At 45.2% G+C, this 72,089-nt stretch overlaps 3 protein-coding genes and 1 long non-coding RNA gene across 5 annotated transcripts; 2 read left to right on the forward strand and 2 right to left on the reverse strand.

The window, feature by feature from the left end:
* Positions 1-9,506: 9,506 nt before the first annotated feature.
* Positions 9,507-14,002, forward strand: LOC119316625. 2 transcript variants are annotated; one of them, XM_037590989.1, is made up of 5 exons: positions 9,507-9,913; positions 11,407-11,657; positions 13,108-13,198; positions 13,591-13,657; positions 13,736-14,002. In XM_037590989.1, the coding sequence occupies exons 1-5, from the start codon at positions 9,855-9,857 to the stop codon at positions 13,787-13,789; spliced, it is 522 nt and encodes a 173-aa protein (XP_037446886.1). In that variant the 5' UTR covers positions 9,507-9,854; the 3' UTR covers positions 13,790-14,002. The 2 variants fall into 2 exon arrangements, with proteins under 2 accessions (XP_037446886.1, XP_037446887.1); XM_037590990.1 differs by having other exon boundaries at positions 9,512-9,913; positions 11,402-11,657.
* A 1,006-nt stretch (positions 14,003-15,008) lies between these two features.
* On the forward strand, positions 15,009-15,885 carry LOC119319020. The gene is made up of 2 exons (XR_005154315.1): positions 15,009-15,308; positions 15,418-15,885. It is a non-coding gene; the product is annotated as an uncharacterized LOC119319020 (long non-coding RNA).
* Positions 15,886-16,596: 711 nt separating this feature from the next.
* On the reverse strand, positions 16,597-19,346 carry LOC119319136 (protein FAR-RED IMPAIRED RESPONSE 1-like). Its single transcript, XM_037593624.1, has 2 exons — positions 19,253-19,346; positions 16,597-18,965 (listed from the first exon to the last, which is right to left on the reverse strand). Exons 1-2 carry the CDS (start codon positions 19,305-19,307, stop codon positions 16,651-16,653), a joined length of 2,370 nt encoding a protein of 789 aa, XP_037449521.1. The 5' UTR covers positions 19,308-19,346; the 3' UTR covers positions 16,597-16,650.
* Positions 19,347-32,974: 13,628 nt separating this feature from the next.
* Positions 32,975-35,451, reverse strand: LOC119316626. The gene has a single exon (XM_037590991.1). The coding sequence runs from the start codon at positions 35,135-35,137 to the stop codon at positions 34,754-34,756; it is 384 nt and encodes a 127-aa protein (XP_037446888.1). The 5' UTR covers positions 35,138-35,451; the 3' UTR covers positions 32,975-34,753.
* Between the last annotated feature and the right edge of the window lie 36,638 nt (positions 35,452-72,089).

Here is a 72,089-nt window from a genome sequence, read left to right on the forward strand (position 1 = left end):
TCCTCTTCAGGAACACTTCAATATTGAAATGTAGGTATTGTATGAATACCTTCCTCGCCTCCTGACCATACAGGTGGTTTGAGAGGTAATCATCAGTGAACTACTTTGGAAAGGCCTGAAAACAAGGACGTGCATAAATATCTTCTCTAAACCTTCGGTCGACCTTTGCAAACTACAATCACTCTTGGTTGCTGAAGATCTAGCTCGGTGAAGACAACAACTCTTCAACACTTGAGCGAAAACCTATCCGTCTAGAGAGTGCGTAGCTCTCGAGAGTAATAGGTACAAGACTCTCACTCAAAACTACTGTGATGCTAAGCCACTGTCTAAGTTTGGGCTCTTGATTTTTCTCTTAGTGGATCTTAAACTCAAATCACTCGGAGAGGGGTTGCTCAAATCAACCTTCTCGGAAATCTCAAGCGAAGCAGCCAACGGACAATGTTGGAGCGGGTGGCTATTTATAGCCGCAGCCTTCCCTGATGGGAAAATACCAAATTGAACATTGATAGCAGCCAATGGCCGAACGACACGAGTCCAATGGTCGGATTTGAGCACAATGGTAACATTACTCGTGGAGCACGTGATGCTAACTCTTCGGTCTGAGACAAATCTCTCACAGCAAAGAAGATCATAGTCTCTTGCTAACAAGTATTTACTCGGAACACAAAGAGATTTCTCTCGCAACTTTCATAGGTTTTGGCTAAGCATCACAGAGGATCTAAGCTTCGAGAACTTATACCCCTATTAATAGTACGGAGGTCCTATGACTCAAATAAATGAAAGAAGAACAACAAAATGAATAGTACGTCTTCACTTTGTCTTCAACTTCCATTCACTGCAGTCAATTTCTTCAAACGACCATACCGAAACCTATGCTTCGCTTCAACAGTAAATGTTCGAGGGGATAATTCCTTCACATCAAACTTCTCATATATCTAACTTCATCAGATATAGCTTGTTCTTCTCTGCAACGCAGATATACTTCGGTGAAGTTCCTCGAACTTAACACCGAAGACAACATTCTCTTTGGTTCTGTATGAACTATTTCTCCTTGTATGCACCAGCAAACAAATCAGTCCATACATGTTTCTGTCAACAATCTCCAAAACATAAGGTAGGCAGATATTGCACCAGCAGGGCATATAAGGGTCAAGTCGCCAAGACCGTTCACCATTAATCCATCTTTGACAAGGCTCTTGATTTGTGATCAAAATCCATTGCAGAATTATTTTTCTTTCCCAGCATCGAGTTCTCCTTTCCGAAACACACAATAAGATGTTAGTAATAAACTCCACGGTGGAGTTGGTGACGGTCTGGGCGTCCTCCAGCCCGTCGTTCATGGCCTTCTGCTTCTCCCATGTCATCATTGTCGTCCTCCTCCCCGGCGGCCGCGGCTGCACACCCAGCAATAAGGGCCGCACCAAGGAGCGCATCATGGGAGGTTCTGAAGCTCAGACATTGTGTGCTGCTCAAATACAAGGAGGCGAATGGAACAATGGAGGACATGATGGTGCCGTCACTACCACTGCCATGGGCGACAACGACTGCGGCCATGCAGAAGAATGTTCTGAGGAAACAGGCGAAGTTGACGCGACCACCCATCGGCCATGGCCACAAGAAAAGAGTGGCGGACGAGACGACATATGCATTGTTGCTGATGCATCGTCATTAGAGGAGGAGAAACGCGGGGGCGAGGAGGATGAGCTCATGATGAGAGCATAAGAGTTCATCCAAAGGATGAACAGAGTGTGGACGACGGAGAGTTTACTTGTTTGCTGATGCGCTGATGCAGCTCGCTGCGTTGGACAGGCTGTAGAATTATTGCGTTGAACTTTTGGAAGTTACATGCTCAAGGTCACCTTATAAGTGAATTGTGTTTCTTCTGCTGTTGTAGTCTCGCTGGCCTAACATAAGCTGGAGAACCAAAGACTAGAGAATCTTAAATTCAGGTTATTTCGAGAACGTGCAACTTATCAGCCTAGAATATGTTGTAAGAGCATCTCTAGCAGAACCCTTATATCGTGGACCCTTAAAATCATTACAAGGACCAAGAAAAATGTGTTTTAAGGACCGATTTTAGCGGCGGCCGGACAGATCACGTATAAACAACCCGTAAAAAAACATATTCTTTGATTATATCGGACAAGCCCACAACTAGCCCACTTTTTTATGGTCATCCTCTTACTCAAGCCAATTTGAAATCGACACATACCGTAGGACAAAGCGACCATCGATGGACGGGCAAATGAGGAAGACGAGGGGTGGCCGCTGGTGGACAGACAGGAGTGGAAGACGCGGAGCGGCTGCCGGCGTACGTACGGACGAGGAAGACGCGGGGCGGGCACTGGCGCGCAAGCGGAGGCCAAGGCGGCCGGGGGACGCAGGCGGCGGCCGGACTCCTCCGTTCACCGTAGCGAGCTAGCTAGCCGCGCATCCATTCAGCTAGAACTAGATAGCTAGCTCCGTTGGAATCGATTCAGCTAGCCAACTCCGTTAGAATCGATTCAGGTAGCTAGATAGCTCCTCCGTCGAGAGAGGCGCAAGCGGGCGCGGTGGATGGGCGGATGGCTGGTGGGCACGGTGGCCGAGGCCGATGGCCGGTGGGTGCAGCGGCTGGGGCGGGCGGCCGGGGACAGACGGACGGGAACAAGCCATGAAGTTCCGATGGTAGTTGGACTCCCACCAACGGGGCGTCCTCGGGTTGCCTCCGAAATCCTTATTTTCACGGGTTTGTGTGAGGATGTTTTTCACGCCCCTTAATTTTTTTTACATGCCGGAGTTGTTTACAAGTTTTATTCGAGTTGCTTTTCCGCCTAAAACTGTACACCGGCGGCTATTTTACAATTTCAAGCGTTTTAAGGGGTCTGCTAGAGATGCTCTAAGGGTATCTCCAATGCTAACCCTCAAACCACCCGCAATCGTCTGGACCGCTCGATTTGAACATGTAGTGCCACCCAATGCGGGCATGTATCGGTTCACTCGGCGGTTCAGACATATTTTTCCCATAAGACGGAGACAAACTAGGGGCTTTGTGGGCGTCTGGACCACTGTCACGCCCGCGTTTGACAACTCTGGCCCATCAAAACCCCTCTCCCACGTGCTTCCCACCCTAAACAGTCAATGCTGCTCTAGTGCACCAGTGCCGCATTCATGCCAGCCAGAACGGATGCGACCTCTCACTGCTACCGGCATTGAAGCGACGCATCGGCGGAGAGATCGCCGACGCGCCGCATCCCGATGTAGGTGGCTGCTCGGCGTTCAAACGACGCCCGTTGGTCCGTCGCCCCTACATTAATGATATGCGGTTGCTGAGCAACCTACTCCGGCGCTACCCGTCCGCCCGTCTCCTGCCTACCATTGACCTCACCGTCGTGGCCCATTGCCATCTGCCTGCTATATAAACTCTAGTCCTGGACATAGGCGCAGTCATCTTCCTTCGTCACTTTCTCCACTCCGCACCATGCTTGTAGAAGAAGGAGATGGCCGCCATTGCTGCCGGCTGGCAGGCCGACCAATAGACGGAGGCTGACGATGCCTCGATGGAGGACGAGGCGGTCCCACCCTTCTCGCCGGTTCGTGTGGGCTTCACCATCGGTGAGGCCCGTGCACACTACACACACATGCTGCAGGAAGAGGAGGAGGCCAAGTTCTGACAGGCGTAGGCCGACTAGGCCTACAACCTTGGCCTCCTCGAGGAGCACCAGCGCACAGAGGAGCAACTCGCCATCGACACGGCAATCGTGCCGGACATGGACATGGCGAAGCAGGAGGCACTGGTCGACTCCTTCCCCCGCCCGCGACATCTGCCGTGATCGCTGGTTGTACTGCCTCCACCAAGGCGGAATTGGTGGCCACCTACAGGGAGTTCGATGAGGTGGTGGATTGATACATCTCCATCGTGTCTACTTTTCCAAACACTTTTGCTCTTGTTTTGGACCCTAATTTGCATTATTTGAATAAAGTAAGCCAAACTGACATTGTTTTCAGCAGAACTACCATGGTGTTGTTTTTGTGCAGAAATAAAAGTTCTCATAATCAAACACTTTCTAGAGATATTTTATGGAATAAAATAAAAAATGCTGGAATGAAGATCCACCGAAGGGGGGATACCTGTTGCCCACAAGGCAACAAGGCGCGGACACCCCTAGGCACACCCTGTTACCTTGTGGGGACCACGAGGCTTCGCTAACCCTAATCTCAAATCCATAAATACCGTATTTCCGAGAAAAAAATAAGAGAAGAAGTTTCATCGTGTTTTACGATATGGAGCTGCTGCCACCTCCTTTTCTTCATCGAGAGGGCTGATATGGAGTCCATTCGGGGCTCCATAGAGGGGGATTCATCACCATCATCATCATCAACCATCCTCCATCAATAATTTCATGGTTCTCACCATCGGAAGGTAGTAATTGATTCATAGGCTTGCTGGACGATGATGGAGTTGGATGAGATTTGTCATGTGATCGAGTCAATTTGTTAGGGCTTGATCCCTATTATCCACTATGTTCTGAGATTGATGTTGCTATGACTTTGCTATGCTTAATGCTTGTCACTAGGGCCCGAGTGTCATGATTTCAGATCCGAACCCTCTATGTTTTCATGAATATACTTGAGTTCTTTACCCTATCTGCTACTTATATGCACTTGTTATTGTTTTGATCCGTAGAACCCAAAGTGACAATAATTGGGATACTCTTCGGGGATGACTATAATTCAAGGAGTTCATGTATTCACCATGTGCTAAAGCTTTGTTCCGGTTCTCTATTAAAAGGAAGCCTCAATATCCCTTAGTTTTCTTATGGACCCCGCTGTCACGGGAGGCTATGACAAAAGATGTCATGCAATTCTTATTATAAGCATGTATGACTATATATGGAATACATGCCTACATTACATTGATGAATTGGAGCTATTGTGTATCGCTCTAGGTTGTGACTGTTATATGATGAATGTTATCCAACACAAATATCCATCACGGGTCCAATGCCTACGCTTGTCGTATATTGATCTTTGTTAAGTTACTTTCGTTGTTGCTGTTGTTACAATCACTACAAAACTGCTACTATTACTGTTGCTACTGTTGCCATTGTTATCAGACTATCATACTACTATGCTACTAAACACTTTGTCGCAGATATTTAGTTCTCCATGTGTGGTTCAATTGACAACTCAACTGCTAATACTTACAAATATTCTTTGGTCCCCTTGTGTCGAATCAATAAATTTGGGTGAAATACTACCATCGAAGACTATTGCGATCTCCTATACTTGTGGGTCATCAAGACTTTTTTCCGACATCGTTGTCGGGGAGCATAGCTCTATTTGTTGAGTCACTTGAGAATTATATCTGTTGATCACTATGAAGAGTCTAAAAGGTGCTAAGACTAAGATCGTATCCTCTAAGACGAAAGGAGGTAAGGAACTGCCATCACACTCTACACGGACTCTGTTTGATATTGATTTGCTGAAAAGCCAAAAACAAGCAAAAAGCAGCAACTGCCAGCGGGCACTAGGTTAATAGGTTAGTCCCAAAAAATAATACAGAATTACATAATGAACATCCAAGATTGATATAATAATAGCACAGAACAATCAAGATTATAGATATGTTGTAGACGTATCACCCATCTCATGCACCCTAGAGAGGGTGCATGGAGGCAACCATGCTTGGCCTGACCACGAGACCATGTCCAAATATGTTTAAATTTTCAAAATATGTTCATAAATTCAAATTTTGTTTAAATTTTCAAAAAATATTTAGAATTTCAAAATTTGTTTATTTTTTAAAAATATCCAGGATTTGAAATTTATTTAAATTTTCAAAAAATTCAAAAATTGTTTGAATTTCCAAAAAATGTTTACATTTTCAAAAAAAAAGTCAGAATTTTAGATTTTGTTTAAATTTTCAAAAAAAAATAAATCTTTGTTCACATTTTTTCAATTTTATTCACCATTCAAAAAAAGTATTTAGAATTGGAAATTGTTCAGCGTGTCTAAACATATGCAGGCTGCCAAACAAAGTTTCATCTCAGCATGTCTCAGCACATACACCGCTGCCAAACAACAACAACAACAACAACAAATGCATGGACTCAACATGTCTACACTCGGCATGTATCATAGGAGAACAACTAGGCTTAGGTCCATACATGCTACCAAACACGCCCTAAAACTTGCGCCTAAAGTATTGGTGCCTGGTGCACATTAAATCCGTCATCACTGATTACGGCCGTGGTAGGTAACGTCCATGCTCACGAAGCTCGATGCTTGATGGTGGTGCTTTAGTACTCGATGAACGACACGTGTTGTCCCACGTGATTAAACCAAGAAGGTACGAGACAAGACTGTCGGTGTATTTTGCGGCGCGTGGGTTGTCGTCGGTAAAATTTAGCGTATGAGGCAAAACATGCTGCGTGCAACAACACAACACATGTTGCAATTTGAGAAAAGCTTCGACAATTATACTACCAACGGTGAAGCCCATCCTTGTCTTTTTGCTGTGTCGGTCTAGGTTGGTGTGGGATGATGCACAGCCGGCTGACCCTGGCGTACATGGCAGCCGGCGTGTCTAGTTTAGATGCCATTTTGGCCTAAATGATTCCGCATCAAAGTTGATGTACCATTTTTATGGGGTTGTTACCCGTGCAAGTTATGTACCCATATGTAATTAACGTTTATTTTCTATTTTTTCTATCATGCATTGTAAACTAGCTCTAAAAAGAATCTAAAGGTAATTGATAATCCAGATTCTCTTTGTACGTGTGTTGTCAAATCCAAATATTATTCAGATTGTGATATTTTGGATGCAACTCTGAAAAAAAGAGCCTCGTTCACATGGCAAAGTATTATGTCAGGGATACAAACACTAAAAAGAGGTCATATATGAAGGACTAGTGATGGTTGCCGGATCAATGTTTGGGATGATGAATGGATCCTTATAACTCACCTAACAGGAAAGTGATCACACCTCGTGGAGGCAATTTACTATCAAAAGCAAGTTATTTCATTGACCCTGTTACAGGTCATTGAGATGAAGAGTTGGTTTCCACATTTTGGCAAGTTGATGCAGCACATATCCTTGCAATTCCGTTGCCTAAATTTAATATGTTGGGCTTCGTAGCATGGAACTTGTGCAATAGCGAGAGATTCTTAGTGAGATCGACATACTTTGCGGAGTGGCACGACCAATACGGGCATAAAATATTAGGAGAAATATTGTCGGACCCTCACGGAATTCACCAATATGGGGGATGATCTAGAGCTTAAGTTGTCCTGCCAAGGTTAAAAATTCCTTTTGGTGAACTTTGTTAGGATCGCTACCATGTCAGATGACTCTGGCTAACTAACATATATAAGTCAATGGACAATGTCCTACATGCGGTATAGGAGCGAAGGATACCGAGCATATGTTATTCACTTGTGCAAAATCTAAAGAGGTATGGCGGTTACTGGGTTTGGACTTTGCTATTGATAAAGCATGCGCCATGGATCATGCGGGAGAAGTTGTGCTAAATATTTATTGCTACATCCAGCTGAAGAATGTGTGGTCGTTGGTCTCCAAAATTCAACGGAAGCAATTGCTATTGGTTCCTGGTATTTATGGTGGGAGAGGAGAAAGTTAGGGCATAATGAAAAGGTTGAGGAACCTAAGTTCATTTTTTGGAAAAGGAGGTTAAACCCCCGGCCTCTGCATCAATCGATGCATGCAACCATTTTTATTAATTATTTCACAAAGGTCTGACAAGAACATACATCAATCCACCTGAAGCCACAACTCACACCTACAAACTCGATAATGTGGAGTGCTCTCACTCCTCATATCTAAAAACGGTGTCGTTGCCGATCCATCCACATAATGTATCGGGACCAACAACTGGTCCAACCTCCCTAAAGCGCATACCACATGCACACGTTTTAGAAGCCGCCATCATCATTGGTTGCTAACCAGCTTTGATTGCTAACTATACTATGGCAAGTGATGCAAAGGCGATGATCAAGCGACATGTCTGGGAAAGACCAAGGAGCAACTATGTAAATCTAAATATGGATGGGGATTTTGACCCAGACTTACTCAAGGGCTTGTATGGCGCTGTCATCAGAGACTCGAATGGCAAATTCGTCACGACAAGAAACGGGGAAATCGATTAGTGCAGAGATACGTTTATGGTCGAGGCAATGGCCTTACAATTTGGTCTCAATTTGACAACTATAGTCGGGTGTAACCGCATAGAGGTGAACTCCGACAACATTGAGGTGATAGAAACAATGAAGAACGAAGGTCGCTCTTTCGGTCAATCGGCGGCAGTTTTTGATGATATATATCATCTTGCGTGTGATTTTCTGGAGCATGCTCCTAAATAGACTAATTATGTTGTCCATGATTTAGCTAAACTAGTTAGAAGTAAGATGTGTGCGGGATGAATAGAAAATCTATTCTTAGAGATTGGTGATACTCTTGTAAAAATATAATATGATGCTCATCTTGCAATAAATGTATTTTGATGTACAGTAAAACACACACAAGGTGTCTAAGTCGCTCTAGCAGGTACTAATAAATTTTAAGATGACATGTCGGCTCAATTTTCCGGGGATGCTCATAGAGGCAGGATGTGCGTGTGCGCATTCATAAAGATGAGTGTATGCGCATGTATGTGCTCTATACTGTGTTAAAAAAACCAGTAGCAGGCTTGCATGTCAGCTTTCAAAGTTTTCCAAGCCAAGCTAATCCTATAGCCCCTAAAAAAAGCAATCCTAGCCAGGACGACTAGCTCACTAGTCACAATGAGTAGTAACATAGAGTGATAACATACCCATGTTACTACTCTATGTTACTACATCTATAGTGGGGAGTAACATATGTGAGGTAACATGCAATATTTCATTTATTATGCTATAGATTCATCTTGTCTTGATATGTGTGATGTTACTTAGGGCATCTTCAATGGTTGTAAGATAGTTGTTGGTAGATTTTGCCACCTAGAATTTTTGATGATGTGTCATATAATAAATGAGGGAAGAGAGAAAGGTTGTATGTACTGAACCAACACCCTTTGCACAAGCTCCAATGTAAAATGAGAGAGCATCTTATTTATTATTTCACATTCTATTAGGCAAACTACATACAACCCATTGGAGTTGTTGTATGTTAAGGTGTTGGTTGATGACATGTCATATTTTACCAACAAGCTAACATACAAACTGTTGAAAATGCCCTTATACTAGTAGTAACTAACTATATTATTATATGTCCCTTTTTCTTCATTTATTACTTGTCACATCATCTATTTTATCTAGATATGTGTGATGTTACTATCTATATTACTCCCACTATGGGTAGTCTCAGCTGATCCGGGTTCCAACGAATCCCCGGGAAGGCCCCACCTGGCACCCTCGCACGGGCGCTACCACTTTCCCCCCGCCCTGCACACGCGGAGCAATCTGGCCACGCGCACGCGGGATCTTCCCCTGCCGGGCGCCTAGCTAGCCTAGCAACGCAACGTAGCTCCAAAGAAAAAAGAAGAAAAAAGCTAGCCCAGCAACGCCAACCAACTGCAATGATTCTCCCCCACTCCGCGCACAGACCCAAAAGCAGATAAGGGAGAAGAAAGCCGCCACCTAATAATGTCCTAATCCCCCGACCTCCTCCCCTCGATCGAAATTCCAATTCCAAGGAGAGAGAAAAAAATAGCAGCGCCTGAGAGCAACGGTGCGTGCGTGCGTGCGTGCGAGCGAGGGAACCCAGGCGAGGTAGCGGATCCCCCGGACGGGCGGGTGGTTCTAGGGTTAGGGTTTGCGGCGGCGGCGGCGGGGCTGGGGACCGTGCGTGCGCCTCCTTCGACGGCGAGCCGGATGCTATGCTGCTAGGCTGCGGGTCGCTCTCCTCGTGGGTGCGCCGCCTCGTCGCCTGCGTGGGGTACGACTCCCTGCCTATCCACCTCGCTCCATCTCTCGCTCGCCTTGTTCATGCCCGCTGGGCGCTCTGCTGCCGCGCGATTGCTCCGTCTCAGGTTATTAGAGGAGACCTGTATCGTATCGCGCGGGAAGTGGATCGGTGCTCCCGTTTGGTTTGGATGATTTTGTGATTCTCGGTAGTTTCTCAGAGTTTAGTCTACCGCTATGAGACCAAGGTGATTTTTTTTTTTTGGCGTGTAGGCGGTCGGTTGCTGCGGTTCATATGATGAAATTTGTTCATGATAGTGGTGCCAATCTGCAATGATCTCTGTTATTAGATAGGTTTTAGACATGCATTTAAGGTCTCTGTATTCACTTACCTGATAAGCTCCTGTTGGTCAGAAATAATTGGTTACCGGGAGGGGTCAGCTGTTTGAACTCGACCTGAATGATTGCTTGATATGGTACCATGTCTTCTTGTTCGTGGTCATTACCTACCCAAGGAATGTTCGGTGGTTTTCCAGCAAGTCTGTTTATAGACTGATACTTTTGGTCTGCTGTTAGGTTCCTTGTAGCTCCTTGTTCTTTCCTGCCCCTGAAGCTTCCAGACAGTGGCTTTCTAGGGAGGTTTAGCATAAATCTGCTTGCACGGAACAGCGAAACATAAATCGATGTTTTGCTTGGTCCAGTGATATTGAATTTTGTATTTGCTTGCGGAACTAGAAAAGACAAATTATCAGTCCTGTAACTAGTTGCTTAGATTGGCTGATATTTCTGAGTAAACTTAAGCTTAAGAATGTGAGTATACTGCTGAGTATTATCATGTACTCCCTCTACCGAAATACATGTCGTTGGAGTAGCTAAAGTTCAGCTACTCCAACGACATGTATTTCGGTACAGAGGGAGTAGTATATATTTTTCCTTTGCAAAAAACATAGATTCAACTTCAACATATCTAGCTAACAACTTTCCAAATTTTACGGGAATGCACCAGAGTTGCTGATGTTTGCCATGCGCTCAAATATCAATATGATAACCTTCGTTAATTACTGAATTCCAAAAACAAGACATTTTTGGATATTGTCAGTAAGTATGTGCAGATCTAGTGTAGCGTCTTTTTCACCACACCGAGTATCAAGTCCGAATGAGCACTTATTCTTAATCCAGTTTTAAATGTGCATAGAATCATAACTGATTCGATATCAAATGAGAGAAGTTTCAAATGTTTTAAATGAACACATATTCTGTAGATACTATTTAAATGATTGACACACAAGTTAGATTTTGTATTAATGTTCTGTTTAATGCATACTACCTTGCCTTAATTGTGGACATGTTTCATGTAATCACAATGGAAAACCAGGCAACTGCTGTAAAACCTTATTATAAGCTTGGAGTGGAAGTGATCTCACAATAGGTTTTACACAAGCATTTTCTTGTTTCTTTTTTTTGCAACTTCTCTCAAATACTTGGTTCTAATCATTTATTGGTCAATCCTGGTTTGCAACAGAGCAGAAATTGTTTTGGATGTGCGAAGTCTACTCCTATAACAGCTGTTGATGAGCCTTCTAAAGGTTTAAGGATTCAAGGGCGCTCGATAAAACATCGTAGTTTGTCTGAAGATTTTTGGAGTACAAGTCCACGTGAAATGGAGAACAGTGCCTTGCAGTCGCAGCGTAGCATGTCTTCCATCAGCACAGCAGCACAATCTAGTGAGCAGCATGGAGCTGGAAGTAGCAGCAACCCAAATGAGTTTGTAAATCAAGGTAAAAAAAATCGAACCTTCCACAATGCATGGCCCTCTCACTTCCATATACCTTCAGTTAGGTTATGGCTTATAGCTAGTAATAAATAATTATGCCAGCTAGATTATTAATAAAATTATAAAGATTTGTTTTGTTTCTTTGTTACCATCAGAAGATAATCATCTAATACACTATGCTCCCTAATTTTGGAGCTCTCCTATTAAATTGAGGTGTTCAATTTTGGATTTAGTTCATGTTTTGACTGGGTCAACTATTTCTCAATGAGCTCTTTCATTCAATTCAGGTATTTAATTTTGAATTTGATTCACGATTTTGATTGGCTCCACTATTTCTCAAATTAATTGGTAGCAACCAGCCTGTAAAAACACATCAGTCCCGTGCAGCCTCTCACCATCTCAAAAAAAGAAGCGCCAACATCTGAACTATAACACTAATATAATACATGCGTATAGTACAAGCGGCCACCAACGCAAGAAACTTTCCCACATAAGTATTGGTTGATTAGCAGATAACATACAACCACACCGCCAAGAAAGCTCACTAAAACACTGCATTATAAAAGAAAACACTTCATCATCTTCCCCACGCGACAAACCAACTTTTATCTTTATATGAAATCCCAACAACAACAATGGTGCAGCGAAGCGCGCCCAACCCTTCTAGTAAACTTAAATGCTGGGTTGAGTATACTTTATTCAGGGATCCTGATGCTATGCTGTTGTTTTTCTAGAACAATCAATTATCTGATAGTAACAAAACCGTCAGTATCAGAGAATGCCACAAAAACACATGATCTGTGCGTGAATGTGGACCTTACTGGCAAGCATGTAAAGACCGGCATCAACATTATACCATGTGGGAAGGTGTTGGTGATGCTAAGGCGTTAAAGGTTTTATTGCATCATAAATACGGGAATTGGCAAAATGAATATAATATGAATTGAGAAAACCTTGATCCCCTGCCTGAACAAATCAATATATAAAATCAGCGTCAAAAGATATAAAACATGAGAAAAGGCGATGGTAGAACGAAAAGGACAACAAGAAACACAGCTTCACATATGTAACATGTGCAGCATCAACAGGTCCTCTGAATTAACTGAAATATCCAACCGCAACATGATTGAAGGAAAAGAGGTTCCCAGAGTATGCAAAAATCTCTTAGCAAGCAATACATAAATGGAGTAACAAAAGCACTCTCTTTGTATTGTTCATCTTGATCATCAAACAAGGACTATTATTTCCTTGACACACTATGTCACGATGTGTTCACAAATGATAATCTTATATGGCTATACGCAGTAGTTGTGCTGACTTTGTAGTGATGTTACTCTATTTATGACTAATTGCTGTTGTTAGCTGTGCTTTATGATCTTGAAATTGCTGACAGTGGCTACTCAGCCAGCCAAAACTCTAGCTTAACCGACAATATATTTTTTCTAATTCTGTAGGCCTTCTACTCTGGAATCAGACTAGACAGCAGTGGGTTGGAAACAGAAGGTTTAATTCTCAGCGTCAAAAGACCCGGGAGCCAAAAATAGGGTAACTTTCATGCATTTCATTTGTTCTAATGGAGCCTAAAAGATCTTGAATATTCGGAAGATTTTGCAATAACCAAAACAGTCTACTAGTCTATCATAGCATTAAATACCTTACCTGCTTGAAGTTGTGTACTCAATTTCTGGCATCCTCCTGACCGGCTATCATAATTTGTGGTGCACTTTGATTCGAGGATATATTATATGTATCATCAGTCTGTTGGTTTTGACTAGTGATTTCCAAGAGTGCAGAATCTTGTGTAACACCTTTTCTGGAATCTCATGTAAACTTTGAAGTATTAGACATTAGTTTTAGTTCCTGGTGGTGTCTTTTTTGCAACAACTGTTTGAGATTGGCGCTGGTCCCTTTGTCATGCATATGCCTGTTGACTGTAGTTGGAATGCTACATATGAGAGCCTGCTAGGAAGCACCAAGACATTTGCACAGCCGATCCCTCTTGGTGTAAGATCTCCTGCAAACCTCATAGCATGTTACTCTTCACATTTGTCTTTACTTATCTTTTTGGTTTTCCAATGGCAGGAAATGGTAGATTTCCTCGTGGACGGCTGGGAGCAGGAGGGCCTATATGATTAGCTGCTTAATTAAAGGGTGGTGGTATTTGTCGGGGGTCTCGTTGTTAATCGCTGGAATGTACTCAACTTTGGTTTAATCAAAGCGTGTGGGTGATGAATGTGGATTATCCTCGTGACAGGATGGCATCACTTTTTCTTTTAAAGTAAATGTAACATATTTTTGTCCTACTATGTTTATTTTTTTACATTTAGCATTGTGGTCTCCCCCTGCCTAGTTTATGTGTTTATTTACATTTATTTAGTACCCCCTCCGTCTGAAAACACTTGTCATCAAAATGAATAAAAAGGGATGTATCTAGACGTATATTTATTTAGTACTCCCTCCGTCCGGAAATACTTGTCATTAAAATGTCCCTTTTTATCCATTTTGATGACAAGTATTTCCGGACGGAGGGAGTAGCAGGAAACGGTCTCGGACTAGCAGAGTTTGTGACCTTTTTTTAGGTGAGAGTAAGGAATGGAACGGGACTTTGGTGCGGGAGATGTTCTGGCCAAATGATGCGGAGGAGATTTTGAAGATAAAACTACCCAAACGGAAGGATGATGTGCCGGCTTGGCACTACGAATCATCCAGGCACTTCTTTGTCTGAAGTACGTACAAGCTGGCATAGTAATTTGAAGCAGTCCGATGAAATCAGACCGGAAGTAGTATTGTTTGGAAGGGCGACAGGAATACGTGGAACTTGGTGTGGAATGTTAAATCCCTAGCCTCTGATAATCTCGCTACAAAGCAGAACAAATGGAAAAGGAATTTGGAAAGAGATATATGTGGTATGGCGGATGAGAATAGTTTTCTGCTGTGGCTAAATGTACAAAGGCCTGGGCCTTGTGACTTTGTGAGATCAGATGCGAGGGGTGGGGATCTTTCGGAGGAAAGTGTTTTCAAATACATAGTTCTGACTGCCTCTGATCCTCCTCGCCGAGATCAAACCGAAGTAGCGTGGCTTGGTCCTTTTACTCTTTTGGCACAGTTGGTTCTCTACGAAACGATGTGGTGCACGACCAAGGAAAACTCTCCAAAATCAAATCGAAGTAGCATGGCTTGGCCTAGACTTCTGGCATGGTTGGTTCCTACAAAATGATGTGGTTCACGACCAAGGAAAATGCTCCATCATGGATTCTTACATCGATAATGCTACACTTACGGGCCGCTGCTACGGACCAAGCGATACGCGCTGATGTGGAAACGTCCACGTCATCCCACAGCCCACCCCCCTCGAACAGAAAACAGCAGAAAAATTACTCGCGCACAACAGTCAGACCGTCCGCTCATCCCCTTTCTCTCCCGGGCGACGCGACGGCGACGGCCGATTGCTGGCGGCAGAGAGGATGTTCCCCAAGATCAGCGGCAGCGTGACATGGCGAGGGTCAGCGCGCTCAGTCGTACGCGGGCGGCGCTCACGAGCTCTTGGTCTCCGGCGGCTGCGGCGCGAGATCTTTGGTCTCCCGCGACGGCGGCGCGAGCTATTGGTCGTCGGCTGCGGCGGCGCGAACTCTTGGCCGGATTGTGCCACGGCGAGGTCCTCCATTGTTGTCATGTCGAGCAACTAAAATCGCAAATATCCTGCATGTTGTGTGAAATTGCCCATGTCCCTTGGTTGTCTGATGATGTTACTTTTTGCTTGACAGATTCAGAGTTGTGTTAGATGTGTGATGAAACAGTACCACACAAGATGCAGATTCTGATAACAGAAGCTAAACAAGCCAATATATTGTTCAATCTTGCATCATCAACACTATCATATGGTTGCCTGTGTATATCTTGTCAGGACATGTCATCTCTACAAACAAGTGCAGACTCAATCCTTCTCTGAACATACCATCAGCTAGTGCCCTCCCTGTGAACATTTTCAGGATCCAGCAGAATTATCCAAAAGCTGTAAGCATCACCAGCAGCTGATGCAGAAAGGGCACAAAATCAAGGCAGTTCAGTAAGAAATATGTCTGTTGGAAACATCCCTATATATTGTTGTTGTTCCGTGATGTTGTACATTGTAAACATATCTCCCTATTCAGGGATTTAGTTAGCCACGACTGACTAGCACGTTCGTGCACTCATGTACTTGGCTGAGATCAATACAAAAGTGGGTTTCATCATATTCTTGCCTCTTACATTCTGTCATTGTGTTATTGAGACTGAAAGAGTATTTGCTGCTGATGTTTCTGCTAGAATCGACATGAAAGAATCACCTAATCATTTGAACTGGAACTGAAAGTGGAATCAACTAATACTTGAACCATATAACAGAGACAAATTCAAGTCCCTTGGGCCGAAACAAAATGACAAAACATAAATCCGTCTACTTTTCTAGTGCCCTGGTGCCTATCAGGTATCAGGTATTACATTAAAGTTGACAAGTTCATACAAAATATTGCATCCAACATCTTCAAACTACGTAAATCATGTCCAAACTCTGGTCCATCATATCGTCGAGCCCTTAATTTTCATTGAAGTGTAATGCTGCAGAATTAGGCACTACAGTCGATCCTTGCTGAACTTGAAACAACATACTTGTATATTCTCTGAGAATTTGGGGCATAACCATTGTCGATGAACCTCCAAGTGATACTGTAGTTGATCCTTGGGGTGGATTTATGTCGCCATTGGTAATGCCCAAGTCAAATGATTTCTGCTCCAAAGAAAGTGATAAAATTACATGGATGTTTAAGAGTTTACTAGAAATAAAAATGTGAGAAATAAGCATACCTCAGCCATGCTACTACAAGTTTGGCCATCTTGTTCTAGAATATCATCCTGTGATGATTTCCTTTTTTTATTGGACATTTTCTTTTCCAAATTCATGGAGCGAGCTTGAAATAAATACTTAGTAAGAAAACACGCACGAGTTTGGGTTATTATTTTCACAGAATAAAAACATAATATAGGGAGAATACCTTTTGTTCAGCTTCCTTTTGTGCAGCCTTCTTCTCTTCTTGTGCAGCCTTTTTCTTCTCCCTTAGTTCAGCTTTCTTCTTCTTTTCATTTGCTTGACGTATAAGCTTATCAACCTTGGATTCTTTTCTCAATGAAGGAGGACGTCCAGCACATCTAACAGCTATTGGACTTAGTATAGTTTTACTTGTTGTCTTCCCATCAGAAGGCGCCTCTTCCTGCAATTGATCTTTTGGTGCACTAACCTGATCCTTATTATTTTCAGAACTTGAGTTGCTAGAGTACTTAATTTTCAAGGTGCAGAGATCTTCAATCAATGAATTGCATGAATCATCTGACATGGCGCCTATCTCTGCAACTGGGTAGAAACTGTTGCACAATCTATCAAAACGATTTGCAACAGGAGTATCTTCCATGCCGCCATATGTGCATCTGATGAAGTTATGTTTTCTTTTCACATTTTTTCTCCACCAATCAAGAATGTATTGTGGAGGAACCTCCTTGATTTTCTTGTGAGTGAGCACACATAACACATGCCTACAGAGAATCCCCCTGAACTCAAAGTGGCGACATGGACACTTAACTTCAAACTCTTCCTCACTGAATTGTACATGGTACACAATATCTTTTCCCCACCATTTTTCTTTGTCAATCAGCACATCCTCAGTTATTTCATATGTTTCCATTGCCCCTTTTTTTTCTATTAACTTCCGATCACAATACATCTTGTGTGTTAGCTCTTCTTGAAATTCTTTGAACTTTGAATTTGTATAGATTGATTGAAATTGCTTCTCGATATCAAAGTGTGTGATGCAAGGTATGGTTGAATTGAAAGAGTTGAAATCAGCAATATTCTCCTTCTCAACTTTATCACGAAGAGCATTCTCATATTGGCTAAGAAAATGCTTCAATGTAGTTTTTGCATTAACATACCCATCGAAGAAGGCATTCATACTCTCACTACGTTGTGTAGTAGACATACCTGCCCAAAAGGCATCTTTCACAAATACTGGAACCCATCGGTGCCTATGGCGGTAAAGCCCTTTAAGCCATTCGTTATCACCAAGATCATACTTCTCAAGCATATGCATCCAAGCAACTTCAAACTCTGTAATTGTTAATGAATCATAAACTGCCTTGCCAATAGCAGCCTTAATGTGATCATACTCATCATATCCACCAAACTTCTCGGGTATCTTCTTCATTATATGCCACAAACACCATCTATATCGAGATTCTGGAAAAACTCTTTCCACACCATTCTGAATTGCTTTTGCTTGATCGGTTACAATAGCTTTTGGATGGAGATTTGACATACATGTGAGCCATGCTTGAAATAACCAAACAAATGTTTCGGTATCTTCATTTGATAATAGAGCACATCCAAGCAAAACTGATTGTCCATGATGATTCACTCCGACAAAACAAGCAAAAGGCATATCATATTTGTTCGTCAAATATGTTGTGTCAAAACTAACGACATCATGAAAAGAGTCATACACTGCTCTACTTCTTGCATCAGCCCAAAAGACATTCCTTAGTCGAGATTCATCATCAAGGTCCATGACACTGAACAAATTTGGGTTGTCGGATTGCATCTTGACAAAATAATCAAGAACCGCTTCAGCATCACCTCTGCCAAGTTTCAACCTTCTTGTTTTCTCTAGAAAATTGCGAGCATTCTTCTCACCAAAAGTTAGGTTCTCATGACCATTTGCTTCCACAACAAAAGAATTGAAATTCTTGTTTACTCGAATTCCAGCCCGGTCATTCAGCTCAAGCCTTCGCTTCACATGGAAGTCTAACTTTTGGTTGCATCTGAATAACCGAGACTTGTGTGGACTTAATGTATGATTATGATCTAAAATGATAGTTGAAAGATGAAACTTCCCATCAGGACCACAGATAATATTGATTTTAGCTTTACATCCTAACCCGGTTGTTGGATTTGGTTTCAACATATTTCTTGATCTGGACTGAGTCTTACCATACCGAGAGCACGAAAGTGTAAGATACTTCAGCTGTCCATTATCATCATTGTTTGAGCTTCTTTTTGTCACACCAAAGCCCTTTGCTTTAGCGTAGTTGTTGTAGTACTCTCGCACCTCATTCTCAGTATCAAAGGCCATCCCCAATTTAGGGTCTCCAAGTAAGGCTGGTTGAGCTTCACCAAGGTCATGTTCAAGTTCCACATTGCTTTCATTCCGTTGCTTATTGGTGTCATCATCGCTTGAAATCGACATGTCACTTGATTCTTGAACACCACCAGTTCCATCATCCATTTCTATAAATCAAGAAAACTTTAAACATTATTATTGTTCAAAGGCAATATAACTAAACTAATAGGGGATGGTAACATATTGTAGATTCAGAGACATGTAGATTCAGAGGCATGCAGATTCAGAGGCATGTAGATTCAGAAGCTTGTAGATTCAGAGGCATGTAGATTCAGAGAGAAGAAAGGAATATAAGAATCGATCAACATACAGTAACATCGACCGCACGGTCAAGAAAAGCTAGATAAAACGTGCAGATATTAAACATAACGAAATATTGGGGCAAAACACTCACCTCCTCTAGTCCCCGAGCTCGCCCAGGCACACAAGAGCTCCACCCCCAGCGTCATCCACGTTGTCGAAGCTTTGACGGTGAGCAGCTGCGACGACAGCAGCTGTTGAAACGAAAAAAATCAATCATAATCTGATCGAGAAAAGTTAGATGGAAGATGCAAAGATTGAACAATGTTGGGGCAAGAACCTCACCTCCTTCAGTCCTCAAGCTTCGACGGTGACCGGCTGCCACGACAGCAGTTTAGGCTACGACCTGCTGCGACAACGACGCCGCCTGACCTAGAATCCCAGCGGCCATCTGTTCAATGTGGAGCGAGGGAATCCGAGCGGCCCGTCTGGAAAACGAGGAGGCGGCAGGCTGTTATTTTCTTTCGAGGTAGAAGAAGGCGGACGGTCTGGCTGTCGTGCGTGAGTAATTTTTCTGCTGTTTTCTGCTCGAGAGGGGTGGGCTGTGGGGATGACGTGGACGTTTCCACATCAGCGCGTATCGCTTGGTCCGTAGCAGCGGTTCGTAAGTGTAGCATTATCGTTCTTACATTGTGGCTTTTTCAGGTGAATGCCTCACTATTGATGATAAGGGAAAGAAGCCGGTTCATGCTACTGATCCCCTGAAGTGCCAAATGTCAGTGCTGAACAAATTCGGACTAGGTCAAGTGGAAAATCTAGATGGATTAAATCACCTGATGTATGGTTCAAAGTTAACACGGATGTTGTGTTTGTGGCCAATACGGGTGAAGCTACTGATGGATATATTATACTTCATGTCTGTGCTAGTCTTGAAGAGGCTGAAGCTTTGTGCGTGCCATTGGTCCGAAGGCTGCTCTTGATATGGGTAATGAAGAGATCATAGTTGAATCTGATTGTGCTGTTGTCATATCAAACATTTATGGCTCATGTGATCCCTTTAGCAACATGGAGAGAGCATTGCATGGTGATTAGGGAACTTCTGCGAGATAGATCAAGGCTCCGTTCGGTATAGATCAAGGCTGCATGGCCCTGTTTTTTTTTTTTGACTTTTTCTTCAGTGAAAAGTCAGCCAATAGAAGCATGCCACGTGCTTTAGTGAGGGACACAAGCGTGTAAACGTCGAGGTGAACCTAGCGATTTAGTTTGTGATCTGAGGACATTCTATCGGCCCGCACATGGGCTGCATGCCGGCGTGTTTGATTTTGCTTGTTGTTTTGCTTGTGACCAGCTGCATGGCCCCGTGGTTCATGGGCTGGCTGCTGCATGTGCGTCTGTATGCCGCCGTGATTGATTCGACTGCGATTTTTTTTTCTTGCGTGTCCATCCACGTGTTTCATGGATAGTGTGGTCATCGTACAATGTTATTATACATGGAGTACGTTGTGTTGATTGGGAGCTCGCCACGTTATTCGGTACTGCCACCGTCTGTTTAGAGGCTGACGTGTGTTGGGCTTTCAGGCGGTGCCGCCCTTGCCTCACGTCTAGAAACCAATTTTCTGGGTCGTTCTGTATCCTTGATGTTGATTCGCTTTACGTCTCTTGTTCCTCGGAGACTCTCTATATAGGTGGCTTTCCCCATTGGTTTTCTTTGCCTCACATGTTGATGTATAATGTGTTGCCTAGTCTTTTTCATTATATCGATTTTTTAATTCATTGATTAAAACATGCACTTCTACATGGTATCAGAGGCAAGAGGTCTTAAGTTCAAGACCCAGCTGACGCAATTAAATTGTATTTCACTTTCGGTCCATGTTTAGGCCCGAAGGAGCCACACGTGAGAGGGAGTGTTGACGGATAATATGCTACCTAGTATCTTCTATTAGATCGGTTTTTGATTGCATTGGTTAGAGCATGCACTTCTACACCACAGACTCCTGTCATGATTCGTCCTGCCTCTGCCCGGAGCCGGAGCGATTTGGGTCACCCAGGCCGCCATCCTGGGGTTCGAGCAGTCGTCATTAATCGGGTGTGTAATGGCCGGAGCCGAGCTGCTGCTCGAGGTTGTCGTGCGTTAATGAGAGACGATGCTGTTGGTGGCCAACTGTCCGATGTTCACTCATTACTTCGGTCGCCATGCAGTTCTCGTCCTGTCTGCCATGTAGTTATTGGTTGGTTTAAATCCTGAGCCCCCGCCCCTCACTTTCGATCTGAGCGAGTGCTTGTCTCACTTCTGGGACGCGCCGCTGGGGGCTAGATCTAGGGTTCCTCAATCCTTGGGCTGGTGGGAAGGAAAAATTCGTGGAGATAGTCGTTCTTTTGCCCAAGTTGTGGCATCCCCCACACAGATTCCACCGCTCGATACGCTTGACAAAAGCACAATCACCATGAGGGGAGAGGGATTTGGTGCGGGGCGACATGGTCGTGGGGCTGGGCGCTTCGATCGTGGCCGGGGACGCGGCCATGGCCTTGACCACCACGTCTGGAAGCGCAAGACGGAGACGGGGGACTCGTCGACACAGAGAGCTTCGGGATCTGGAGATGCGGGATCGGAGAAGTGGGACAAGGCGGCCGCAGGCAACCAGGCTGAGCTTCTTCGCCGGGAGCGGTGGGGAGCGGACGAAGGGGACACGAACATGGTCCGCACCCATGGGAAGAACACCACTCCTCGTACGCAAGATCCTCCAGCATACCCTGGTAATATTGCTCCTCGCCCTGAACCATGTCAGATCTGTAATCTGACTGGTCATTTCACTGCTAGATGCCCGCAAGCTGTGTGTGATAGATGTAAGAAGAAAGGTCATTTGCATGTGGTATGTGCTGAGTTCCTGCCGTGGGAGTGTTTTCCTATAATGTGTGCGTTCCAAAGCAAGGGGCAGGGATTCTTCTATATTCCTGATTTTAGCATTGATAGGCAAGCTAGGGAGAGGATTTTTAACGTGATTGTTACTATAACTGAGGGGGCTGCTCCGACCAAAGATATAGAACATGAATTAAGCATCTATGTGGGACAGGGGTGGAGATGTTCTGCTAGATTTTCGCACCTCAAAAATTTGTGATGAGGATGCCTAATCCTAGGGAAGTGGATCGTGCTCTGTTTGTGGAAAATGTGAGACTAAAGCAGTGTGGAGTTTCAGTTAAGTTTTCTCCTTGGTCTGAAGATATTGAATCTGAGGGTCTGTTGGAAATTACTTGGGTTCGAATTGGGAAGATCCCTCCGAACAAGAGATGTGATAGGACGGTGGCCTATGTGGGTGGATTAGTGGGCATTACTCTTGAGGTAGATGTGTCTACTATAAATCGTTCTTCATCTGTTAGAGCCAAAATTGGATGTCGCTCTGTTGATCAGTTGCCTGCTATGGTGGAAGGTGTCCTGGGGGGGGCGTTTCTATAAGTTTACCTATGAGGTGGAAGAAGTTCTTGTCAGGAATCCTGTGATCAAAGACCCTATGGAAGTGGAAGCGAAAGATGCACCTACTAAACCTGATCAGACTCCTAAACGTAAACGAGCTGATCAGGAAAAAGAGGAAAAGCAAGCTGACTTCCCTGAGAGTAGCAGAGATGGTGCTGGTGCTCATGGGGGCAAGACCTGTCGTCTGTCACCACAAGACCATGACCTCTCAGAATCATCAGATAGTGAAAATGATACATCCCTGCTTATTGAAACACTGGCAAAAGAACATGAGATGGCTGGAGGAGGAACAACTCTGGATACCTCACGCTGGATGGTGGCTATGGAGACTGATATACATATGGCCCCGCTGGAACATGTAATTGAGCCTAAAGATGTGCAGGTAAATGATATACCCGCAACTCGTCGTTCGTTGTCTTTTGATGTTACTGGGGCTAACTCTGCTCAGGTTGTGGAGGTGAATGGTGACGTATACCCAGATCTGAAGACCTCAAGTGACCACATGGTACAGCTTCCTCTTTCTGATCACAACTATGAGATCATCCTCACACCTCCCCTTGCGCCTGAAGTGGCACTAAGATTCAGCAAGCGCAACACGTAGGGGGGACAGGAGCATATTGAAGCTAAAGCTATTAACCTGGCTCAGAAGAAGAACCTGGAAGGTAACATCAGTATATCTTGCAAGAATTCTTTCGGTGCTCTTTCTGATAAAGAATTAATGTATAGAGCCACTTGTATGGGGGTCAAAATACCTGATAATGATTTTACATGTGTGAACGTGCTTAGAGAGCTGGATAGGGTGAAAGAAGATCTAGATAGTAAAAAGAATATTGGGGACAATAATACTGATATTGAGGATGATATTTTAGTTACCAATGGACTAGGAAAATCCGTTCCTGCTAACTTGACCTGGCTTGACCAAGATGAAACTGTATTTGAACAAAAAGCCTCTGGTAAACTGAAGAATAGGAGACATAAAAAGAAATCTGCCGTTAAGCTCTCTAGGCCTGTGACTAGGAGCCAGAATAAGGCAGTATCCTCTGAAGATGTGTGTTGTAGTCCTGCATTGCCTCCTGGCAGGACTACTAGATCTTATTTTCACAAAAAACGTTCCAAATGAGAGGGCTCATTTGGAAATGTAGAGGGGTAGGCAAGAAAGGAATGGCCACCTGCCTCTCAGACATGATTAGTGACCATTCTCTGGATTTTATTGGTTTGCAAGAAACTATGAAGGAACATTTTACTCCTAAATGCATTAGGAGAATTGACCCTTTTGGTCTTTTCCATTGGGAATGGATTCCATCTGTGGGGAAGTCTGGTGGCATCTTAGGAGGAGTGAGGCAAGATACTATGGAAATCACCTCCTGTACAAAAAGGAAATATGTTTTGCAGTTAAACCTGCACGATAAGAAGAAGAAAGCTGATTGGGGCCTGCTGGTGGTCTATGGGGCAGCTCATGAGGAGTTTAAAGAGGAATTTCTAATAGAACTGGCTGCTAGTTGTAGTAGCATGATTGTGCCTTATATTGTAGGGGGTGATTTCAATGTCTTGCGCCATGGTGATGAGAAAAATAAAAAGATGCAGAATAATAGAGCTACTGACATCTTCAATTCCATCATCAATGCCTTGGCCCTGAGAGAGATTTATATCAGTGGGGGGAAATATACTTGGTCTAATAACCAAGCTCACCCTACCCTGGAAAAACTGGATTGCATCTTGATGTCTGAAGGATGGGAGGATCTGTTTCCTATGGCATCTTTCAAGAAGTTGGTTCGGGAAATCTCAGACCATAATCCTTTACTTCTCTCTGATGGAGAAGAGGGGCGTGAAGCTCCTAAGCCTCGTGAGTTTCGTTTCAACATTCCTTGGATTAAAGATGAAAATTTCCTTCCTACTGTGAGTAGGATCTGGTCGAGGAAAGTGCACTCCTCGGACCCTATTGATATCTTAAATATCAAACTTAAGAGGTTTAAGAATTACTTTAAAGGGTGGGGGTCCAACAAGTATGGTCATGACAAGAGAAGGAAAGAAGAGCTTAGGTTGGAGTTAGCCTTATTGGAAGAATTGGAAGAAAATGGCCCCCTATCCCCTGAGATGTACAGTAACAAAATGGATATTAGTATGGAACTGCATGAGCTTTTGGTGAACGAAGAGATCTTTTGGTTGCAGCAATCTCATGAAAGATGGCTGCTGAAAGGGGATCTCAATACTGACTACTATCATAAGATTGCGAACGGGCGTAAAAGGAAAAACACGATTCATTCCCTGAAAGTTGGGGATGTGGAAATAGAAGGGACTAGTAATTTGATTGCTCATGCAACAGAGTACTACAAAAACCTTTTCGGACCTGCACCCGGCAATGAGTTCCATATGGATCCTGATACTTGGACCATTAATGAAAAACTTGATGAGGAGCATAATGCTGATTTGTGTCGGGTCTTTACGGAGACTGAAGTTAAGGAAGCTCTGTTTGCTATGGCACACAATAGAGCACCCGGGCCGGACAACATTCCTGTAGAATTTTATCAGGTGTGTTGGGATATCGTGAAGGATGATATTATGCTCCTGTTTGAACACCTTCATAAAGGGGAATTGGACGTACAACGCCTTAATTATGGAGTGATTACTCTTCTCCCCAAAACCGCGGGCGCAGACAAGATTCAACAGTTCCGGCCGATTTGCCTCCTGAGATGTCCGTACAAACTTATCACTAAGGTCCTAGATAGGCGAGTTGAAAAATATGCTGATAAGCTCATAAATAGGGCCCAGAACGCTTTCATGAAAAAAAGGAACATCATGGACGGGGTGATGTCTCTGCATGAAATTCTTAACTATACTCACGTGAAAAAGAGAGTGGGGGTGATTCTGAAACTTGATTTTGAGAAGGCTTACAACAAAGTCAACTGGGATTTTATTCTTGAGTGTCATAAGCTCCGAGGCTTTAACAAAAAATGGTGCGGGTGGATTAGAAGTATCCTGCACAATGGGACTGTGAGCATTAAGTTGAATAACCAAGTTGGCCCTTACTTTCAAAGTGCGAAAGGGGTCCGGCAAGGTGACCCCCATTCCCCTTTCTTGTTCAATTTAGCTATGGACTGTTTGGCTAAAATGATTACAAATGCCCAAAAAAGTGGCCTGATAGTGGGGCTGGCCGCTGATTTAATTCCTAATGGAGTAGCAGTTCTTCAGTATGCGGATGACACCATCATATGCCTGGAGCATGACATTGACAAAGCTGTTAACTTGAAAATGCTTCTCCATATTTTTGAATTGATGTCTGGTCTTAAGGTGAACTTCCAGAAAAGTGAGATCCTCACTGTGGGAGGCGATGATAATGTGGTGAAAATGTATGCAGACCTATTTTGTTGCGAAGTGGGCAGTTTCCCCATCAAATATCTAGGGATGCCTGTCAGCTATACCAATCTTAGAAATTCAGATTGGGAATTCATTGTTACGAAATATATGAAAAAATTTGAAGCCTGGATAGGCAATGCAACTTCGATGGGGGGGAGGCTGACCTTACTGGACTCGGTAGTCACCCAACTATCCTTATATCATATGTCTATGTGGCTCATGAACAAAACTTTCATTGAGCGCTTAGACAAACACAGAAGAAAGTTTTTCTGGCAAGGCTGTAATAAGAAGAGGAGGTACCATATGGTTAGATGGGATAGGATCTGCAGATCCAGGGATAAGGGTGGCCTGGGTGTAAAGGATTTACACAAGCAGAATGTTAGTTTGATGGTCAAATGGTGGTGGAAACTAGAGACCCAAACGGGTATGTGGCAAGATATTGTTCGGGCGCGTTACTTGACTAATAAATCTGTGGCGTCGGTAAAGCCCAGATTTTCTGATTCCCCTTTTGGAAAGCCCTGCTTAAAGTCAAAGATATCTATTTGGTAGGTAGGAAAATTCGTTTGGAATCTGGTGACCTTGTTAGAGTCTGGAAAGATTCCATAAACGGGTTGAGTCCTTTTCAGACCCTCTACCCTTCGCTGTTTGAGATCTGCAATAATCAGGATTGCACTATTGATAGTTTCAAGTCTGTGGACGTCCACTCTTTCTTTAGAAGAAGACTCACCCCTGAATTATCTCGTCAATGGGAGGAAATAAACAAAATGATCAATAATATCCAGTTGAGTCAGGGTGTGGACCGGGTCTACTGGGGGCTTAATAGCAATGGCAAATTCTCCACTAAATCTGTGTATAAATGTCTTGAAAACCCTCTTAGTGGTTGCCATTATAGATGGATTTGGAGAGCCAAGATCCCTCTCAAAATCAAAATCTTCATGTGGCAACTTTCCCAGGACGCTGTGCTCACTAGACAAGTTATGAGAACGAGGAAATGGACTGGGAATCCCACATGTTCTTTCTGTAATGAGTTGGAAAACTCCCAACATCTGTTTTTTACTTGCCCTGTTGCTAAAGTGATCTGGAGATGCGTTGGGATGGTTCTGGGTACTGAGATGTGCCCGAATAGCTACTGGCAATATTTTGCTTGGTGCCACACTTTTCTTCCTGATGGACAAAAGTACTATACGGTGGGCTTGGCTGCTGCTTGCTGGGCCATGTGGCTAGCTCGAAATCGAGCTACATTCGAAAAAAAGATTATCAAAACGCCTTTTGAGATTGTTTTCTCCATGTGTTCTTTCCTACTGTACTGGACATGACTGCAGGAAGAGGAGGGCGCCAAGGAGCTGCGAAGCGGTGTTGAGATGATCAGGTCGAGCACGATGCGCATGATGGAGATGTGCAATGCGTCGAGGGTGGCGATCGGAGGAGATTGAAGGGCTGCAATACCTCGTTGGCTGGAGCTGGGCGACCGTACGATCATGTGGTGGCGTTATGGTTCTTTTGCGAATGTCTCATGTCTCGGTCTGTAGCTAAAACTTATGGGTGTTTGCCGTGGATATTCGGTGCTGTCTAGGTTTTCGCCCCATGACATTCGTTTCGATGGCGGGCGAATGTAGTGGGTTTCCTGGCAGTGCCCGGACTCGCTTTACCTCTTTCCCTCCTCCTGACATGTGTCTGAACTCTGTATTTCCGTTCATTTGCAATGGAAAGGGGTATAGCCCGGTTCGAAAAAAAAAGTTATTGGTTGGTTTGGTCTATCTGCTTGCTTCTCTCTTGATTCCCCCCCTTCCTGTATGATTATTGGTTGTTTATGTGTTTGTGTGCTTCATCTTTGTAGGGTTTGGGTCTACATCTCTATAATGATTCGTCTGCCGATGGTTTGTATATTCAGGCGGCCACAACCTCGGCGCCCCGGGCTACAACGAAAGCGGCTGTGGCGGGGATGCAACGGATGATGCTCCTGCTGCGCGTGGAGGTGGCTCATGCATCTGGTGCGCCTGGGCGGCAGTATTGAACTCTTGATGGTGCACAGGCATACGTCGTGAGGTGAGGCAGCACGAGGGCGCGAGGTCGCCCGCTTAATGGTGCTTGTGTGCAGGTTTCCATCTTGGGTGCTGGAGCTATCACGCCGCCGCCACTCCAGTCGTTGCCTCTAGCCGCTGCGAAGCTCCGCTCCTCGCAAGTCTTGCGGAGACAACTGTTGTCTCGCCCCGTTTACCCGTCGGAGCCGATCCGGTTCTTAGAGAGAGAAGGTAGCGGGGCTCATGATGGAGACCAGCTTTTCTACTCTTGGGTGTAGGTACACCCGAGTTTGGAAAAAAAAAAGAAAAACATGATTAAACAATGTAAAAAAAATCTGAAATTTTGGGACATCAAATGTTCAAGCTTTTTGCAAAAATTCAACGAAAAATAGCATCAGAGGAGCTCTCGGCAAAAAAAATCAATGTTCTAAATTTACGCACTGTTTCAGCATTGATTTTGTTTTTTGGTGAGAGCTCCTCAGATGTTGTTTTTAGCTGAAATTTTGCAAAAAGTTCAAACACTTAATGAAGCTTGTTGTCTCAAAATTCTAGATTTTATGGACCTTGTTTTATCACATTTTTCAAAGTTTTGCAAACTCGGGTGTACCTACACCCGAGAGTAGCCACAACTTTCCCCTCATGATGCCAAGGTCCATGGTCTACCTCGGTCAAGGTTGAGCTCGAGGGCGGGAGCTGGCGGTGCGCTGGGGAAACGGCGGAACGATGTTGGATAGGCAAGATCCGGATAGGAGGAATCTCCGCTGATTCCCGGGGTCGCCGTCGTGGCCGTGCCGCCGTGTGCTCCACGGCCTGGATCCTGGAGTATGCCGTCATCACGGACTCAAACGACCATTGCCCGGGCGATTCTTTGCTGTTCGCGGCGTGGTCAGTCGCCGCGACACTCTATTAGCAACTAGCTACTAATCTCAAGGAATTGCTATAGAGGAAAGGGGATCAAGAGGGAATTGCTTCAGTATTCGAATTGCAGTAGCTAGTTACAGGTTTCTCCCCTTACAAGCTGACGACAGAGCCGTTCAACCAATGGACAAGTTCCACATCCTCTCGATGACACGACATATATACTACCTAGCCCACTCGTTCGACGCGTAACACTTAGCTGGTTGCCTTCGTCTCTTCTCGGGCGGGCATTCTTCCTGGGTCGCTACTCCTGGGCCTATGGCATGTCCTGGGCCCTTAACATTCCCCCTTTCTTGGAAGGACATTGATAGGCGCCGGTGCGCCGGCCCAAAATTGGGCCGGTCGCACCCTGCCCGTTCGATGGCTCCACTCTAACCGTTCAGATCTTATCTTATGCTTCGTCCCCAACACTCCGCACCCTGCATCATATCCAGAAAAGGAGAGAGCGCACTCGTCGCGCCCATCGCATCTCCTCCGTCGGGCTTCTGCTTCACGAGACGCAACGGCCGCGTTATTCGGCGTCGTCGGCCCCGGCTGCACCAGCGCGTTGTCGCCTGCCGCCCCCCTTGTCTCACGCCCGCCCGTTGGGTGCCAGCTTCAGCTACAACTGCAGCTCTGACGCTGGCTGGTTCCAGCGCACTGGTAGTGTGGTTGTAGCAAAATCTCTGGCGTCACCGTCTCTGCATCGCCACCTCCGTCGACTAGCACTCTCGTGATCCAGCAAAACAATCTCAGTAACAAACCCCCAATCATCAATTGAAGCAAAACAATTAGCCGGTTTCAGCTAATAATAATACCGGTAGAAGCAAAAATCACAGGAAGCAAAATCCACCAGCAAAAGTTAATGTAGCAAAAACACTAACACGTTCCAGCAAAACATATAGCTGGTTCCAGCAAACCCACATTGGTTCGAATAAAAGTCACAGGAAGCAAATTCCAAAAGAAAAGTCGATGTAGCAAAAAAAAACAGCAAGTTCCAGCAAAGCATAAGGCTGGTTCCAGCAAAAATCACGACGGCCGTGGGAGGAGGGTCCGGTTCCAGCACCGGTGGACGCTGGTTCCAGCTCTACAACTCATCGGTTGCAGCTCCGCCGGTGAGGGTTGCAGCAAAAACAAATTGTCCCGTCGGCGGCAGCGGCGGGAAGCAGCAGCGGTACTTCGCGGTTCCAGCACCGCCGCCCAACGGTTGCAGCTCCACCAGGTGCGGGTTGTAGCACCGCCGTCCTGCTGCTTGTTCCCCGTCGTCGCCCATCTGCATCTCCGCGCCGGCCGCCTTGCGCACCATGAGGCGCAGCGCTCGTCCGTGGGGGAGGGGGTGAGCAGGTGTGGGGGCTGGTTCAAGCTTGCAGGGGATGGCATGATCGCTGAGGAGAGAGATGAGTGGGCAGGGGCGATGCGGTGGAGAGGAGCCGTCGGCTGTGTGGCTCCCGGAGAGCGGCCTGGTGGCGGAGATGGGGAGCATGGGAGTAGATAAGGCAGAAGGAGATAAAAAGGATGGGAAGGAGATGTAGTGCATGGGGCCCGATGGGGTACGTGGCTACGTAGAGACTACAGCACGAAGCGAGCGAGCCGGGGCGACCGGCGCAAGGTTCAGCCGGTCGTCCGGCGAGAAACGTTTCCCTTCTTGGAAACCAGCTTGTCCCCAAGCTGGCACTCGCGGAAAACGTTGCCTCAATTCTTCCAGATCTTCCCAGGTCGCCAAGGGCTTGGCTTGATCAGACCATTGTATTAGCCCTTGAGGAATAGCACGTGCTCCATCTTGACGAAAGCGTCGCTGCAACACGCAGACTGGAATAGCAAGATGTGAATCCACTGGAGGAAGTTCAAATTGCACTTGACAATGAGGACCCAACGCCTTCTTCAATTGTGAGACATGTAGCACCGGATGAATCTTACTGCTGGGAGGTAGCTGGAGACGATACGCCGATGAACCCACTCGCTCCAGTACTCTAAACGGTCCATAAAACTTGAACAATAACTTATGATGTGCACGCAGAGCAACTGAAGACTGAATGTACGGCTGCAACTTTATGAACACTGAATCACCAGGCTGGAACACTCCGTCTGAACGTTTCTTATCTGCTTGATGCTTCATGCGAGTGCGAACGCGCTCCAAGTGTTGCTGCAAGAGCTTGAGCATCAACGCACGGTCCTGAAGCCAGGTAGATAGCTCCGGCACCGAGCAAGTATCTGCATCAGAAATTCCAAACTGCCGCAGCGAATGTCCATAGAATGTTTCAAAAGGGGATTTGCCCTGCAAGGAGGAATACATACTTGTGTTGTACCAGTATTCAGCAAGTAGAAGCCACTGTGCCCACTTCGCAGGGAAAGCATGTGTAAAGCATCTGAGGAACGCCTCCAGGCATTGATTCACACATTCAGGCTGCCCATCTGTCTGAGGGTGATGAGAAGAACTCATGCGCAGTTTAACTACTGTCAAGGCATCAATTTCCCGCCAGAAACGGCTAGTGAAGATACGATCACGGCCAGTAACTATTGATTCTGGCATGCCATGAAGCTTATACACATTGTCCATGAATGCAGATTTCACTGTTGACACAGTGAATGGGTGAAGGAGACCAATAAAATGTGCATACTTGGACAGTTTGTCGACAACCACCGAAACACAATTGAAGCGGCCAGAACGAGGAAGCCCTTCCACAAAAGTCCATTGTTAACATCTGCCAATATTGTGAAGGAACTGGCAGAGGAGCAAGAAGGCCAGGATACTTAGCTCTGTCCGGTTTAGCACGCTGGCAGATCAAGCACTCATGCACAAACTTATGTACTTGAGCACTCATCCTCTTCCAGTAAAACAACTGCTTGAGTCTTCTCAATGTTATTGGCACACCGGAATGCCCTCCCAAGGGGCTATCATGGAAAGCTTTCAAGATAGTGACAGTAAGAGGGGAACTGCTGGGCAACCACAACCTCTTCTTGTACCTAATCAACCCTGCTTGTAGAGAGAAGTGATCATCAATATTGTTTTTAATTGCCAAACGAGTCAATAGCTCCTGTGCCTCTTGGCTGTCCTGATAGGTTGCCACTACATCCTGGAGCCAAAGAGGTTGTTGACAAGTTACGACCAGTAGTTCAGCATCAGGATGAGGCATACGAGATAATGCATCAGCTACACGATTTTCACTGCCTTCCTTGTACTTGATCTTAAATTGCAATCCCAACAGCTTAGTGAAAACTTTTTGCTGCCAGGGTGTGTGCAAGCGCTGATCCTCAAGATGAGCTAGACTGCAGTGATCCGTCAGTATTAAGAACTCAACATGTTGCAAATATGCACGCCACTGTTCCACAGCTAGTAGAATCGCCATATATTCCTTTTCATATGTGGATAGGCCCCTGGTACGTGGTCCTAACCCCTTACTGACAAACGCAATTGGATGGCCTTGCTGAATCAACACTGCCCCACACCAGTATCGCTTGCATCAGTTTCTACTGTAAATTTAAGACAGAAATTAGGCAACGCAAGTACAGGTGCAGATGTAACTGCTTTCTTCAGAACATCAAAAGCTGTCTGTGTTGTTGCTGTCCGCACGAACGACACATTCTTCCGCGGCAATTGGGTTAATGGTTGACTAATCACACCATAGTTACGGACAAATTTGCGATAGTACCCAGATAGTCCAAGAAACCCATGGAGCTCCTTGACAGATTGGGGCACTAGCCAGTTCAACACATCTCGCACCTTGGCTGGGTCTGTCGACACTCCCTGACCACTGACCACAAATCCCAGATAGGAAATGCTACGCTGAGCAAATGCACACTTCTTCTCGTTAACCCTCCACTAATGCTGCTTCAACAATTGTAGTACTTGTCTGAGATGTTTAACATGATCCTGAAGGGTCGCACTAAATACAAAAATATCATCAAAAAATACTACAACGCAGACTCTCAGTACAGGGGCTAGTGTCTCATTCATTTCACACTGAAAAGTAGGCGGTCCACCCGTTAAGCCAAAGGAAACCACATTGAACTCATAGTGGCCATTGTGAGTGTGAAATGTTGTTTTATACTCTTCACCAGGAGCCAACCGTATCTGATGGTAGCCAGCACGCAAGTCTAACTTGGAAAACCAGGAGGCACCAGATAGTTCATCAAGTAGTTCATCGATCACAGGTAGTGGGTACTTTTGAGTGTGAGCATATTCAACTATCTGTAATCAACGCATAGATGCCATGTCCCATCTTTTTTCCTGACCAAAATAATGGGAGAAGCAAATGGACTCGTGCTTGGAGAAATAACACCAGATGCTAGCATTTCTTTCACTTGTTTTTCAATTTCCGTCTTGAGTTTAGGAGAGTAACAATACGGTCTGATATTGACTGGTTGAGCACCTTCCATCAATGGAATTTTATGATCACACGAGCGACGAGGAGGCAAACCAGTGGGTGGTTCAAACACCTGTGCAAAGGAATCAATAACTTGTTGTATCTCCTCAGGCACCTCACCCAGGACTGTCACTTTTGTGTCAGATGTTCCTTAAATTAACTGAATTTCTACAACAGTAAAATCACATTCAGAAGGAAGATCACCTTGCAGAAACACTCTACTGCCTCTACAATCAAAAGACAACCATTTCTTCATCCAATTGACACTCATAGTCCCCTGAGCTGACAGCCAATCCATGCCAATTATGCCATCATAGTGCTGCAGAGATAACACCTTGAAATCTATCACAAATTTATGTCCTCCCACTAACCAGCCACATTTTGGAACCCATTTGGTACATAATAATTGACCCCCTCCTGCAATTCTGACCCTCTAAGCTTTACTCAACTGCTGCTGCCCTGCCATAACCGCTGCCAGCCTCTCACTAAGGAAGGAGTGAGAGCTGCCAGAATCCAAGAGAAACACAGCTTCCTGCCCTGCAACCTAACAATGCAGCTTAATAGCATTGGTAGCCAGATCAGCTGACTGAGTTTCAGCAGATAACACCATCAAATCTACCTCACTGTCATCAGAATCTGCAGTATCACCAGCACAAAATTCCAAGAGCTCTTGCACCACATGAAGTTGAACTGTGGTGTTACATTTGTGGTCCCGGCCTCATTTTTCACCATAGATGTAGCACAAACCTTTGTCCCTTCTATATGCTTTAAGAGTTGCTAGCTTGTCATCAAAAGGAGAAGTCACTCATTGTGAATCGGTATGTTTTGCTTCTGCTAGTGTCTTGTATTCAGATTGTTGCTTATACTGTCTAACTAGAGCAGAATAACTGGAGCGCTTGTTGAGTTGTCTTTGGGTGAGTTCAGGTTCACTGTCACCCACCTCCTCATGTACAACAACAATGGAATATGATGTATCCAAATCATGGGGGGCGTTGAACAGCCACCACCATGCGCACATTGAATTTTAATCCATCCACAAACCTAGTGGGTGTAGTGCAGCATATCTGGTTCAGGCTCGTACGCGGATAGATGATCCATAAGTTCAGAGAACTGCTTGATATACTCTTCTATAGCTCCAGTCTGATGCAAACGATACAATTTACACACTATGTTTGGTGCCGATTCCGGCCAAACCGATTGAGCACAGCAGCACAAAATTCTTCCCAAGAGGATCGTACAAACTTGTGTTGTACAGAAGAAAGCCAATGCACTGCCGGCCCTTCAAACTGCATCGCGGCCACTGCAATCCACAAATCAGGATTGGTGTCGAACATGTCAAAATAATCCTCGCACAGAGTCTGCCACAACTTTGGATTTTCTCCATCAAACCTCAGAAAATCGACCGATGGTAGTTTCCCATGCCCAGAATGTCCCGACGAAGACGATGAATCACTCCGACGCTCGCGATTCAGCAAACTGGAGAAGGAAGATGTTCGGCGGGGTAATTCTGCTGTACCTCGAGATGGAGGTGGAATGTACGATGCAGATGTTCATGTACCCCGAACTTGCGTGGATGCACGAAGCCCCGTGACGCCTGCATCTGGCGGCCCCTTCGGCGAGCGCTCGCACCCCTCCATCTCTCTAGTGCGGAAGGAGGTGCCCTTGGCGATGCGCAGGTCCTGGATCTGCTTGAGTAGCTCCGCCTCGGCGCCATTGGTGTACGCCTGGAGGTCATTGACGACCGTCTCCATCGCCGCCTCGACGGCCTTATCGACCACCGCTCCAACAGAGCGCGACACCGCTGCCTCCACTGCGCTCCCCACGATCTTCACAATAAGCGCGTCGAGCTCTTTCTGGTGGCGGAGATGAGCCACCTCGCTTGCCTGAGTAATCGTCTCATAAATCGCCTCGCCCTCAGGCGTTAGGTGATCCATTAGTTCCTGTCGCCGGCGCGCCGCTGCTGCCGCCAGCCGCGTGTCGTGAGTATTCTCCAGCGTGGATGAGGAATTTTTGGCTCTGAGTACCAATTGTTAGCAACTAGCTACTAACCTCAAGGAATTGCTTTGGAGGAAAGGGGATCAAGAGGGAATTGCTTCAGTATTCGAATTGCAGTAGCTAGTTACAGGTTTCTCCCCTTACAAGCTGACGGCAGAGCCGTTCAACCAATGGCCGAGTTCCACATCCTCTTGATGATGCGACATATATACTACCTAGCCCACTTGTTCGACGCGTAACACTTAGCTGGTTGCCTTCGTCTCTTCTCGGGCTAGCATTCTTCCTGGGTCGCTACTCCTGGGCCTGTGGCATGTCCTGGGCCCTTAACACACTCAACTTTGCGGATTCGACGTCCGGTGTCCGCTATCGGGCTCTACGCCGGCGACCATGAGGCGGCGGGGCATTCGTCGGGCCCTGGGCATGCTGGCGCACGCGTTCTCGCCGACTAATTAATGGGCGATTCTACCTGGACGCATTGGAGGCGTGGGTGCTCAGCGGCTTCGTGTTGCGTGCGTCACTGGACGCGGCTGTCGATTAGGGATCGGTGGCGGGTGCACGAGATGGACGACCTGCTCCGGTTTGGCTACTCGGTGGAGAATGACAATCATGCGCGGATGCGCCTGACTATGACGTCGCGGGAGCTGACCAACGACGACGTCGTCACGGGACCCAGAGCCTGTACGAGAGCAACTCAAACTTCAAGGTCGTCGCGCCGCCGGCGACGAGCTGCAGGGAAATCCACAGCGGGTCTGCGGGCTTGGCTGGCGTAGCGCGCACAAGCGTTTGTGTGGGTAGTTTCTCATCGATGGGCGACCTTTTTTTCCAAACTTTGTGAGCAATTAAACACTGGTCACTGGGTGTGGAAGATAGGGTATATTATATAACAATATATATATATAGGAAAAATCACTACTACCATCGGTAGTAGTTACCCCCATGCCCAATGCCGTTTGATCTCGTCTCTGATGGCGCTTTGATTAACGGGTTTGGTTCTGGAACTTTTTTTCTCTCCACCCGATAAAGTAATCAACCGTGTAGTTCCTATTTTCATGCATGGATATAACTATGTCACGTCCAATAGACACCTAACAAATCTGGCCGCCGGCAAGCAGTACGTTCTATGGCAGCTCACCATATTAGAAAAAGAGATCCGATACTTACGTGAATCAAATTTTGTTGCGGCCGTGTTGGCAATCCCAGCCGACTGGGATTATGAGCGTCGATGCATGTTACAAAGTATTCATCCGGCGGACAAAATCTTTCAAACTTTTCCTGATTGTTTTTTCAATCTAACTGAATTCTTCGATCAGCAGCCATGGCCGATGTCAACCATGCATATACCCCTCCATGCATCAAAATTTCAGGACCTTATGCATGGCGCACCATCGTGGAGTCGTTGCCGCCGACGACACTGCCGTCGTCGAGTTGCGTCCTCCACCAACGACACAGCCACCGTTGAGTTGCGGGCTCCGCCGCGGCGGCCGTTGAAGAGCTCACCGTTGCTGGATCATCCCCATGTTGTCAAATGTTCCAAAACTATCACTACGTTCAGCACTGCTGTGAATTCCAATCCAGATCTCATGTTATAGATCAGTATATGTACATGCATGGACATGCATCATCACTTCGTGTTAAACTTGTTGGGGAACGTAGCAGAAATTCAAAATTTTCCTACGTATCACCAAGATCAATCTATGGAGTCATCTAGCAACGAGGGAGGAGTGGATCTACATACCCTTGTAGATCGCGCGCGGAAGCATTCAAGAGAACGGGGTTGATGGAGTCGTACTCGTCGTGATCCAAATCACCGATGATCCTAGCGCCGAACAGACGGCACCTCCGCGTTCAACACACGTACGGAGCAGCGACGTCTCCTCCTTCTTGATCCAGCAAGGGGGAAGGAGAGGTTGATGGAGATCCAGCAGCACAACGGCGTGGTGGTGGAAGTAGCGGGATTCCAACAGGGCTTCGCCAAGAGCTGCGGGAGGAGGAAGATGTGTCATGGGAGGGAGAGGGAGGCGCCAGGGCTTAGGTTAGGTTGCCCTCCCTTCCCCCCACTATATATAGGGCCAAGGGAGAGGGGGGAGGGCGCAGCCTTGCCCCTTCCTCCAAGGAAGGGTGCGGCCAAAGGGGGGAGGAGTCCATCCTCCCCAAGGCACCTCAGAGGTGCCTTCCCCCTTTAGGACTCTCCCCTCCTCTTGTCCCTTTGGCGCATGGGCCTCTTGGGGCTGGTGCCCTTGGCCATGTAGGCCAAGGCGCACCCCCTACAGCCCATGTGCCCCCCCAGGGCAGGTGGCCCCACCCGGTGGACCCCCGGGACTCTTCCGGTGGTCCCGGTACAATATCGGTGACCCCGAAACTTGTCCCGATGGCCGAAATAGCACTTCATATATATAATTATTTATCTCCGGACCATTCCGGAACTCCTCATGACGTCCGGGATCTCATCCGGGACTCCGAACAACTTTCGGGTTACCGCATACTAATATCTCTATAACCCTAGCATCACCGAACCTTAAGTGTGTAGACCCTATGGGTTCGGGAGACATGCAGACATGACCGAGATGACTCTCCGGTCAATAACCAACAGCGGGATCTGGATACCCATGTTGGCTCCCACATGTTCCATGATGATCTCATCGGATGAACCACGATGTCAAGGACTTAATCAATCCCGTATACAATTCCCTTTGTCTAGCGGTACGATACTTGCCCGAGATTCGATCGTCGGTATCCCGATACCTTGTTCAATCTCGTTACCGGCAAGTCTCTTTACTCGTTCCGTAACACATCATCCCGTGATCAACTCCTTGATCACATTGTGCACATTATGATGATGTCCTACCGAGTGGGCCCAGAGATACCTCTCCGTCACACGGAGTGACAAATCCCAGTCTCGATTCGTGCCAACCCAACAGACACTTTCGGAGATACCTGTAGTGTACCTTTATAGCCACCCAGTTACGTTGTGACGTTTGGCACACCCAAAGCACTCCTACGGTATCCGGGAGTTGCACAATCTCATGGTCTAAGGAAATGATACTTGACATTAGAAAAGCTTTAGCATACGAACTACATGATCTTTGTGCTAGGCTTAGGATTGGGTCTTGTCCATCACATCATTCTCCTAATGATGTGATCCCGTTATCAATGTCATCCAATGTCCATGGTCAGGAAACCGTAACCATCTATTGATCAACGAGCTAGTCAACTAGAGGCTTACTAGGGACATGGTGTTGTCTATGTATCCACACATGTATCTGAGTTTCCTATCAATACAATTCTAGCATGGATAATAAACGATTATCATGAACAAGGAAATATAATAATAACTAATTTATTATTGCCTCTAGGGCATATTTCCAACAGTCTCCCACTTGCACTAGAGCCAATAATCTAGTTCACATCGTCATGTGATTAACACTCAAGGTCACATCCCCATGTGACTAACACCCAAAAAGTTTACTAAAGTCATTAATCTAGTTCACATCACTATGTGATTAACACTCAATGAGTTCTGGGTTTGATCATGTTGCTTGTGAGAGAGGTTATAGTCAACGGGTCTGAACCTTTCAGATCTGTGTGTGCTTTACAAATCTCTATGTCATCTCCTAGATGCAGCTACCACGTTCTATTTGGAGCTATTCCAAATAACTGTTCTACTTGGAGCTATTCTAAATTGTTGCTCCATTATACGTATCCGGTATCTCTAATCAGAGCTATCTGGATAGGTGTTAAGCTTGCATCGGCGTAACCCTTTACGACGAACTCTTTTACCACCTCCATAATCGAGAAAATTCCTTAGTCCACTAGTTACTAAGGATAACTTTGACCGCTGTCTGTGATCCATTCTTGGATCACTCTTGTACCCCTTGACTAACTCATGGCAAGGCACACTTCAGGTGCGGTACACAGCATAGCATACTGTAGAGCCTATGTCTTAAGCATAGGGGACGATCTTCGTCCTTTCTCTCTATTCTGCCGTGGTCGAGCTTTAAGTCTTAACTTCATACCTTACAACTCAGGCAAGAACTCCTTCTTTGACTGATCCATCTTGAACACCTTCAAGATCATGTCAAGGTATGTGCTCATTTGAAAGTACCATTAAGCGTTTTGATCTATCCTTATAAATCTTGATGCTCAATGTTCAAGTAGCTTGATCCAGGCTTTCCAAATAACCCTATATGCTTTCCAGAAATTCTACGTCATTTCTGATCCATAATATGTCAACAACATATACTCATCAGAAATTCTATAATGCTCCCACTCACTTCTTTGGAAATACAAGTTTCTCATAAACTTTGTATAAACCCAAAATCTTTGATCATCTCATCAAAGCATACACTCCAACTCCGAGATGCTTACTCCAGTCCTTAGAAGGATTGCTGGAGCTTTGCATACTTATTAGCATCTTTCAGGATTGACAAAACCTTCCGGTTGTATCACATACAACCTTTCCTCAAAAATCATCGAGGAAACAATGTTTTGACATCCTATCTGCAAGATTTCATAAATAATGCAGTAATCGCTAATATAATTCCAACAGACTCTTAGCATCGCTACGAGTGAGAAAGTCTCACCGTAGTCAACTCCTTGAACTTGTCGGAAACTTCTTAACGACAAGTCGAGCTTTCTTAATGGTGACATTTACCATCATTGTCCGTCTTCCTTTTAAAATCCATCTGCACTCAACAGCCTTACGACCATCGAGCTGTTCTGCCAAAGTCTACACTTTGTTTTCATACATGGATCCTCTCTCGGATTTTATGGCCTCGAGCCATTTATCGGAATCTGGGCCCACCACCGCTTCTCCATATCTCGTAGGTTTATTGTTGTCTAGCAACATAACTTCCAAGACAGGATTACGTACCACTCTGAAGTAGCACGTATCCTTGTCATCCCACGAGGTTTGGTAGTGACTTGATCTGAAGTTTCATGATCACTATCATAAGCTTCCACTTCAATTGATGTAGGTGCCACAGGAACAACTTCCTGTGCCCTGCTACACACTAGTTGAAGAGACGGTTCAATAACCTCATCAAGTCTCCACCATCCTCCCACTCAATTCTTTCAAGAGAAACTTTTCCTCGAGAAAGGACCCGATTCTAGAAACAATCCCTTATTGCTTTCGGATCTGAGACAGGAGGTATACCCAACTGTTTTTGGGTGTCCTATGAAGATGTATTTATCCGCTTTGGGTTCGAGCTTATCGGCCTGAAACTTTTTCACATAAGCATTGCAGCCCCAAACCTTTAAGAAATGACAGCTTAGGTTTCTCTAAACCATAGTTCATACAGTGTCATCTCATCGGAATTACGTGGTGCCCTATTTAAAGTGAATGTGGTTGTCTCTAATGCCTAACCCATAAACTATTGTGGTAATTCGATAAGAGACATCATGGTATGCATCATATCCAATAGGATGCAGTTATGATGGTCGGACACACCATCACACTATGGTGTTCCAGGCTATATTAGTTGTGAAACAATTTCCACAATGTCTTAATTCTGTGCCAAACTCGTAATTCAGATATTCATCTCTATGATCATATCATAGATCTTCTATCCTCTTGTCACGACATTCTTTCAACTTCACCCTGAAATTACTTGAACCTTTCAATAATTCAGACACGTGATTCATCAAGTAAATATACTCAACATCTACTCAAATCATCTGTGAAGTAAGAACATAACGATATCCACTACACGCCTAAGCACTCATTGGACTGCATACATCAAAATGTATTACTTCCAACAAGTTGCTTTCTAGTTCCATTTTACTGAAAACGAGGCTTTCAGTCATCTTGCCCATGTGGTATGATTTGCATGTCTCAAGTGATTCAAAATCAAGTGAGTCCAAACGGTCCATTTGCATGGAGTTTCTTCATGCATATACACCAATAGACATGGTACGCATGTCTCAAACTTTTCAAAAATGAGTGAGCCCAAAGATCCATCAACATGGAGCTTCTTCATGCGTTTTATACCGATATGACTTAAGTGGCAGTGCCACAAGTAGGTGGTACTATCATTACTATCTTTTGGCATGAACATGTGTATCACTATGATCGAGATTCAATAAACCATTCATTTTAGGTGTAAGACCATTGAAGGTATTATTCAAATAAACAGAGTAACCATTATTCTCCTTAAATGAATAACCGTATTGCGATAGACATAATCCAATCATGTCTATGCTCAACGCAAACACCAAATAACAATTATTTAGGTTTTAATACCAATCTCGATGGTAGAGGGAGCGTGCGATGCTTGATCATATCAACCTTGGAAACACTTCCAACACATATCGTCAGCTCACCTTTAGCTAGTCTCCGTTTTATTCCGTAGCTTTTATTTCGAGTTACTAACACTTAGCAACCGAACTGGTATCTAATACCCTGGTGCTACTAGGAGTACTAGTAAAGTACACATTAACACAATGTATATCCAATATACTTCTATCGACTTTGCCAGCCTTCTCATCTACCAAGTATCTAGGGTAATTCTGCTCCAGTGGCTATTCCCCTTATTACAGAAGCACTTAGTCTCGGGTTTGGGTTCAACCTTGGGTTTCTTCACTAGAGCAGCAGCTGATTTGCCGTTTCATGAAGCACCCCTTTTTGCCCTTGCCCTTCTTGAAACTAGTGGTTTCACCAACCATCAACAATTGATGCTTCTTCTTGATTTCTACTTTTGTGGTGTCAAACATCGCAAATATCTCAAGGATCATCATATATGTCCGTGATGTATTATAGTTCATCACGAAGCTCTAGCAGCTTGGTGGTAATAACTTTGGAGAAACATCACTGTCTCATCTGGAAGATCAACTCCCACTCGATTCAAATGATTGTTGTACTCAGACAATCTGAGCACAAGCTCAACAATTGAGTTTTTCTCCTTAGTTTGTAGGCTAAGAAAATCGTCGAAGGTCTTATACCTCTTGACGTGGGCACGAGCCTGAAATCCCAATTTCAGCCCTCGAAACATCTCATATGTTTCGCGACGTTTCAAAAACCGTCTTCGGTGCCTCAACTCTAAACCGTTTAACTGAACTATCATGTAGTTATCAAAATGTGTATGTCAGATGTTCGCAACATCCACAGACGACGTTCGAGGTTCAGCACACTGAGCGGTGCATTAAGGACATAAGCCTTCTATGAAGCAATGAGGACAAACCTCAGTTTACGGACCTAGTCCGCATAATTACTACTATCAACTTTCAACTAAATTTTCTCTAGGAACATATCTAAAAAGTAGAACTGAAGCGCGAGCTACGACATAATTTGCGAAGATCTTTTGACTATGTTCAGGATAATTAAGTTCATCTTATGAACTCCCACTCAGATAGACATCCCTCTAGTCATCTAAGTGATTACATGATCCGAGTCAACTAGGCCGTGTCCGATCATCACGTGAGATGGACTAGTCATCATCGGTGAACATCTTCATGTTGATCGTATCTACCATACGACTCATGCTCGACCTTTCGGTCTTCTGTGTTCCGAGGCCATGTCTATACACATGCTAGGCTCGTCAAGTGAACCTAAGTGTTTGCATGTGTAAATCTGTCTTACACCCGTTGTATGTGAACGTTTGAATCAAACACCCGATCATCACGTGGTGCATTGAAACAACGAACTGTCGCAACGGTGCACAGTTAGGGGGAGCACTTTCTTGAAATTTTTATGAGGGATCATCTTATTTACTACCGTTGTTCTAAGTAAACAAGATGTATAAACATGATAAACATCACATGCAATCAAATAATAGTGACATGATATGGCCAATATCATATAGCTCCTTTGATCTCCATCTTGGGGCTCCATGATCATCTTGTCACCGGCATGACACCATGATCTCCATCATCATGATCTCCATCATCGTGTCTCCATGAAGTTGTCACGTCATCTATTACTTCTACTACTACAGCTAACGGTTAGCAATAAAGTAAAGTAATTACATGACGTTTATGTTGACACGCAGGTCATAAATAAATTAAGACAACTCCTATGGCTCCTGCCGGTTGTCATACTCATCGACATGCAAGTCGTGATTCCTATTACAAGAACATGATCAATCTCATACATCACATATATCATTCATCACATCCTTTTGGCCATATCACATCACATAGCATACCCTGCAAAAACAAGTTAGACGTCCTCTAATTGTTGTTTGCATGTTTTACGTGGCTGCTATGGGTTTCTAGCAAGAACGTTTCTTACCTACGCAAAAACCACAACGTGATATGCCAATTGCTATTTACCCTTCATAAGGACCCTTTTCATCGAATCCGATCCGACTAAAGTGGGAGAGACAAACACCCGCCAGCCACCTAATGCAACTAGTGCATGTCAGTCGGTGGAACCGGTCTCACGTAAGCATACGTGTAAGGTTGGTCCGGGCCGCTTCATCCCACGATGCCGCCGAATCAAGATAAGACTATTAACGACAAGCATATTGAACAAAATCAACGCCCACAACTACTTTGTGTTCTACTCGTGCATAGAAACTACGCATAGACCTAGCTCATGATGCCACTGTTGGGGAACGTAGCAGAAATTCAAAATTTTCCTACGTGTCACCAAGATCAATCTATGGAGTCATCTAGCAACGAGGGAGGAGTGGATCTACATACCCTTGTAGATCACGCGCGGAAGCATTCAAGAGAACGGGGTTGATGGAGTCGTACTCGTCGTGATCCAAATCACCGATGATCCTAGCGCCGAACGGACGGCACCTCCGCGTTCAACACACGTACGGAGCAGCGACGTCTCCTCCTTCTTGATCCAGCAAGGGGGAAGGAGAGGTTGATGGAGATCCAGCAGCACAACGGCGTGGTGGTGGAAGTAGCGGGATTCTAACAGGGCTTCGCCAAGCGCTGCGGGAGGAGGGAGATGTGTCATGGGAGGGAGAGGGAGGCGCCAGGGCTTAGGTTAGGTTGCCCTCCCTTCCCCCCACTATATATAGGGCCAAGGGAGAGGGGGGAGGGCGCAACCTTGCCCCTTCCTCCAAGGAAGGGTGCGGCCAAAGGGGGAAGGAGTCCATCCTCCCCAAGGCACCTCGGAGGTGCCTTCCCCCTTTAGGATTCTCCCCTCCTCTTGTCCCTTTGGTGCATGGGCCTCTTGGGGCTGGTGCCCTTGGCCCATGTAGGCCAAGGTGCACCCCCTACAGCCCATGTGGCCCCCCGGGGCAGGTGGCCCCACCCAGTGGACCCCCGGGACCCTTTCGGTGGTCCCGGTACAATACCGGTGACCCCGAAACTTGTCCCGATGGCCGAAATAGCACTTCCTATATATAATTCTTTACCTCCGGACCATTCCGGAACTCCTCATGACGTCCGGGATCTCATCCGGGACTTCGAACAACTTTCAGGTTACCGCATACTAATATCTCTATAACCCTAGCGTCACCGAACCTTAAGTGTGTAGACCCTACGGGTTCGAGAGACATGCAGACATGACCGAGATGACTCTCCGGTCAATAACCAACAGCGGGATCTGGATACCCATGTTGGCTCCCACATGTTCCATGATGATCTCATCGGATGAACCACGATGTCAAGGATTTAATCAATCCCGTATACAATTCCCTTTGTCTAGCAGTACGATACTTGCCCGAGATTCGATCATCGGTATCCCGATACCTTGTTCAATCTCGTTACCGGTAAGTCTCTTTACTCGTTCCGTAACACATCATCCCGTGATCAACTCCTTGATCACATTGTGCACATTATGATGATGTCCTACCGAGTGGGCCCAGAGATACCTCTCCGTCACACGGAGTGACAAATCCCAGTCTCGATTCGTGCCAACCCAACAGACACTTTCGGAGATACCTGTAGTGTACCTTTATAGCCACCCAGTTACGTTGTGACGTTTGGCACACCCAAAGCACTCCTACGGTATCCGGGAGTTGCACAATCTCATGGTCTAAGGAAATGATACTTGACATTAGAAAAGCTTTAGCATACGAACTACATGATCTTTGTGCTAGGCTTAGGATTGGGTCTTGTCCATCACATCATTCTCCTAATGATGTGATCTCGTTATCAATGTCATCCAATGTCCATGGTCAGGAAATCGTAACCATCTATTGATCAACGAGCTAGTCAACTAGAGGCTTACTAGGGACATGGTGTTGTCTATGTATCCACACATGTATCTGAGTTTCCTATCAATACAGTTCTAGCATGGATAATAAACGATTATCATGAACAAGGAAATATAATAATAACTAATTTATTATTGCCTCTAGGGCATATTTCCAACAAAACTTGTATCCCATGTTGTTTTTAGCAGTCATGTTCTAGCTAGCACATGCAATTGCATGAAGATGCCATATCTTGATGGATTTTTCATTTTGCAATCTTGTATTTGTACATGAAAATAATAATATAATAAACACATCCATACTCTTGTACATTTGATCAGTATTTTTTTCTGCGAGGAAGTATATTTATTTTTCTGGAGATACTCCTCTCATCTTGGGAGTATATGTACATTTTGTGTGGGAAGATACTCCTTATTTTGGACAATATACTGCTGATTTGGACGCACTCCATACTTCATTCACCTTTCTAAATATACTCCATACTATAGCAGTATAGTAGTACGTAGTAAGCTCCATAATTCTAAAATGTACTATATATTACATACCAAATACTACTTTTTTGGGACACATATTTTTTATGTTCACATAAAAAAGTACTAATACTCCATACTCCAATAATCAAATGCTTATACTTCATACTCCAATTTTATGTTAGTAGGGCATACTACATACTATAAAAATTAATTGCCAATACTCCATACTAAAAAAGTTATTTGTTGATACTCCATACTAAAGAAGTTACATGTCGATACACCATACTATAGGTATACATGACTATACTCTATGCGGTTCAAGAAAAAAGATAATAAATTTCATACTATAACAGAAGAATCCAAAAAGAGTTATTCATTACCATTACTACCTATTTCCAACAAAAACTACCATCTACGGTGCCTATAAAAAATATCAGCATCACGTTTACATGCTCATCCACCAAAGATTAAGGAGGTAGTTGCAACAGCCTATCACCAGCTTGCCGGATTATTTAATTATAAAAACTGAATTAGTTTCTGCGTACTAAATTGCACCGGCACCCGTTAACAGCATCTATTACCCGGTTGACTTGATGTCAAGTTTGAGAGAGGGGAAGAGGGACACGTGGAGGCCAAAGAAGATAATGATAACTACCACTGCTTGTAGATAAAATTTGTCATATATATATATATATATATATATATATACACACACACACACGTTATTTTTACATGTATAGAGCAAATCATACATGAATAGATACTGGAGGCTTTTCAAAGAAAATATGATACACTTAGCAAAAATAAAATGATACTTCGAGTTCACTAAGCGATTCGATCCTTCTAGATTTCCTGGGCGATCTCTTCTTTCCTCGACGATTTTCTTATTTACTCCATCGGGTGAATGCGCAGAGAGAGGAAGAGTTCCCATGTATGCGAGCTCTTACGTAGGGTTGGTAATTTCAGGCTATAAACGGCGCGCGGTGACGGGTGGAGGCGGCGGCCGGTTGCAGCTGTCGAGATCCTGCCGACGGCGACGAGCTCCTCTTGCAAGGCCATAGAGATCCTGCCGGTGGCGGTAAGCTCCTCCTTCATGGCCGTTGAGCTCTTGAGCGGGCAGTCACAGGCGCCGGTGAACACCAAGTGTTTGATAAAATGTCCATCCGTAACTTAACAGTCAACACAAATGGTCAAACAACTCAATTCCATGTCAGCCCTAACGAGTGGGCCCAGCTTGTCATAATCAGGTTTAATTTTTTGCTAATCAGTCATTAAGTCGATGTGATAGTTTTTAGTTAAAGGTTAAAGAAGAAGTGGTAGTTTTGGGCACAAATTTATAAAGTGGTAGTTTATGGACACGGTTTGATGCATTGTGGTAGTTTTTTTTATTAAATACTCCCAATCCACTGCATGCAAACTACCAACATCTATTTGTCGGATGCGAACCAACCTGTGGTTGGATGGTTAGAGAGACTGTGGTATCCCTAGCCCACCAGGGTTCAAGTCCTGAAGCTCGCATTTATTCTTGAATTTATTTCAGGATTTTCCGGCAATGTGCATTCAGTGGGAGGAGACGTTCTCGTCGACGACGAGGTGCCTATGGCGACTTTGTAAATTTCAAGATGATATGCCGGCTTAGTCTTTTAAAGGTGCTCATAGGGTAGGGTGTGCGTGTGTGCATTCATAGGGGTGAATGTATGCGCGTATATACGTGCGCTTGCGTCTGTACTGTATTCAAATATTTTTTTGTCCGATCCATGCAAAACTAGGATGGTAAGTCAGTCCTAAATTAACTTAGCAGGTCAATTCTTTCCTTTGTACTTTTTCTATCGTAAAATAAGTGCCTTAACTTTATACTAAATTTAATATAAATGTATACTAAAGTTGAGACACTTATTTTCGAACGAAGGGAGTATATCTTTTCTTTTTGCCAAGCCTTTTCTTGGGTCCTTATGCGTAGAGTAAAAAAAAGAGGAAGTACAAGCTAACAAGAAAAATAATTTAGGACATGGCTTATGTGATAAGCTATACAAAACCAGAAAATAATTTTGTCCTGGGGGTTCGATTTGCGGGGAGTATTGAGGGTCAGTAATTAACCGATTTACACGAGAAATGTTGGGAGGTTAACACAAATCTAGGGAAGAAATTGGACGCATGGACTGGCTTAAACCAAACTTTGAAAATTGTTCTTCTTACCATCCTCAATTTGTAGAAATTGTAAAATTACCACATACATGGATTTTACAAGAAATATGCAATGCTTTCAATTTAAATAAATATGCAACGTCTTTGATTTAAAAAGTACATCAGTTGGATCAACATTGTTTTGAACTTACTTGGGTCAACATGGATGTACTAATCCCATCTAACAATTTCTGAGACATTATACTACTCCATATACCCACCACACCGGCCCATACCATCCTATAGTACCATGTACCAGGCTTAAACCACCTCAGGATCACCTTCAAGAATTGTATTTTTTATAAATGTACCATCTACTGCCTTAACTTTACAATAAAATAATTGACTAAATTCATAATTTTTGTAAACCTAGATATATGACTATTAGCAAAAAAAATAACTATAAAACATCCATACACATCAATAAACATATTATTCACACTATTATATAACCAGATGATCCTTAAGACTATATTTATTTATACACAATCAAACACAAACCAGATGACAAAGTTAAGATATCATTTCAAATTAGTTCCAATCAGCCTTTTCGATAGCATATCTACATGCCTTTCTATCATCCCATTTCGTAGTTCAACACTATAAGGTATATTTTGCATCAAAGAAAAGCATTATTTTCCCAATTTAGACCCTCCATTTCAAATTAGCCATCTAATAACCAAGTGAACACATGATTCTCTCCACAACTTCCTATGTGTATTCGCGTCAAATATAACACATTGGTCCGATCAACTACATCTTCTATCTAATCAAACATGTTCTCATCCTATACGAGTATCTTCACACTACAAATGTACTTTCACAATACCGATGTAACAACTCCTATCACCAAGACGTCTATTTTTGAAAGCGAGTTTTCTTTCACTAATAGTGTTCGGAATATCCACAGAGTGACCTCTTCATTCAACATACCCCATATCTGCGATCCTGAAAACATAACAATTAGCACAACTATTAAGACAAGGAAAAAAAGTTATTGTACAATCCACAAGTAAAATTAATCTACCTTTATCTTCTCCATCTCCAATCATTGGCAACGCCCAACTATGTTGTCCATCCATATTTTCCATTACACGAGCAAAAAATAGGATTTACAGACATAACATATCCCATCCCTATTTTCCATTACATGAGCAAAAAATAGGATTTACACACATAACATATTGATGGGGTGCAGCGTGCCGCTGCACGGGCTAAGCTACTAAGAAACCTATGGAGCCTTCGAATGTAGGAACCAAAAACATTGGACGGTTCGGTTTGTAGGAAAAATGCGTCCTTGGAAGCATCCCAATTTGGCATTTCAGTATGATTGGAGGATGGGCATTCAGTGTTGATTAGTTGTCTAGAATTTTTTATTGTTCAACGGCAAGGACGGGACCTCTCCCAACTCTTCTAAGCAGCATTATTTTATTCGGCTAGACTGCGCTTAGCCTCAGGGCTCTTGTAACACCCACGATGCGGCTATATCTATCACGTGCCGTGGCACGACTTAGAGGCATAACCGCATGGTAGTTTAGTTGCAAGTGGAGTAATCTTCACACAATCCCATGTACTAAATAAGAAAGGTATAAAGAGTTGGCTTACAATCGCCACTTCACACAAATAATAAGTTAAACACACATCATCCAGAGTACAATTAAGGTCCGACTGCGGAACCAAAATAAAAGAAGACAACCCCAATTGCTAGATCCCCGATCGTCCCAACTGGGCTCCACTATTGATCATTTAGAAAAGACACATAAGAACGACCAAAATCTTCATCGAGCTCCCACTTGAGCTTGGTAGCATCACCTGCACTGGTATCATCGGCACCTGCAACTGTTTGGAAGTATCCGTGTGTCACGAGGACTCAGCAATCTCACACCCGCGAGATCAAGACTATTTAAGCTTATGGGTTCTAACATCCCAAATTTTTAATTTGGAATGTTATACATAGATCATTCTTGCATATCATATTTTATTGCATTTTCGTCTCGCGATCCTAGAAATCCTAAGCAACTCAAGGACCCTCGGAGAGAGTTGGGGATTTCCCCGGTTTTCAAATTTGATTTTATCAAATTTTGAAAACGAGGATTTTGGTTTTAATTATTTTTCTCTCCAAAAATATTACATATTAAAATATATGAGAGAAGATAATATGACTTCTTCAAAATAATTGAAATATTGGAGAAAAAATATTAAAATCAAATATTTGTTTCATTTGGATTTTATTGCAATTTTGTTTGCATTAGAAAAATTGCGCGTTTTCAAAATTGCATTTTAGGGCCAAGAAATTGTTCATCTCGTTCTAAATATTTTATTTAGATGGTGAAAATTTATTTTGGCATTTTTAAAATTTTATTTTATTTTATAGGATTTTTTTGTTTCGGTGGAATTATTAAAAAAAGAGTTACACAGGGGCTAACTGGCCTGAAGCCCAGCCGCCGGCCCACCTCCCCGCGACGCCGTCTCCTCCCAGGAGACCGGCCGCGCCGCCGCCGCCTTGACTCAGACCGGGAGTCCGGCTAGGACTCCTCCGCCGCCCCTTGCCCCTCCCCTTTATATACACCGCCTCCCCCACCGCCACCACCACCCGCCACCGCCGCCTCGCCCCGCCGCCGCAGCCGCAGCCGCCGTCGCCCGTTGCTGCGCACTCCGCCGCCCGCTGCCGAGCCGCCTCGCCGCCCGCTGCCGCGCCGCCTCGCCGCTGCCGCGCCTCGCCCCGCCGTCGCCGCCGCGTCTCGCCGGACCGACGAGGTAGCCGCCGTTTTTTTAAAAGAAAACTGATCCGTTTTTTTTACGAAAACCCTAGTTCATTTTTTAGATCGGTTCGCCGGTTTTTCTCGGTTTTTCTTTTTAGCGGACGTTCGTCCGTACGTTCGTTTTAACGAACGGTTTTCGCTCGTTAGTTACAGACAACGAACGCTCGTTCGTTAGCCAGTTCATCAGTTTTCTTTTATCGGATTTTTCCGCGGTTATTTCTGATCGCGATTTCTGATCCGATTTTCGTTCTAGTTTATCTTTTCGCTCGTTTATCAGAATCAGGTGATTCAAGCGCCTAGATCTTCGTCTCGAGATCCTCTTTCCATTTAACCAACTTGAACAAGCTTTTGCTACTATAAAATTTGACCTAGGTCCAGATTAATAAACGGATCTTGTTTTCTTCGCCGTTTGAGTTTCATTGCTCCATTCGATTTGATTCGTTTTGCAAACCGGAGTTCTTAAGTTGAACTTTCTGGTTAGATCTTCTTATTTGAGTTTTACCCGTGCCTGCTTGATTGCTTATGTATGCTATTGTTTGTTTGTGATAGAATTCCTGGAGTGCGAAGCGTGTTATTTGGAGTCTCTAGGTTTCGCGGATCGTCAGCAAGGCAAGTAACACTTTGATCATACCCCTTTATCACCCAGTTTTTATGCATTAGTTCCAATCCTCAAACATCGCATGGTTAGGATGTCATTAACATGTGGGTTGGGAAGTAGTTGATGAGGTAGAACCTATTGCCCTGTTACATTCAAACCCTTGGGAGTTACTTCTACGCGTTGCTTATATTGCTATGCTATGCTCATACACGTGGTTTGGGTGAGTGAAATCCATGATAGATGTGAGATTGTTAATTAATGGTTCAACTTAAGGTGGCAACTTAAATACACATCTTGGTGGATTGAGGCACCTAGAGTACCCAGTGTTGCCTGTATTTTTGGAAATCCCGGAGTACTCGTGTGATCTTCCTATGGACCACCACCCAGGCTCAAAGGGAACTGAGATGATTCATACTACAAACTTTCGTGTGCAGCCACAAGCTATTATGGGCTCTAGCATAGTTGAGTAAGTTACGTGAAGCTCTTGAAGAGGTGGATCAACAGGTAGTGGGTTGTAGGTTTGGTATGGTCTGCTCGGAGTAGAGAGTTAATGTTTCTGAAAGAATGTGTCTCGGTCATCCGTTTCTCAAACATCATGTAGTGCGAGAAAATTCAACGGAGGCGATTGAGTCTTGTGGGGAAAAGTGCGCAAACCTCTGTAGAGTGTACAAAATAATCATGGTTAGTCGTGTCCCCGGTTATGGAGATCTTGAGTATCTAGTACTTGGAGTATCTTAAGTATCTCATCACTTTTAACATAATATTGTTGGGTTGATAATTACTTTAATTGGGATTGAGTTGGAGGAACCTTCTCAATGATGTTTCAACTACCATGATAGTTAAATAAAATATATTTCTTTGTTGTAGAAAAAATTGGCTTTTCGCAAAACTAAACATAGAGTTTTCCACCAGCCAAATATGCATGTAGTGATAGCATTATTCTATTCTTGCTCTACTATGTTACTTTGCCAGCATATTCCATGTGCTGACCTGTTTTCGGGCTGCAACGTATTATGTTGCAGACTTTTCAGACGAGGAGTAAGGTTCGTTAGGTCGTTGCCGTGCAGCTCAGCTATGCCGTTGGAGTTGATAGACTCACTTTATCTTCCAAGCCTTCCGTTGTTATCGTATTAGATGGCCTTAAATCATATTTATTGTAATAAGTTTTCTTTGGAGACATTTGATGTAATAAGTGTGTGATTGCTACTCTGTTATAAATCCTCGAGTACTGTGTGTGTCAGCATTACCGATTCAGGGATGACACTGAAGCACAGAGACTTGACCGTTTGAGGTTGGGTCGCTACAAGATGGTATCAGAGCACATGCTGAGTGTAGGACACGGCCACTAAGCTAAACCATAGATCACTATTCTCTTCTCATTTCTGACTCCTCTCCATTTTCCACTCTTTAGGATGGTGGATGCAAGGAACAAGTTTGCACAACCGGATGAAGAAGTACCTTTTGGACGACACTTGAAGGAAGTCACTAGGTACCTGAACATAGGTATACCAAGCTTCACCGGGACTTACAACGCCACTTTACCAGAAGAGGAGTGATGGATGATTCAAGTTCAAGTTCCAGGAAGGACCTTCACGCCAGTCACTAAACCCATAGAGTTTTCCTTTGATGCACCAACCTGGAGTCTAGGCAAGAGTATGGCAGCTCACATCACCATGGGATGCATTGGAGAAGTTTATCACAAGGAGCTTAAGGATACTATCTATCAGATTTGTGGGCGCCGAGACGAGCAATGGGAGATGATCAGCACCAGGAAGGATAGATTGATTGCATCTTTCATCCAGGAACTAAACCAGCACATTCGACGCCAGGAGAATCAGATGTGCGTAGGCATGATAGATCTTAAGATGGCAATGACTAGGATCACAGAAATGGAGGAAGAACTCAAGGCTACACGTGAAGATTATGAGGAGGAAATCGTCATACTAGTGGAGAAGAATGACGACCTGATTAAGAAGATCGGAATATTCATGGGAGACCCCGCACCAATAGAAGAAGACGAAGAACCCAAGGAGATTCGCCCAGAGGACTACATCATCATCGACGACACCGACGCCGACCTTGGCGTTGATGACTTTGAAGACGAAGCTGGAGCAGATATCATGGAGTCTTCAACTGAGGAATATTTTTAGCAGACCACCACATCAGTAGTAGTATTCTACCATGTAAATAGAGTAGTCCGAGCACTTTTGCGATAGTTCTAGACCGATTGTATGCCTTGCTTGATTGATTGAGTGAATGATTGTGTTTGTCTCATGTGCATATGGGTAGTGCTTTCTCATTAGACCTCATTCTATTCTAATCTCTCCCCTCTAAACCCATCAGATGCCTCCGAGACGTGACCCCGGATTTGCTTTCGCATCGGAGCTCACTCAGTTGATCCAACAACAGAATACCCTGATGCAGTTGTTAGTTCAGAACCAAGGCAACAACAACAACAACAACAATCCACCACCACCACCACCACCAGTTGACAACTTAGCCCGTTTTCTGAGGTTGCAGCCGCCGATGTTTTCCAGTAGCACCGAGCCTATAGTAGCAGATGATTGGCTCCGCAGGATTGGAAGGGAGTTAACCACTGCAGGATGTACTGATGCTGAGAAGGTGTGTTTTGCCGCACATCAGTTGGATGGACCAGCAACCTCATGGTGGGAGAATTACACTGTCACCTACCCTATAGCCACGGTGACATGGGGCCAGTTTCAGCAAGCTTTCCGTACAGCCATGTCTCAACTGGAGCTATGAGTATGAAGAAGCATGAGTTTCACAACTTACGCCAGGGGAACCGTACTGTGGCTTAGTACGCGGATGAGTTTAGCAAGTTATCTCGCTATGCCCCTGATGATGTGGCCACAGATGCTGCAAAGCAGGAGAAGTTTATGGAAGGGCTGAATGATGAAATGAGCATGCAGTTGATGATGGCAACATTCAACAACTACCAGGAGTTGGTAGACAAGGCTCTTATGATTGAAGGGAAGCAACAGCAGATTGAGAACCATAAGAGGAAGTATGGACAAGGGAGGTATAACTCAGGAGCTCAGCAGAAACCTCGCCTAACCCCGAACTCGGGAGGACTTGTTCATAACCATGGAGGCCACACCCATAATGGAGGAAGTAACCATAACCATACTGGCCCAAGGAATGGGAATGGGAATGGAGCAAGCAACAATCAGAACTGCCCCAATCCAGCCACACCCACCAAGAGAGACCTAAGACACATTACTTGTTTCAAGTGCAGGAAGACTGGACACTATGCCACGAAGTGCCCTGAAGGGAAGATGGAAACGAAAATGGGGGCGCTGGGAAGAAGCTCAATCCATTCAACAAAGGACAAGTAAACCACGTTAACGTGGAGGAGGTTGAAGAGCAGCCAGACACGGTTATAGGTAAGTTTTTGGTTAAGTCATTTACCGCTCTTGTTCTTTTTGATACTGGTGCATCACATTCATGCATATCAAGGGAATTCATGGATAAGTTTAAACTACCGACGCAAACCCTTAGGACCCCTCTGTTAGTAAGTTCACCTGGAGCAGAGTATGTGGCTAGTCGATGGTGCGACCAGATACCCTTAACCATTGGCAACCATGTTTTTCCGTCCGACCTAATACTCTTGGAGTCACAAGGATTGGATGTGATATTAGGAATGGACTGGATGTCAAAGTATGGAGGAAGCATTGACTATGTTAGTAACTCAATTTGTCTCATCACCCCGGAGGGAAAAATGATCAAGTATGTATCTAGGCATGCGCCAAGAAGTAGCCAAGTAAATACCCTCACGGGAGTTGTACAGGAGGAAGTGCCTGTAGTAAAGGATTACCTGGATGTTTTTCCAGAGGAGTTACCAGGCATGCCACCGGATCGAGATATCGAGTTTTTGATAGAATTATTACCAGGTACAGGGCCAATATCCAAGAGACCCTATCGTATGCCCGCGAATGATCTGGAGGAGATTAAGAAACAAATCAAGGAGTTATTGGAGAAAGGTTACATTCGACGGAGTTCATCACCGTGGGGAGCCCCAGTGCTTTTGGTTGAGAAGAAGGATAAGTCCCTAAGAATGGTTGTTGATTATCGGGCATTGAATGAAGTGACGATCAAGAACAAGTACCCATTGACGATGATCAATGATCTGTTTGATCAGCTACAAGGAGCTAAGGTGTTTTCAAAGATCGATCTACGATCTGGATACCATCAGTTGAAGATTCATGAGAAGGATATACCAAAGACAGCCTTCACCACACGGTACGGGCTATACGAATATACGGTCATGTCATTTGGACTGACTAACGCCCCTGCCTATTTCATGAGCATGATGAACAAGGTGTTCATGGAATATTTGGATAAGTTTGTTATGGTGTTCATTGATGATATAATGGTATATTCGAAGAACGAGGAGGAGCACAAGGAGCATTTGTGTTTAGTTCTCGAGAAACTCAGGGAACATCAGTTGTATGCCAAGTTCAGCAAATGTGAGTTTTGGTTGAAGGAAGTCAGATTCCTTGGACATGTTATATCAGGAGAAGGTATAGCAGTAGACCCCGCCAAGGTTCAGTCAGTCACTGAATGGTTGGCACTCACTTCAGTTAGCGAGATCCGCAGTTTTCTTGGACTCGCAGGATACTATCGGAGATTCATTGAGAATTTTTCCAAGATTGCGAAGCCAATGATGGAGTTATTGAAGAAGGATACCAAGTTTAAATGGACGGAAGATTGCGAGGCAAGTTTCCAGGAGCTGAAGAAACGTTTGACTACAGCCCCAGTGCTGACACTGCCAGATATACATAAGGATTTTCAAGTGTATTGCGACGCCTCTCGCTTAGGACTTGGAAGCGTGCTTATGCAGGATGGAAGAGTTGTTTCGTATGCCTCACGACAACTAAAACCGCACGAATTGAATTATGCTACACATGATTTGGAGTTAGCAGCCATAGTGCATGCGTTGAAGACCTGGAGGCATTACCTTATTGGAAACCATTGTGATGTGTACACGGATCATAAGAGTTTGAAGTACATTTTCTCCCAGAAGGAGCTGAACCTTAGGCAGAGAAGATGGTTGGAGCTTATAAAGGATTATGACATGAAGCTTCACTATCATCCAGGAAAGGCCAATGTCGTAGCAGCCGCTTTGAGCCGGAAGAGTTGCGCTAATATCCTAGAAAGCACGGGATTGCCGAAGGAGTTAGCAGAGGATCTCCGGAAACTTCGATTGGTGATTGTTCCTAGAGGTTTTGTTGCAACAATGGAGGTTCATTCTACATTGTTAGGAAAGATTTGAGAAGCTCAGAAGGATGACAAAGAGATTGCGGAGATAAAAGATAAAATGAGCGAAGGAAAGGCCAAAGGTTTTCGTGAGGATGAGCACGACACCTTATGGTTTGAGGACCGTGTTTATGTGCCTAATAACACAGAGATCAGGAAGTTGATACTTCAGGAGGCTCATGACTCACCATACTCGATACACCCCGGAAACACCAAGATGTATTTGGATTTGAAGGAACGTTTCTGGTGGACAGGGATGAAGAAGGATATCACCAAGTATGTAGCCGTATGTGATGTATGTCAGCGAGTGAAGGCAGAGCATCAAAAGCCAGCAGGATTGCTACAGCCTATGCCGATACCCGAATGGAAGTGGGATAAACTTGGCATGGATTTTATCACCGGATTTCCCAGGACCAAATCAGGTTATGATTCTATATGGGTAGTAGTTGATCGCTTGACCAAAGTGTTACACTTTATCCCAGTGAAAACAACTTATACTAGTGCAAAGTTGGCCAAGATATATATGACCAGGATTGTATGTCTGCATGGAGTTCCGAGGACCATCGTATCGGATAGAGGGACACAGTTTACCTCAAAGTTTTGGCATCAGCTGCACCAGACTTTGGGAACGAGATTGGAGTTCAGTACAACATTTGATCCGCAGACGGATGGACAAACCGAGAGAGTCAACTAGATTCTGGAGGACATGTTGAGAGCCTGTGCGCTAGATTATGGATCTAGTTGGGATGACAATCTACCTTACGTAGAGTTCTCATACAATAATAGTTACCAAGCCAGTCTGAAGATGGCACCGTTCGAAGCCTTGTATGGACGAAGGTGCAGAACACCATTGATGTGGGATGAAGTTGGAGACCGACAGTTGTTTGGACCAGACTTGATCAAAGAGTCTAAGGAGAAGGTTAAACTGATTCGAGATAGACTGAAGATAGCTCAGTCTAGATAGAAGAGTTATGCAGATTCGAAACGCAAGGAGGTAACCTATGAAATTGGAGATAGAGCATATCTGCGAGTATCATGTTTGCGAGGAGTGAAATGTTTTGGAGTCAAGGGAAAGTTAGCCCCGAGATTTGTAGGACCGTATCGTGTTTTGGAACGGATGGGAGAAGTTGCCTACAAGTTGGAGTTACCTAAAGGACTGTCAGGAGTTCACGATGTGTTTCACGTTTCCTAGTTGAAGAAGTGCCATGCTGAGATGGCCGAAATACCGCTAAGAGATACCATACCCTTGGAGGCGATTCAGTTGGACAATGATTTGACTTATGAGGAGAAGCCAGTCAAGATTTTGGAGTTTGCCAGTCGAGTCACCCGCAGCAAGGTTATTAAGTTTTCCAAAGTTCAGTGGAGCCACCATACCGAGGACGAAGCCACTTGGAAACGAGAGGATGATCTTCGCAAAGACCACACACACCTATTTTCTAGCCAACCCGAATCTCGAGGGCGAGATTCATCTTAAGGGGGTAGGTTTGTAATATCCCAAGTTTTCAATTAGGAATGTTATACATAGATCATTCTTGCATATCATATTTTATTGCATTTTCGTCTCGCGATCCTCTAAATCCTAAGCAACTCAAGGACCCTCGAAGAGAGTTGGGGATTTCCTCGGTTTTCAAATTTGATTTTATCAAATTTTCAAACGAGGATTTTGGTTTTAATTATTTTTCTCTCCGAAAATATTTCATATTAAAATATATGAGAGGAGATAATGACTTCTCCAAAATAATTGAAATATTGGAGGAAAAATATTAAAATCAAATATTTGTTTTATTTGGATTTTATTGCAAATTTGTTTGCATTAGAAAAATTGCACGTTTTCAAAATTGCATTTTAGGGCCAAGAAAATGTTCATCTCGTTCTAAATATTTTATTTAGACGGTGAAAATTTGTTTTGGCATTTTTAGAATTTTATTTTATTTTGTAGGATTTTTTTGTTTTAGCGGAATTATTTAAAAAAAAGAGTTGCGCAGGGGCTAACTGGGCCGAAGCCCAGTCGCCGGCCCACCTCCCCGCGACGCCGTCTCCTCCTAGTAGACAGGCCACGCCGCCACCGCCCCGACTCGGACCGGGAGTCCGGCTAGGACTCCTCCTCCGCCCCTTGCCCCCTCCCCAAGGCACCCTCTCCCCTTTATATACACTGCCCCCCCACCGCCACCACCACCCGCCACCGACGCCTCGCCCCGCCGCGCGCTGCCGCGCCGCGCGCCTCGCCGCCTGTTGCCGCGCCTCGCCCCGCCGTCGTCGCCGCGTCTCGCTGGACCGACGAGGTAGCCGCCGTTTTTTAAAAGAAATCCGATCTGTTTTTTTAAGAAAACCCTAGTTCGTTTTTTTAGATCAGTTCGCCAGTTTTTCCCGGTTTTTCTTTTTAGCGGATGTTCGTCCGTACGTGCGTTTTAACGAACGGTTTACGCTCTTTAGTTACAGACAACGAACGCTTGTTCGTTAGCCTGTTCGTCAGTTTTCTTTTATCGGATTTTTCCGCGGTTATTTCTGATCGCGATTTCTGATCCGATTTTCGTTCTAGTTTATCTTTTCGCTCGTTTATCGGAATCAGGCGATTCAAGCGCCTAGATCTTCGTCTCGAGACCCTCTTTCTGTTTAACCAACTTGAACAAGCTTTTGCTACTGTAAAATTTGACCTAGGTCCAGATTAGTAAACGGATCTTATTTTCTTCGCCGTTTGAGTTTCGTTGCTCCGTTCGATTTGATTCTTTTTACAAACCGGAGTTCTTAAGTTGAACTTTCTAGTTAGATCTTCTTATTTGAGTTTTACTAGTGCTTCCTTGCTTGATTGCTTATGTATGCTATTGTTTGTTTGCGATAGAATTCCTGGAGTGCGAAGCGTGTTATTTGGAGTCTCTAGGTTTTGTGGATCGTCAGCAAGGCAAGTAACACTTTGATCATACCCCTTTATCACCCAGTTTTTATGCATTAGTTTCAATCCTCAAACATTGCATGGTTAGGATGTCATTAACATGTGGGTTGGGAAGTAGTTGATGAGGTAGAACCTATTGCCCTGTTACAATCAAACCCTTGGGAGTTACTTCTACGCGTTGCTTATATTGCTATGCTATGCTCGTAGACGTGGTTTAGGTGAGTGAAATCCATGAAAGACGTGAGATTGTTAATTAATGGTTCAACTTAAGGTGGCAACTTAAATACACATCTGGGTGGATTGAGGCACCTGGAGTACCCAGTGTTGCCTGTATATTTGGAAATCCCGGAGTACCCGTGTGATCTTCCTATGGACCGCCACCCAGGCTCAAAGGGAATTGAGATGATTCATACTAGAAACTTCCGTGTGCAGCCACAAGCTATTATGGGCTCTAGCATAGTTGAGTAAGTTACGTGAAGCTCTTGAAGTGGTGGATTAGCAGGTAGTGGGTTGTAGGTTTGGTATGGTCTGCCCGGAGTAGAGAGTTAATGTTTCTGAAAGACTGTGTCTCGGTCATCCATTTCTCAAACATTATGTAGTGCGAGAAAATTCAACGGAGGCGATCGAGTCTTGTGGGGAAAGTGCACAAACCTCTGCAGAGTGTACAAACTAATCATGGTTAGCCGTGTCCCCGGTTATGGACATCTTGAGTATCTAGTACTTGGAGTATCTTAAGTATCTCATCACTTTTAACTTAATATTGTTGGGTTGATAATTACTTTAATTGGGATTGAGTTGGAGGAACCTTCTCAATGATGTTTCAGCTACCATCATAGTTAAATAAAATCTATTCCTTTGTTGTAGGAAAAAATTGGCTTTTCACAAAAACTATAACCGTAGAGCTTTCCACCAGCCAAATATGCGTGTAGTGATAGCATTATTCTGCTCTTGCTCTACTGTGTTACTTTGCCAGTGTCACACCCTAGTTAGTTCAAGCATTAGAGTGTGCATCATGTTTAAAATTCCTTTTAAATTTGAAATGGGGATGACAGAACCCCCAGCACCCCCCTGGAACAACTAGGGTTTACTAAAATCTTTTCCAATGAACCTGAAATGCCCTTCTAAAAAGCCCACCCTTTTTGTTTTGGGTTAAAACCTTTGACAAAAATGGTGCACATTTTTCTAGGACATCAAAGGTCATTGGATTAATCCTTATGGTATTTGCATTTGGGCATTTAAATGCTATAAAATATTTTAAATGCTCAAATAATCATAAATTAAAATGTTTGCTGTTGGATATATTCTAAGCAGTGGCCATGATTAATTTTATGATTTATGGTAATGCCCTGGTATTTTTAATAAAGCCCTGAAGTCATAGAAATAATAAATAAATAAGAAAAACAGAAAAAAGGAGAGAGAGAGAGAGAGAGAAACTTACCAGGTGCAGCCCACCAGCCCACCTGGCTCGGCCCAGTCGACTGGCTCTTGCCAGTCGTCCTCCTCCTCTCGCCAGGAGGATGAGGAGCGCGTGGCCGGCGCCCGCGGCCACACGCCGGCCACCTCCTGCTTCTGCCGACGCCCTGGAGGCGTCCACGAGTGCCACGCCGACCCCCACGTCTCCCTCTCTTTCTTCCCACTCTCCCCGTGGCCTCTCCCCCTCTATGGCTCTCTCCCCATCTTCCTGACGACGCAGCCGCCGTCGTCTTGCCGCCGTAGCCGCAGCCACCGTCGTCCCCGTGTCACCCCACCGTGCCCACGAGCTCCGCAACATCTCCCTCGACCTCCTCGACGAGCCACGAGGCCTCGGACGCGCTGCAACACCGCCACCGCTGCCGTTCCCCTCGTCGGTCACCGGAGATCGTCTTCGACGTTTTGCCGCCTCCCAAGCTTCCCCGAGCCCGCTTCGACGCCCGCTGCACTCACCGTGAGCTTCTCTATCTTCTCCCCCTAGCCATGTCGCTCGAGCTGCCCTCTAACCCCGTTGGCCATCATGGCCGAGAGCTCGGCTCCGCCGGCCATGTCGCCGCCGTGGCCACAGGCGCGTAAGCTCGATTCCGAGCGCGTCACCACACTCACCACGTTCCCAGGAGCCTAACTCACCACTCCCCGCGCCTCGCCGTGCCCCGTAGCTTCGTGTTCATCCTCGGCCGAACTCCGGCGACCGCCAAGGTCGTCGCCGGCGTCGTTCCCGGCCTCCCCGAGCTCCACTTTCTCCACCAAACAACATGGCTCGCTCCCCGCATCACGTAGCTGCTCTCCGCCGTCGATTTGGTCGCCGGAGACGCAAACCCGAGCCCTCCGCCGCGTCTGTCGTCGCCGGCGTCAAGCCGCCAGCGAGTTTGACTCTGTTTGACCCCTGTGTGGGCCCAAGTTGACTCCCCCTGAGTCTGTGACAGGTGGGGCCGGTCTGCTAACTAGTTTAGGATTAGTCTTAATTAATTTTAATTAGTTTAGACACTGACATGTGGGCCCAGGCCCCACTGACGGCTAATTAGTGTTAATTTAATTCTGATAATTAGCTGAGTCACTGACAGACAGGGCCCACCAGTCAGGTTTGACCTGGCCGACCCAGTTGACCGCTGACATCACACCTATGTCATGCTGACGCATTAATTCAATTACTGGAATTATTCTTATATAGGAAATTCCAGAAAATATCCAAAACTTCTAAAAATCATAGAAAATCAACCATAACTCCAAATGCAAAGATTTATATATATATGAAAAATGATCAGAAAAATTCAATCTATCCATCTGTAATGGTTTCATGCATGACAAAACAAGTTAACCTTGTTGTTTAAGCAGAATAAGGTAATGCACTAATAAGGCCATGTTTAATGAGCTAACATTTGAATCTTTGATTCAAATGAGTTCATCCCCTTCTGTTTTAGCTTGCATTAGGCCAAGACACTTTCATCTTGCCATGTCATAGCATGCATCATATTGTTGCATATTGCCATGTGTTGATTATGTTCGGTGTGATTTTCGTGGTAGGTTCTGCCTTCGAGGATAACCCCGAGTATCCGTCTGAAGGGCAGTACCCTACTACCACTACAACAGGCAAGCAACCCATTGATCATTCCGATACAACCCATGTTCTCGCTTCTGCTCTTGTTTACTCCATTAAGACAACGCGATTCAAACTGCTGTGTGCTACGGTAGTTGAACCCTTATCCTCTGCATGACCTGTCATTGCCACAGTAACTAGATGAAACCCACTAGCATGTGTAGGAGTTGATTGAGCCATGTATGTGATTCCTACCTTGCTATGCCTGCTATGCTTAGAGTTGTGTCAGGTCTGGTTCATCTGGGTAATGGGCTAGAGTGAAATGATTATGTCGGTAATGTGAGGGATGTGTGGAACATGTTTTGGTAAAGGTATCGATGAGAGGCCATGTAGGAGTACATGGTGGGTTGTTTCATTGAGGCCGTCCCTAAGAACTGAGATCTGTATGTGTGATTTTAAGATTCAGCTACTACCATGCATTGGGATCCTTAATTGACCCTCTCGGCTTCTTAAATACCCTAGTACTCTGTCCAGGAGTTGCAAATAGTTTCTGGTGTTTGTAGGTTATGTGTTGGCGGCCGTGTGTAGCGTGACCCTAGGGGTGGGCTATGTTGCGGTAGATACACCGTGGCACGGTGTACCGAGTCACCCGTTTGGTGCCTCAGGGAACCCTGTTCACATCGTTCGGGGCCGTATGTGGAAACCTCGGCCAGACTCCCTGCGGATGGAACCTGGATAGGCGATGAACCTGGACTAGAGACTTGAGTGTTTAGGTAGGCCGTGGACGACACCCTCGTTGGGCCTCCGCTTGAAGGTTGCCGAGTACATGTCGTGTAAACGGCGGTAAGTGGTGGAAGCGTGTATGAAGAAGTACACCCCTGCAGGGTATAAAACTATTCGAATAGCCGCGTCCGCAGTAAAGGACTACTTGGTTGCCTATACAGTTCATAGACAAGTTAATGGTTACTACTAAAAGACTCAAGATAAGTGTGAGTACCGAGGATGGTCCTCTCGTAGGATGACGAGAGAGGATCCCCTGTGGAGTATTGTGTTGGAGAGTAGTGGACTCGTGTGCGAAAACTATTTTACTAGTGGAGTTCCGTAGGATAGCTTAGCCAAGAGTCAAAGCTGGCTTGCTGCAATAACCCCACCACCTTCTTGAGAATGAGCATGTATAGTAGGTTCTATTGTAAGACTTGCTGAGTACCTTTGTACTCATGTTTGCTTAATTACTGTTTTCAGACGACAACACCGCCCCCTCCGATGGGTTCTATGTAGACCTTGACGTTGACGAGTGACTAGCCACCCAGGTGGTGATCCTGGCCATGGAGGGCCCTATGTAGATAGACAGGCTTCGAGAAGCCTTCTTTCTTTCTAGTGTCTATACTCAGACTAGTTGCTTCTGCTTGTGCTTGTATGATTGTATGAATTGAGTGTCGGGTCATGTGACCCCTATCTGTATGAACATGTTATGTATGGCTCTCTGGAGCCTTTAAATAAAGTACTTGAGTTGTAGAGTTTTGTTGTGATGCCATGTTGTATGTACTCATATCGGGCATATTGTGTGTATGATTGAAATGCTTGGTATGAGTGGGATCCGACAATCTAGTTGTTTATCCTTGGCAGCCTTTCTTATGGGGAAATGTAGTCTAGTGTTCCTCGAGCCATAGTAGTCCGCTACAGCCCGGTTCACCAGAGTCCTGCTAGCCCAACACTACTGCTCATGACACTTGACTGGCCGGCATGTGTTTCATGTCGTTCCTATGTCTGTCCCTTCGGGGAAATGTCACGCGGTGACATCCGGAGTCCTGCCTAGCCTGCTACAGCTCGGGTTCCCCGAAGTCCTGTTAGCCCAGTGCTACAGCCCGGATTCACTCGCTGATGACTGACATGCTCGATGTGATTCATGTATGCCTGTCTCCATAGGTCTGTGCCACTTTGGGTTCACGACTAGCCATGCCGGCCCGGGTTCTCTGTCATATGGATGCTAGCGACACTATCATATACGTGAGCCAAAAGGTGCAAACGGTTCCGGGCCATGGTAAGGCGACACCCATGGGATACCGTGCGTGAGGCCGCAAAGTGATATGAGGTGTTACCGGCTAGATCGATGTGGCTTGGAATCGGGGTCCTGACAGCGTTGGCATCAGAGCCGGACTGCCTGTAGGTTCGTTGAGCCAAACTGGTCGATGTCGAGTCTAGAAATGCTTTAGTTATATGTAGGGGAATTGATTGTGGAAGGGAACGTAAGGCTCTTTTACTCCTTTACCTTATGTCCTCTGATCTGAGTCATTCTCTTCTCATTCAACGTGGGTTAAGGATAGGCTCTCTTCTTCTATCAGGTTCACGTGTTACTAATCCGTAGTAGCTTATAGGATTGTTGTTAAAAGCCCCAGTTCAGTTTCTACTATTTTAGTATGTTGCTAATTGAATCAGAACCTTGATATGATGTTGTTGAGTGGTATTGCAAACTGTTGTGGATGTCTCGAATCTTTTTCTGAGTATTTACAGCTGTTATGCTGTCCAATTTTCCCTAGAAATTATAATGTCTTTGCATTGTGGTTGTGCTTTCAGATGACCAACCGTGTTCAAAACCAAGTGGTTCGCCTGACCCGGTGCCTCGACGTGCCCGGTCATACTGCTATGTTAGTCCGGGTAATGACCGAGACGGGTTACCGTTGGTATCCCGAATACACCGTCGAAGAGCAATTCCGAGACTTTAATCAAAGCCAATATTTCTGCACCATCAGGATATTTCCTTCTTATCCTGGATCTACCGAGCCCCTTCACTATTCCTATGGACTCGGGGTTACTATTGAGATGGCTGTGCAGGATGCTGCCTATTCCATGATGACCATCATGCGAGTCCGGACTGGCCTGCTTCGGAACACCGACTTCGTTACATGCCAGCTTCACTTCCGGGAGCGCAAGGGTATCTTCAGGCTATCTATGCTGACTCCACTCAGGAGGACTCATTAACTCGTACCACTGCCGAGATGCTTGAAGATAAGGACCGAGAGAATCGGGCCTTGAGGCTGGAGCTTTTCAATACCCGTGCTGATCATTGGGCCACATTGACTCGGTTTGCACCTGCGATGCAAGCTGGATGTATGGATACAAGGGATCTGTATCCTGTGAGATCTGCTCTACCAGACATGGTGGATTGGCGTGATGTGGGAGGCATCACCCCACCCCGTGGTCCCCGCAGGCCACCGTTTGTTGGTCCAAGACCTCATCCTAGCCCCTTTGGTCCACAAGCTCCTCAGGACCGTCTGTTAACGGATGATCACGTTGAACTTCCAGGCTATGGAGGTGACTTCTATGAGGACTACTACGGAGCTGTCTGAGTTAGTAGTAGTATCACTAGTATTGTAATAGTTGTATCTCCACTGTCCTGCGTGACTTGTGGAATATGACTTTGTGTGTAATCAATTCCGGAGGTGTAGACAAATAATGTATAGGAGCTTGGAATGCCTCCGATGAGATGTAACGTCTTTCATCATAGTTGTACTATAGCCTGGGCTTGTACTAAACTATGTATGATGTGTATGACCGTTGGTATATATATGGCAGTTTTATATTACCATGACATACGGATGAACATCTCTGCATTCCGTGTTATCCATTACATTCTGCACTTCCTTGCTAAGTTTGAGCCATCCTTATCTAAACCGTTGTCTTGTTTTCTCCTAGGATGGTCAACACCCGTAGCAACCCTGCTGCCCTGGAGCAGGGGGAAGCCAGTGCAGCTAGGGGTGAAAATCTGCCTCACCCGCCCTCTCTGGCCGAAGTGATGCTGGAGGCGGAAAGAGACAAGCGTGAGACTAACCGCCTGCTAGAGCGGATTGAGCAGAACACTGTACGCCATCAGCGAAATGACTTGGTGTCAATCAATGACTTTATCAAGCTGTACCCACCAAAGTTTAACCATTCCGTCGAGCCCCTCGACGCGGATGACTGGCTTCGCAGCATCACCCACAAGCTACGTTCTGCCAACGTAGCCGAAGCCAACAAGGTTACTTATGCTGCCTATCACCTCGAAGGCCTTGCTAGCCTCTGGTGGGAAAATTTTGAAGCTATACGCCCGGTCGGCCAAATCACTACTTGGGCTAAATTCAGTGAAGCTTTCCGTGAGCATCACATTTCGGAAGGTCTCATGGATCGCAAGAGGGAGGAGTTCTGCAATTTCACCCAAGGAAGACTGACTATGGATGCATATAGTCGTGAATTTGGGAATCTGGCATGTTATGCCCCCGAAGAGGTATCTACCGACGCTAAGAAGCAGGCAAGGTTCCGCAAGGGACTCAGCCCTGAGCTTCGCCGCGATCTTCGTCTGCACGAGTGCACCTCCTTCCAGAAGTTGGTCAATAAAGCCATCAGTGCTGAGACAGGCCAGACTGATTATGACGCTTCACGCAAGCACTCATGTGATTTTGGCTCTTCATCCGGCTCTGGAGCTCAGAAGCACCGGGTGTGGATCCCAAGCACGACACTGCCACCCAGGTTCATCCCGAGGCCATCCTTTGAGGCGCCTCATCCCAAACAGCACTTTGCACCGCCCAAGCCCTATGGTGGCCCCGCTGCTAATGCTGCTCCATGCCCCAATGTGGTGACATGCTTCAAGTGTGGAGAGCCGGGTCACTATAGCCGAGAGTGTCCCCAGAACAACAACCCCAATCAAACTGGAAAGTCCGTTGGCCGTGGTAAGCCCGCGAGAAAGACATTCTACGCCAAGCCGGTTACTACTACACGTGGCCATGTCAACTATGTTTCAGCCGAGGAGGCTCATGAGGATCCTAACGTCATCCTTGGTACGCTCCTTGTTAACTGCCATCCGGCATCTGTTCTTTTCGATACTGGAGCATCTCATTCATTCATATCCGAGAACTATGCTCGATTGCATAACACAACATTCTGTGACATGCCCACTTCCATGGTAATTCAAACTCCGGGTTCCAAATGGAAAACTTCTAGAGTAAGCCATGGGAACGAAATTCTTGTCGATAGACTTGTCTTCCTTGCATCCTTAATAGCTCTCAAGTCCTCGGACATAAACATCATCTTGGGTATGGACTGGATGTCAGCTCATTATGCTAAGATTGATTGTGCCACTAGAACCGTTCAACTTACTCATTCATCGGGCAAGACAGTCAATGTCTTAACTCGAGTGGCCAAGCGCCAACTTTACTCCCTAAATGCCAACCCCCTTCCAGACCTTGAAGATGTTCTGGTAGTCCGAGACTTTCCGGATGTCTTTCCAGAAGAACTGCCAGGTGTTCCACCTGACAGGGATGTCGAGTTTGTGATAGACCTTGTTCCAGGAACCATTCCAATTTCTATAAGACCCTACAAGATGGCACCCTTAGAACTAGCCGAGCTTAAGAACCAACTCGATGAGTCCTTGAAAAAGGGCTTCATCCATCCTAGTTCCTCTCCTTGGGCTTGCCCCGTCCTCTTCGTCAAGAAGAAGGATGGAACGGATCGAATGGTTGTAGATTACCGACCTGTCAACTTGGTCACCATCAAGAACAAGTATCCACTTCCCAGGATCAACGATCTGTATGATCAGCTTGCTGGATCCTCAGTCTTCTCCAAGATGGATTTGAGGTTGGGCTACCATCAAATCAAAATCAGAAACGGGGACATTCCCAAAACGGCCTTTGTTACTCGTTTTGGCCAATACGAATATACCGTTATGTCCTTCGGTTTAACCAATGCCCCAGCCACCTTCTCCCGGTTAATGAACTCGGTCTTCATGGAGTACTTGGATAAATTCGTCGTAGTATACCTCGATGACATACTCATCTACTCCAAGAATGAAGAGGAACATGCCGAACATCTAAGGCTGGTATTGATGAAACTTCGAGAGCATCGCCTTTATGCCAAATTCTCCAAGTGTGAATTTTGGTTGCCAGAAGTGACCTATCTAGGCCATGTAATCTCTGGTAAGGGTATTGCTGTCAATCCCGAGCGAGTTTAAGCCGTCCTTGATTGGACTCCACCTGAGGCGGTCAAGCAAGTTCGGAGCTTCCTTGGCTTAGCGAGCTATTGCCGCCACTTCATCGAGAATTTCTCCAAGGTTGCTAAACCTCTAACTGAACTCCTCAAGAAAGATAAAAAGTTCGAGTGGACTCCACAGTGCAAGTTCAGCTTTCAGGAACTGAAAAGATGCCTGACATCTGCTCCCGTACTGGTACCACCAGATTTCTCCAAGGACTTTGTTATCTATTGCGACGCCTCGCGACAAGGACTAGGTTGCATACTCATGCAAGATCGTCAGGTAATTGCCTATGCTTCATGACAATTACACCCACATGAGGAAAATTATCCCACACGTGATCTAGAGCTTGCAGCTGTAGTCCATGCACTTAAAACTTGGCGATATTACCTCCTCGGTAATCGTTGCGAGATCTTCACCGATCGCCAAAGTTTGAAATATATCTTCACCCAACCAGATTTGAATCTCAAGCAAAGACGTTGGCTCGCGTTGATCTCGGATTACGACTTAGGAATAACTTACACCCCGGGCAAAGCCAATGTCATGGCTGATGCGCTAAGTCGTAAGTCCTATTGTAACAACCTGATGTTACAACAAAGTCAACCACTTCTCCATGAGGAATTTCGTAAGCTTAATCTTCACATTGTTCCTTGAGGATTCCTATCCACCCTGGTGACAAAGCCTAATCTTATGGATCAGATCATAACCGCCCAGCGGTATGATAAGGGCATATCCCGGATTAAGGAAAACATCGCTAGCGGAGTTGCTAAATGTTTTTCCATGGATGAGCGAGGTGCTGTCTTCTTCGAGAACCGTTTGGTGGTTCCCAAGAAACAACATCTACGCCAGTTGATCCTTAAGGAAGCTCATGAATCCCCTCTCACCATTCATCCCGGTAGTACTAAAATGTATCAAGACCTTCGCCAGAGGTTTTGGGGGACTAGGATGAAAAGAAATCGCTCAATACATTGCTAATTGTGATGTTTGTCGTCGTGTTAAAGCAGAGCATCAACGGCCTGCTAGCACCCTTCAACCTTTGGCTATTTCTGAGTGGAAATGGGATAAAATCAGTATGGATTTCATCACTGGGATTCCCAGGACCAAGAGAGGGAATAATGCCATCTTCGTCATGATCGACCGTCTTTCCAAAGTAGCCCACTTTCTACCTGTTCGTGAGAGTATCACCGCTAGCCAGCTAGCCGATTTATACATCTCCCGAATAGTGTCTCTTCATGGTGTTCCATTGGAAATTAACTCAGACCGTGGGAGTCTCTTCACCTCTCGATTTTGGAAAAGTTTCCAAAATGCTATGGGAACTCGTCTCTCTTTTAGCACCTCCTTGCACCCTCAATCAAGTGGTCAAGTAGAACGAGTCAATCAAATTCTGGAAGATATGCTCCGAGCCTCTGTCATCTCGTTCGGAATAGGTTGGGAGAAATGCCTTCCATTCGCGGAGTTTGCTTACAACAATAGTTATCAAGCTAGCTTGGGCAAGGCTCCTTTCGAAGTTCTCTATGGACGAAAATGTCGAACGCCTCTTAACTGGTCAGAAACCGGGTAAAGACAACTCTTTGGCCCAGATATGATTCAGGAAGCAGAAGAATAGGTTCGCGTTATTCGTGAGAAATTGAAAACAGCCCAATCTCGTCAAAAGAGTCAATATGATCGTAAACATAAGCCTATGACTTATGAAGTCGGCGAGAAGGCCTACCTTCGGGTTACTCCGTTAAACGGAACCCATCATTTCGGTATCAAAGGCAAATTGGATCCTCGTTACATTGGACCTTTTCGCATTCTTGCCAAACAAGGAGAAGTTGCCTACCAATTGGAACTACCTTCGCATCTTTCCAGAGTTCACGATGTCTTCCACGTTTCTCAACTCAGGCGTTGCTTCGCGGATCCTATCCGTGGAGTGGACCACGAAACGCTTGATCTACATGATAACCTCTCATATCGGGAATATCCCGTTCGTATCCTTGATCAAGCTGAGCGTACCACTCGACGTCATAATATCAAGTTTCTCAAGGTTCAATGGTCACACCATTCCGAGAAAGAAGCCACTTGGGAAAGGGAGGATCGTCTTTGACTCGAGTACCCCACCTTCTTTCCGAAGGATCCTAAATCTCGGGACGAGATTCTTTTGAGTGGGGGTGAGTTGTCGCACCCTAGTTAGTTCAAGCATTAGAGTGTGCATCATGTTTAAAATTCCTTTTAAATTTGAAATGGGGATGACAGAACCCCCAGCATCCCCCCTAGAACAACTAGGGTTTACTAAAAACTTTTCCAATGAACCTGAAATGCCCTTCTAAAAAGCCCACCCTTTTTGTTTTGGGTTAAAACCTTTGACAAAAATGGTGCACATTTTTCTAGGACATCAAAGGTCATTGGATTAATCCTTATGGTATTTGCATTTGGGAATTTAAATGCTATAAAATATTTTAAATGCTCAAATAATCATAAACTAAAATGTTTGCTGTTGGATATATTCTAAGCAGTGGCCATGATTAATTTTATGATTTATGGTAATGCCCTGGTATTTTTAATAAAGCCCTGAAGTCACAGAAATAATAAATAAATAAGAACAACAGAAAAAAGGAGAGAGAGAGAGAAACTTACCAGGCGCAGCCCACCAGCCCACCTGGCTCGGCCCAGTCGACTGGCTCGGCCCAATCAACTAGCTCTTGCCAGTCGTCCTCCTCCTCTCGCCAGGAGGACGAGGAGCGCGTGGCCGGCGCCCGCGGCCACACGCCGGCCACCTCCTGCTTCCGCCGACGCCCTGGAGGCGTCCACGAGTGCCACGCCGACCCCCACGTCTCCCTCTCTTTCTTCCCACTCTCCCCGTGGCCTCTCCCCCTCTCTGGCTCTCTCCCCATCTTCCTGCCGACACAGCCGCCGTCGTCTTGCCGCCGTAGCCGCAGCCACCGTCATCCCCGTGTCACCCCACCGTGCCCACGAGCTCCGCAACATCTCCCTCGACCTCCTCGACGATCCATGAGGCCTCGGACGCGCTGCAACGCCGCCACCGCTGCCGTTCCCCTCGTCGGTCATCGGAGATCGTCTTCGACGTTTTGCCGCCTCCCAAGCTTCCCCGAGCCCGCTTCGATGCCCGCTGCACTCACCGTGAGCTTCTCTCTCTTCTCCCCCTAGCCACGTCGCTCGAGCTGCCCTCTAACCCCGTTGGCCATCACGGCCGAGAGCTCGGCTCCACCGGCCATGTCGCTGCCGTGGCCACAGGCGCGTAAGCTCGATTCCGAGCGCGTCACCACACTCACCACGTTCCCAGGAGCCTAATGTAGCGACCTGACCCGAATGGATCAAGTCTCTGTGCTTAAGTGTCATCCCTGGATCGGTATGCTGACACACACAATACTCGAAGGATTTATAACATAGGTAAATCACATGTATAAAGTAACGTAAATACTATTACCTCAATCCATATAGCGGAAGCAACAAGGTTGTGGATTCCCATCAACACCAACGACAAAGTTGATTGTAGAAATCGTAACCCTAACGTATCACTTACTCGTCGTAAGAAATCCTGCAACATGAGACGTTGCAGCCGCAGAGGGTCAGTACATTGAATGTACTGG

The sequence above is a fragment of the Triticum dicoccoides genome, chromosome 6A, assembly GCF_002162155.2.
Source record: "Triticum dicoccoides isolate Atlit2015 ecotype Zavitan chromosome 6A, WEW_v2.0, whole genome shotgun sequence".
NCBI lineage: Eukaryota > Viridiplantae > Streptophyta > Magnoliopsida > Poales > Poaceae > Triticum > Triticum dicoccoides.

Bases quoted from the DNA above. Each gene is read 5' to 3' on its own strand.
- LOC119316625 (XM_037590989.1), top strand. From the start codon at position 9,855: ATGCTGCTAGGCTGCGGGTCGCTCTCCTCGTGGGTGCGCCGCCTCGTC. The intron at 11,658-13,107 runs GTAAAAAAAATC...CTAATTCTGTAG, and splicing joins AAATGAGTTTGTAAATCAAG to GCCTTCTACTCTGGAATCAG. The intron at 13,199-13,590 runs GTAACTTTCATG...TGTTGACTGTAG, and splicing joins ACCCGGGAGCCAAAAATAGG to TTGGAATGCTACATATGAGA.
- LOC119319136 (XM_037593624.1), bottom strand. From the start codon at position 19,307: ATGACGCTGGGGGTGGAGCTCTTGTGTGCCTGGGCGAGCTCGGGGACT. The intron at 18,966-19,252 runs GTGAGTGTTTTG...CTTGATTTATAG, and splicing joins GAGCTCGGGGACTAGAGGAG to AAATGGATGATGGAACTGGT.
- LOC119316626 (XM_037590991.1), bottom strand. From the start codon at position 35,137: ATGGATCACCTAACGCCTGAGGGCGAGGCGATTTATGAGACGATTACT.